The sequence below is a fragment of the Rhinatrema bivittatum genome, chromosome 9 (assembly GCF_901001135.1).
Source record: "Rhinatrema bivittatum chromosome 9, aRhiBiv1.1, whole genome shotgun sequence".
NCBI classification, from domain to species: domain Eukaryota; kingdom Metazoa; phylum Chordata; class Amphibia; order Gymnophiona; family Rhinatrematidae; genus Rhinatrema; species Rhinatrema bivittatum.
In genome coordinates, this window is record NC_042623.1 from 180,689,356 (window position 1) to 180,761,444 (window position 72,089).

The 72,089-nt window shown below is 46.0% G+C and overlaps 1 protein-coding gene across 1 annotated transcript; it reads right to left on the reverse strand.

Annotated features, from left to right (window-relative positions):
- Positions 1-12,927: 12,927 nt before the first annotated feature.
- On the reverse strand, positions 12,928-47,013 carry LOC115099601 (5-hydroxytryptamine receptor 3A-like). The gene is made up of 10 exons (XM_029617334.1): positions 46,944-47,013; positions 43,579-43,764; positions 37,673-37,836; positions 37,158-37,202; positions 36,543-36,652; positions 29,948-30,117; positions 23,206-23,351; positions 19,692-19,902; positions 15,541-15,765; positions 12,928-13,190 (listed from the first exon to the last, which is right to left on the reverse strand). The coding sequence occupies exons 1-10, from the start codon at positions 47,011-47,013 to the stop codon at positions 12,928-12,930; spliced, it is 1,590 nt and encodes a 529-aa protein (XP_029473194.1).
- Positions 47,014-72,089: the final 25,076 nt, after the last annotated feature.

Consider the following 72,089-nt stretch of genomic DNA (forward strand, 5'->3'; position numbering starts at 1 on the left):
ATGCAGCTCCATCACCGCTCTCTACATTAATGGTGGGGGTGGAAGGGAATTAGAACCAAGAGCTAAGAGAAACAGATAAGTATGGGAGAAGAAATGAGGGAAGCTTGCTGGGCAGACTGGATGGGCCATTTGGTCTTCTTCTGCCGTCATTTCTATGTTTCTATGTTTCTATGTTTCTATGTTTGAGCGTATACTCCCTTCAGAGCACCCATCTAACAGGGTCATTTATCAACTTGCGTTATGGTGTTTTCGCATGCGAAAAACGTCTTAATGCATGCAAAAAGCACCATAACGCATGGTGCAATGCTAATTATTAAAAGGGGAGGGATTAGGGAGGAATCGGGGGTGGGGATTTTGTAAAAGTGGGCTGGCTTTGCGAAGCCATATCGCATGATATCACACAGGTTTAATGCCGTAAATAACTACACCTTTTTCAATTGCATGCAATGTCATGCGATATGCCCATAACACAATTAGCAATTTTATTGCAAATTCTGTTTTGGGCATTTTTAGGCTGGGGAAGGGCCTGAGGTGTGGGAGGAGAGTGGGGGAAGGGCCTAAGGTATGGATTTACACTCGTGGGGCTTTTAAAATCCGGCCCTACGTGTAGTAAGCGCCACATCAGCAGGTTACCCCCATGCTTATTTGTTCCCCAAACTGTAAAAGTCAGGGCCTTCGTTGGTTGCTGTCTGAATCCAATTCCCCTTTTCTCACTGCCGTTGAAGCAGAGAGCAGTGATGGGGCTGCATTAACTGTATCATCTGCCTCCACTGTCTCTCGCAGCAGGATCCATCACTGGTGCTTACCCACCTAGGATTTAGAGTAGGCTCACACGTCTTTGGTCTCCTGGTGAGAACCCTTTTGCCCGTAAAGGGTATCAGGCTTAAAATCTATTTTTCCGTAAATTAGAAGAAGGATCCTTTGGCAGGGAGTGCACAGTGAGGCATCACATCTAAAGGAACTCCTTTTCGATAAAGCTGGGAGGCCTCACCAGAGTGTAAAGCTTAAACATCCCTATTCTTTGTTTCTTCAAACTGAGCACCAAAGTGTATTGAAATGGTTGTGCTAAATAGTCTTCAGTCATCCAATCCAGACTCTGCTGGTGGGAGGGACTCAGGGGTTTGGATGACTAGAGAGACAGTGACATCTGGTGGCCAGACCAAGAGGGTCTGCCATAAGTGGGTCAGTATACTTTCTAACCACTATCTGTGCGAAGATTTAAGAATTAAATAGGGAGGTGAAGGAGGACTGAACTAATTTCAATCTATATAATCTGAGGAATTTAAGTAATTGGGAGAAGAAAATATTTCAGTGTAAATAAGGAGGAATGCTTCCAAAGTGATTAAGAGACTTTGCTAGAAGATGTGACGTCACACATTTATTCTATCTGCTCTTTTATTAGTTACTGCTGCTAATCGATTGAATAAGAGAAGCGTTTATATTTTTCAATCATCTGATCAAACTATCAGTAAAGAAATTGGAAACCACCATTCTTCTCTTGTGTGTTGTTGGCAGTGCTGGGAAGCAAAGGACAGAGACAGGACTTAATCGCAAAGAAGCGGGATATAAGAACTATTGTTCATCCCCACATTCAGAAGCCCTTTCCTCACAGACTAAAGCTATCCAGTGGGCAGAAAGGAGTTTTCCTGGAGACATTGGAGCAGGTGTGCATGAAAGATCCATCTCTGTTTCTTTCTACGTGCCCCTGGGCGTCAGTTAAAGGATGCTTTCCACCCAGGGGTTACATAATGTTTTTATGTAGGGGCTGACTAGGCCCTTCCAGAGGAGTAATTCAGAGGGGGATGTAATTGTTGTAGTGATTAAAAGGAGGCTCCATCCCCTAAAGGGTCAATCATTAGTCAGAGGTTATAGGGATGGAAAGGACAGCGACCTTTCTCCTCCCAAGCAGGAAAGGGGGTGGTTTTCTCTCTCTCTCTTGTGAGCAGCTTCTGACCCCAGGTGTTGGGATAAAGAAATGATCCTGACTTCATCCAATACCAGGGTATTTAAGATTTACTTCTGAGTGGAAGGACTTTCCTGTTTCCTCGGGGGATGCCAGAGGAGGATCTCTGCCTTTACCATTCAACTAAACTTGTTCAAGGGGCAGATCTTTGTGTTGCTGAATTATTTCTCTGCAGTTTTGTTCTGGAATTGAGGTTTTTTCTTCGGTGAACTTTACTTTTCGGTGTGGACTGTCTTTTGCAGTGACTGAGTCTGATCCCTTTGGGCCCTAGGGCTTAGCTGGTCCTCACAGGAGTGTGGCCCCTTGTAAAAAGGGGGATGGATTGCATTTATTTAAATGTGCTGTATTTTTTTCCTTTAATCGTTGTACACCATTTGGGGGTGGTCCCCAGTGTGGGGGAGGAGGTCAGGAATGTGGTCTGTAAACATTTTCTCTCTATATTTATAAAAATCTTAGGGCTGCGGGTAAACATCGCATCACATCTGCACATGCACAACCCTAATGGCCTCAGCCAGAGCTAAGGGAGAGGAGACCATGTGTTCACCATGGGGCCAGGGAGTGCAGCAGGGATGCTGGCACCAGAAAGGCTGGTGGGGGGGGGGGGGGGTTCCCAGACCCCCACCAGCACAACACAGGCAGCAGAATTGTGTGTTTGTTGGGGGGCCTGGGAACCCACCCAGACTCCCTTGCAGAAGAAGAGTTGATGGACTTTCCTGGACCCCGCCAGCTGCACAAAGATGATGTCAGAGCCTGGGGGGAGAGGGGAATGAGAGGAGAGGGCCAGAGTAGGTGGAGGAGGAGTAGTGGGAGGAGGGGGCTGGGCAGGTGAGAAGCAGTGGGAGAGAAGGGATTTTAGTGGAAGTGGAGGGCAAAAGGAGAATGGGCAGTGGGGGGAATGCAGGGGTGAGTGAAGGGGAAGGGGCTGCAGGAGGGGACCTGTGGGAGAGAAGGAGAGAACTGGGCAAGTGAGAGGGGAAGGGGAGGGGCAGGGAGAGCGAGAGGAAAAGGATTGGGGAAAAAGGGAACATTGGGAGAGTGAGAGGGGAGAGAAGAGAAGGGGAAGGGAAAGAGGAGCACTGGGAGAGGGAGAGGGGAGAGGAGAGGAGTGGGAAACTGAGAGGGGAAGCAGGCTGGAGGAGAGGGAGTAGTGAGAGAATAAGAAGGGAGGGGAGCTAGGGAAAGGCAGTGGGCTGAAGTGAGGGGCAGCGGGAGAGTGCACACCTCTATTCCCCACTATCCCCCATGAGCACCCCTATTCTCCCCCCTCCCCCACACACACACATGTACACACTCCATACATGCAGTCACACATTTGCACGCCCCCCACCCCACGTGCACACACACATGCCCTCCCCCATACCACACAGGCACTCCCCCATGCACATGCACCCGCCTCCCACATACACGCACTCCCCAAAGTCTCATAACCTCTCCACATACACCCACGCCCCCCACCCACACACTCCCCCACACACCCAGCCACTTCCCAATATACATACATACCTACAGTTATTCCCGACACACACCAGTCACTCATACCAAGCCACTCCCCCATACACACAAACACACACACACCCAGCTCACTCCCATCCATTCACACACACCCAATTCATCCCCAACATCACTCACACAAGCCTCATAACACACACACACACACACACACACATCTTCCCAACTTCACACACACAGGGAGAGACTGCAAGGGGAAAAGAGCCTATCCACCAACACACATACTCTCACCCTCACCCTCACCTTCCCACCACACACACACATTCCCCTCCCCCCCCCCACCACCACCACCACACACACATACACATGGAAGAGGAGAGGGGGAAATGAAACACATAGAAACATAGAAATGACGACAGAAAAGCACCAAGCGGTCCATCCAGCCTGCCCAGCCAGCTTATGGTAGTATCTGCCGCTCCGTCCAGGTCACCCCCATACTTATAAAAGTCTGGGCTCATGTTTATTGGACTCATTCTCCATTCCCTCTTGCCGTTGAAGCATAGAGCAATGTTGGAGTTGCATAAAAAGTGTCAGACCTTTTGGTTAAGGGTAGTAACAGCAGCATCAGCAAGTTACCCCCATGCTTATTTGTTTCCCCAGACCGTAAAAGTCAGGGTCCTTGTTGGTTGCTGTCTGAATCCATCTCCCCTTTTCCCCTGCCGTTGAAGCAGAGAGTGATGATGGAGTTGCAGCAACAGTATGAAGGATTATTGGTTAAGGGTAGTAAGTGCCACACCAGCAAGTTACCCGCATGCACTCTTTTCTTCTTATCCATCCTGTAATCTTTAGGGATCCACAGTGTTTATCCCACGCCCCTTTGAATTCTTTCACTGTTTTCATCTTCACCACCTCCTCAGGAAGGGCATTCCAGGCATTCACCACCCTCTTTGTTAAGAAATATTTTCTGATGTTGGTTCGAGATGTCCTCCTTGGAGTTTCATTTCATGACCCCTAGTTCTACTGATTTCTTTCCAGTGGAAAAGGATTGTCAATGATGCAAAATTAAAACCTCTCAGTTATCTGAAGGTCTGTATCATATCTCCCCTGCACCTACTCTCCTTCAGGGTAAACATATTTAGATCCTTCAACCTCTCCTCATAAATCATTTGATGGATATCCCCCCCACCATTTTGGTCGCCCTTCTCTGGACCGCCTCCATCCTCTCTCTCTCGGTCTCCAGAACTGAACACAGTACTTCAGGTGAGGCCTCATCAAGGACCTGTACAGAGGCATTGTTACCTGCTTTTTCTTACTGGTTATTCCTCTCTCTATGCAGCCCAGCATTCTTCTGGCTTTAGCTATCACCTTGTCACATTGCTTCGCTACCTTCAGGTCGCCAGACACTATCACCCCAAGGTCCCTCACTTGGTCTGTGCACATCAGTCTTTCACCCCCCATCATATACAGCTCTTTTGGATGACCACACCCCAGATGCATGACTGCACTTCTTGGCACTGAATCCCAGCTGCCATATCTTTGACCACTGTTCAAGCTTTCTTAAATCATATCTCATTCTCTCTACTCCTTCTGGTGTGTCCACTCTGTTGAAGATCTTAGTATCATCCGCAAATAGACAAACTTTACCTTCTATCCCTTCTGCAATGTCGCTCACAAAGATATTGAACAGAACTGGTCCCAACACTGATCCTTGCAGCACACCACTTAACACCATTGTCTCTTCAGAGTAGATTCCATTTACCATCACATGCTGTCTTCTATCCATCAACCAGTTTGTAATCCATGGCACCACCTTGGCACTCACTCCCAAGCTTCTCATTTTATTCACAAGCCTCCTATGCGGGACCATATCAAAAGCTTTGCTGAAATCCAAGTAGATCATATCGAGAGTTCTTTCTCAATCCAATTCTTTAGTCACCCAATCAAAAAAATCAATCAGATTTCTCTGAAAGGTACGTCCCCTGGTGAATCCATGCTGCCTTGGGTCCAGCTATCCTCCTTATTGTAGATAGTTCACTATCCTTTCCTTCAGCAGAGTCTCCATTGATTTTACCACCACCGAGGTGAGAATAACCAGTCTGTATTTTTCAGCCTTGTCTCTGCTCCCACTGTTGTGAAGCAGGACTACCACTTCTCTTCAATCATTCAGCACCGCTCCTATTTCCAGAGATCTATTGAACAGGTCATGCAGCGGACCTGCCAGCACATCTGAGCTCCCTCAATATCCTGGGATGAACCTCATCAGGCCCCATGGTTTTGTCCATTTTCAGTTTTCCAGGTCTAGCTCTTCCCATACATTCTCTTCTGTAAATAGAGTTTCATCTACCCCATCCCCATCTACAGTCTTGTCAACCAGCAACGGTCCTTCTCCAGGGTCTTCTTTAGTGAACACCGAACTGAAGTATTTATTTAATATTTTCACTTAGTCTTCATCTCTCTCCACACATTGATCCTTGTCACCTTTCAGTCTCACTATACCATTTCAGGCCTTCCTTCTTTCTCTGAAGTATCTGAAAAATGTTTTGTCACCTCTCTTTACCTCTTTGGCAATCCTTTCTTCCACCTGACCTTTTGTTTTCCTGATTTTTTCTTCGTCTCCCTCGGTTTTAATAGATATTCTTCCTTGTGTTCCTTTTTTTGGGATCCTTTATACTTCTTTAACACTGTTCTTTTTGCTTTAATTTTTTCAGCCACCTCTTTTGAGAACCAGATCAGTTTCTTTTGCCTCTTACTCTTGTTTACTTTTCTAACATAGATTTGTTGCCTTTGTAATTGCTCCTTCTAATTTGGCCCACTGTTCCACTTCATTCATTTTTCCCAGTCTTCCATTTCTTCCTCCAGGTACTTCCCCATTTTGACAAAGTCCGTATTTGTGAAATTCAAAACTCAGGTCTTAGTGCGATTTCTCTGTATCCTATTCATGATGTTGAACCATACTGTCTGATGATCACTGGTGCTTAAGTGAGCCCCTACCCGAACATCAGAGACATTATCCCCATTAGTGAGCGCCAGATCGAGTATTGCACCCTCCCTTGTGGGTTCCATTGCCATTTGTTTGAGCAGAGGCCCTTGAAGGGCATCCACTATCTCTCTACGTTTTGTAGATTCCACAGAAGGGCTGCTCCCATCCACATGTGGCAGATTAATATCTCCAGTGAGCAACACTTCTTCCTACTTTCCCATCTTTTGGATGTCCTCGATCAGGTCTCTGTCCAGTTCTTCCATTTGGGTTGGAGGCCTGTAGATCACACCAGTAAAAATGGAAGCACCATCTTCTCTTTTTAGGATGGTCCATAATTCTTCTTTACCACACACGCTTGCAAGTCAGTTGCTTGTATATTGTTTTTTGACATAAAGAGCTACTCCTCTCCCTTTTCTGTCCTTCTTTAACAAGTTATAGCCCAGGATGGCCGCATCCCAATCATGAGACTCAATGAATCCTTTCTCCGTAACAGCAACAATGTCCGAGTTGGCCTCTATCATTAGGGCCTGCAGGTCTGGGATTTTATTGCTCAAACTACAAGCATTTGTGGTCAAGGCTTTCCAGCTGCTCTTCCTAGTTGCCTTTTCTGTTTTTTTTGAATGGATGGATTTTTTTTCTCTCTCTTCCCTGTATTGCTTGCGGTTGATATTCCAATTTAATTGGCCACCTTCTACCACCCCCGCTCCCTAATTTAAATGCCTCTTAATATATGATCTGAATTTTTCACTTAGCATTCTCTTTCCTGCCACAGACAAATGTAGGCCGTCCTTACCATATAATCATTTATTGCTCCATGCAAGGCGCCAGCCTCCAATTATCTGTATGGCATAACCTTTCCATTAATAGGTAATGCTTCTGGAAAAGGCAATAGTCTTTGCGATCTGTCTAATCCTCTTCCCTAGATTTTTGGAAATCTTCCTGTACCTTGTAGACACTGTTTATAGTGAGGTCATTGGTTCCCAGATGGATGATAACATTGATGTCAGCGTTCTTATTTTCTTCTGTAATTACATTGACCACCTGGTTTGCATTTCTCTTAGTTGAGCATCCAGGAGTGCATTTAACCATTGTGTCCTCATCAAACTGAGTTGCCAAATTGGTTCCCCTGATGTCCGAGTCTCCCAGAAGAAGCAGCTTTCTTTTATGACATGTGACCATATGTTGAAGGGTTTCTGGGTGCATAGAGTGACTGCTTCCCCTTTCAGATATCACTTCATGTTCTGTTGCTGGGGCTTCTTCATTTTCCAAAGCAGAAGAAGCATTATGTAAGGGTAACAGTTGAGAGAATGGGTATCTCTTCATCACAGGCCTTATTCTGCCAGAGCTCACTGTAATCCTGTTATTCTTGGAATTCTGAATCTCGGAACAAACAATTCCTATAGGTACCAGCCCTCTGTTCTATAAATTACACAGTTATTTCAATCCACACTAGCCAGGAGTCTAAAACCACTGGCTAGATTAAATAGTGTTACGAGTGCCACCCGTGGCATCCCCGCAGTGCGTCCCTCTCACCTTTCTAAACGGATTCCAGTCTCCAGCTCCCTGTCGCTGGCGGTGATGGGCTGCCAGCCCCGATCTCGGGCTCCCGCCAGTACCTCCAGCCCTGCTGTATTGCCTGGGACCTCCAGCCAGGATGCCTCCGTTCATCGGGCCTCTCCGCGTGGTCCACGGAGAGACACCATTAGCAGTGCTGCACCCCTCCCTAGGTGTGTGCGTGCGTATCAGTGATTCCTTAAAGGACCCGCAGCAGGAACCTGGCCTCGGACCCGGATGCTGACGTCAGATCCTTCAGCGTATATATGCTCAGGCCTTGCTCCAGAGCATTGCCTTTGCAACAGGTCTCCTTGTACTCAGAGTACTCATTGCTACCTTGGATTACCTTGTTCTGTGTTCCTGTTTGGTTCCTGGTTCCTGCTCCCTTTGTTCGTCTTGTCTGTGTATTGGATTTTCCGGTTTTGATCTTAGCTACGCCTGACTACTCCTGCCTTCTCCAAGCCTTGATCAGTGCTATGTCTGACCACGCCTGCCTTCTCCAAGCCTGACCTCTGCTACGTCTGACAACGCCTGCTGTCTCCATGCCCTGACCATTGCTTTGCCTGACAACTCCTGCTATCTCCGTGCCCTGACCATTGCTTTGCCTGACTATGCCTGTTATCTCCGTGCCCTGACCATTACTTTGCCTGACTATGCCTGTTATCTCCGTGCCCTGACCATTGCTTTGCCTGACTATGCCTGTTATCTCCGTGCCCTGACCATTGCTTTGCCTGACAACGCCTGCTCTCTCCGTGCCCTGACCATTGCTTTGCCTGACTATGCCTGTTATCTCCGTGCCCTGACCATTACTTTGCCTGACTATGCCTGTTATCTCCGTGCCCTGACCATTGCTTTGCCTGACTATGCCTGTTATCTCCGTGCCCTGACCATTGCTTTGCCTGACAATGCCTGCTCTCTCCGTGCCCTGACCATTGCTTTGCTTGACCACGCCTGTTATCTCCGTGCCCTGACCATTGCTTTCCTGACTACACCTGCTATCTCCGTGCCCTGACCATTGCTTTGCTTGACCACGCCTGTTATCTCCGTGCCCTGACCATTGCTTTCCTGACTATGCCTGCTATCTCCGTGCCCTGACCATTGCTTTGCTTGACCACGCCTGTTATCTCCGTGCCATGAGCATTGCTATGAACGACTGTGCTATAAACTTTCTCAAGTCCAGAGCTCTTCGTTGCTTGCTACAACTCCCACTTGCTGTCAGCCTTGATTCTTGCCTAACAGTGACGCCTCTGTCCCTATCCTCTGGACGTGGGCTGCTAAGGCTCAGGCCTTTCATTGCTCGGGCACCTTCAGTCCCTCCTTGTTCCCTGGTGCCCGCGTTCCCGCACTAAATCCCATCCGGGATAGAACTACGCCATCTACCGGCTGCTATCTCTGGGCTGAACCACCTTCTCTCTCCAGTTACCTTGAGGCCCGCCTAAGTCCTGCCAGCCCCAGCACCCAAAGGCTCAACCTGAGGGGAACGTGGGCTGGTATAGGTGAAGCTCCAGTGGCCTCCAGCTTCAGCCCCCTCCACCTGCTGACGATGGGGACCCGTAGGTCCTTGCTTATGAGTTGCGTCAACCCCACCTCAGCCCAAGGGTCCACCTCCAACGCAACAGATAGAGAATGGAAAACATGCAGCAACAGAGGAAATATAGTAGAACAGAGAACAATGTCAGCATGAAATCGGTCTATATTATGGCTAGCAAATAAAAAATTAAAAATCAAACTTCTCTGGTCATAAGCACAGGGATATGTTTCTCTGGAGAGGCACCTGAACAATTATTTCTCTTCTATTTAAAATACTTCTTAATCAACCCCTGCAGAGGCTTGTGAGTCACCAGACCCAGGAGGAATCTAGAACATAAGAACATAAGAAAATGCCATACTGGGTCAGACCAAGGGTCCATCAAGCCCAGCATCCTGTTTCCAACAGTGGCCAATCCAGGCCATAAGAACCTGGCAAGTACCCAAAAACTAAGTCTATTCCATGTTACCGTTGCTAGTAATAGCAGTGGCTATTCTCTAAGTGAACTTAATAGCAGGTATTGGACTTCTCCTCCAAGAACTTATCCAATCCTTTTTTAAACACAGCTATACTAACTGCACTAACCACATCCTCTGGCAACACATTCCAGAGTTTAATTGTGCGTTGAGTAAAAAAGAACTTTCTCCGATTAGTCTTAAATGTGCCCCATGCTAACTTCAGGGAATGCCCCCTAGTCTTTCTATTATCCGAAAGAGTAAATAACCGAGTCACATCTACCCGTTCTAGACCTCTCATGATTTTAAACACCTCTATCATATCCCCCCTCAGTCGTCTCTTCTCCAAGCTGAAAAGTCCTAACCTCTTTAGTCTTTCCTCATAGGGGAGTTGTTCCATTCCCCTTATCATTTTGGTAGCCCTTCTCTGTACCTTCTCCATCGCAATTATATCTTTTTTGAGATGCGGCGACCAGAATTGTACACAACATTCAAGGTGCGGTCTCACCATGGAGCGATCTTTTTTTTTTTTTTTAATTTAACATTAGTTATTTCAATCCAACCCAGAAACCCAAACCAATAATAATAATAATAAGCCTGTTACTTCACTTTCAATGCATATCCAGCATAGCTCTCTGCTTCAACGGCAGGGGAGAAAGACTGATACTTCACGCATATCCAGCATAGCTCTCTGCTTCAACGGCAGGGGAGAAAGAGTGATACATCACGCATATCCAGCATAGCTCTCTGCTTCAACGGCAGGGGAGGAAGACCGATACTTCACGCGTATCCAGCATAGCTCTCTGCTTCAACAGCAGGGGAGGAAGACCGATACTTCACGCGTATCCAGCATAGTTCTCTGCTTCAACGGCAGGGGAGAAAGACCGATACTTCATGCATATCCAGCATAGCTCTCTGCTTCAACGGCAGGGGAGGAAGACCGATACTTCACGAACACCGGTATGTAAAAATAAATAAATAAATAAATATCCAGCATAACTGTCTGCTTCAACGGCAGGGGGAATGAAGAAAAGTGGATCTATATACAGACAACAACCAACAAGGACTGAATTACATAGTCTGGGTAAACAAATAAGCATGGGTGTAGCTTGCTTATTGCGGCGGTTACTACCCCTAACTAATCAAGCTTGATATTTCACTTAGAGGCAGTTCCAACACTGCTCTCTACATTAATTTTTTAATTTTATTTATTGGTTTTTATATACCGCCGTTCATCCTAGGATATCGTGTCGGTTTACAGGAAAACAAAAACAAAACGTCAGAGCGTTGTACATAGAACAAGGTAGTAATAATTATGAACTAGTATATAAATAACTAAGGGAAGAAGTAACGTTGTTCATATAACAAATTAATAGTTAAGAACTAATACATAAATAACTAACAGTGAGAATAGCTAAGTAATTTAAATGGCAAAAACTTAGAGGGAAAGGAGGGGGGAGGGGGGGGAGGAAGGGAGAAGGGAGAGGGGAGGGGGGGAGGAGGAGAGAGTTGTACGTGCAGGGGTATTTAGGGAAGTTGTATCATAGTGGAGGGAGAAAGTGATGGAAAATGTCTATTGTGCTTGCTAAGAGGGTAGAATGAAGTGGGAAGGGGGAGCGGGAGGGATCAAGTGTAGGCCTGAGTAAATAACCATGTCTTGAGATTTTTTTTGAAGATTTTTGGGGACTGTTCAAGTCGTAGTTCAAGTCGTAGATGTTCAAGTCGACTGTTCAAGTCGTAGATGGGGGTGGAAGGGAAAAAGAACCAAAAGGTTACTAAGGGCCAAGAGTAACATAAGTATGAGGGAAAAAAAAGTGTGAAACTTGCTGGGCAGACTGGATGGGCCGTTTGGTCTTCTTCTGCCGTCATTTCTATGTTTCTATGTTTCTATGAGTCTAAAATCAAAGAGTAGATTACATAGGGGAGTGCAGTGGGGAGGAAGATGAAGAGCACATGCACACTCGCTTCCACCCCCACACTCGCACAGTGGAGGAGAGGTAGGGGGAGAGAGGGTGAGTAGAAAATGGAGGTGGGTTCTACCCAACCCCTCACACACACACACAGACACTCACCTCCCAATACTACTTACACATCCAGCATTCACAGCCACATCACACACACACCATTCCCACACAGATGAGGGGAGCATGGGGGGAAAGTGCATGCAGACACCACTCACACCAACACAACACATACTACCCACACCACCACATACATATATATACATACATATATCTCACTCATCACCATATATCTGCACCCCCCTCCACCATCATTTGCCTTCTGACCTACACCCTTCCCCACTGAACACTCCCCCCATACCCAGAGACACCTCCCTCCCCCCCCCCCAATAGAGCAAATGCAAGACACTGACAATGTACACTTTCAGCTAATGCAGTCGTACAACCTGCTTTTTGACATTTGCCAGGCAATTATCACTTTCCCTTTTTTTGGGGGATTCCCCTAACATCCATGCCCACCCAGTTGTGGGGGAGGGGGTGGAGAATTCTATAGCTCTCTCCCTGCTCTTCCTTTCATTAGAGTCACTTTCCAGCCGGGCACCAACATGGAGTCTAGAGCAGAGCGCCCAGCGGCAGGGTTGGCGAGAAAAGTGAGTACGGACACAGCCCTTAGTAAATACATAAATCTTGCACGCTGGAGGAGGGGCCGTGTGTGCATACATGTCCTATTAATCACACATTTTGTCTTATTCCCATTCCCCACAACCTGCAGCAAGGCCCTCCACTGCCCTCTCAGAGTCACAGGTTTTTACTCTTTTTTTTTTTCCTTCCTTTTTCCTGGAGGATCACACCAAAAGGGCATGTTTCAGCTTCAGTGCCTTTTCAAAACCAGTCTGGGATCTCCAAATTATGTAGAATCCGCAGCCTCTCCCAGCCTCCAGGATCTTAAAGCCATCGCCTGTGTTGCGGACTCCGTTCTCTGCCGGACATTTCCTTCCACCTCTTGAACCCCTTGTGGCAAAGGGAATGGGGGCACTCTACACCTGGTACCAAGTGCCCCAGGTGGCCCCCAGAATCACCGTGTACACCAGCATGAAGAGCAGGTACATGCGGTACACCAGGGCATCCAGAACGAGGCCAATGCGCAGCCACTCCTCGGCGATCTCCTGCTGCTCAAAGTAGTTCTCCATCAGCTTCCTCATGGACTGTAAGTCGCTGGAGATGCTGCGAAGGAGGAGGTGCATCTGAGGGCTGGACTGAGTGAGGTCACTGCCTGCTCCCTCAAGGCCGGCATTCTTCTCTACAGAAAGACGGGAAGGAAGACAAGCACTGAACAATTGGAGCGAAACGGAAGAGGAAAGACGTTAATAATAACTCAGGCTACCTAAACATTCCCCCTATCAAAGATGCACATCTGGCAACCACAAGAGAAAGAGCCTTTTCAATTGCCTCACCTAAACTTTGGAACACCCTACCTAAATTCCTGAGAACCCAACACGACCTAAAAATATTCAAAAAGGACCTAAAAACACTAATGTTCCACAAATTCTACACCAACCCTCAGACGTCTGATCATCCCAACTCTCAACTGAACTCTCAGTTATAAACCTCTTAATACCTTCTCATCTCCCTGAACCTGCATACCCTCCCCATCTAACCTAATAATGCTCTCTGGACTTGATATGCTTATTTCTGATATTGTTCAAATTGTTTTTACTGTTGCACAACTGCTAAGAAAAATGTATACTTTTGTAAACCGTTGTGATGGCTCTACCGAATGACGGGATATAAAACTCAATCAATCAATCAATCAATAAATAAATAAATAAATAAATAAATGCATGCAAGACGAGCGGTGAGAGAAGCTGCTAAAGACCTGATGATCTGCACACCTCATCCCGACGGGATGAGGTGTGCAGATCCCTCGTTAAGCAAGGCGCCAGCCGTTAACCCCCAGCGCTCAGAGGTGCCTAAGCTTTACTCAGGTTTTCTTAATGCCACTCAGAGACGGAGTAAAGTTTCTGGGGTTGACCCTGGAGTTTGTTGTATGCATTGATGTGCATGTGTTTTCTGTGCATAAAATACGATTGGTGCACATTACTGTGTGGAGAACGGGGTTTGTGTACCTAAACATTGTGCACATAAAACAGGAGAGGTGGATTTTAAAAAAGTGTTGCTTGCGCGTTATGTGGGCTGCTTGCGAACAGCGCAGGTTTTTAAAAGCTGCGATTTATGTGCGGGTATATCCCCGCGTGCGCGCCAAGAATAAGGAGGTGTAAAAAGGGCGTGGAGTGGCTATTTTGGGGCAGAGGCAAAAAATGTACACGTGTAATTTCGTATTTTAAAACTGGAGGCCACCTCGTTTTTTGGGGTTTTTTTTATTTCTTTTTGATAGTTGGATTGTTATTTGCTCTTTTGAAGAATGGTTTGTACTTGGTTTTATTTTCTGTCAAATGAGTAAAGATATTATACAACCCCCCCCCCCCCCCCCCAGGCCGCACCACACGTAGGCCAGATATCCGCGTAACTGTACTGCTGCTCCCGATGAGGTTCAAGTCTGTAGATCTCGAGTTTTAGGGCTCAGAAGACAGGGTGAGGGGTCTGGGTCAACTGGGGGACGTGCAGGATGAAGAACCAGAGGGGTCTGGAAGATCTTTATATTGACTGGGCAAATCGGTGGAGTCATTGGAAAGATTAGGAACGTCCCTCGCGCGGGCAGGTTTTAAAATCCGCTTACATACGTGCGTTAAAGCCGGCAAAGTCCTGTGGAAGTTACGTGAGGTAGGTCTGCTCGAGTGTCCTCTTAAAATTAGGAACATATGTGTGGGTGGCGTGTTTCAGATCATGCGTGCGCACTTGTGCGTGATTTAAAGTTGCAGCGTGTATGGATGCATGGGTGCTCGTTTTGAAATTGGCGTGTCTGTTAGGAGCATAACTTTTCTGTACACAAATCATAGGATAGGTCACCTAAATCATGTTTTGTGTGCATTAACTATATGATCTATGATTGCATAAACCAGACTGGTGGGTATAAATTGGGTTCCTTGCACAGAAATTGTACTTTGGGTGTGCTAAGCCTGTCTTCTGGGCACATCTTCCTTTTTCTTACTGCCCAGTGTATTAGGATACCTTTAGCTGACTGCATTGGGAGCTCAAGGATTTTTTTTTAGTGCATGGGTTAAGAAACTATGCACTGAATTTCAGCAAATGCCCAGCTTATTACATCAGCCTCAGAGGGGATGAGAAAGAGAAAGTTATTATTTAAATCACTGTAAAACTTAAAAGCTTTTTTTTTTTTGGACAACTTCAGAAGTTAGCCAGACAAACCTTGAGTTTTGAATTTCCCTCCCCGCTGATTGGATACATTTTAGCCATATTTTTAAAATTATTATTATTATTTTATAAATTATCCTTCTGTACCAGGGGCCTAGCTTATGTTTATATGGCTAACTCTGGCCTAAAGTTAGCTGGATAATTTAAACAAAATAGAGCCCCAGCAGCAGCCGATTCTCCTGCCCACCAGGCTAAAAATAAAGTAGCAAGAGCCGAGCAGCTCCCCCGAGCCCTTCCACCAGCCAGATTCCCCACTTTTAAATAAACAAACCGCTTCCACTGCCATCTGGGTTCCTAACATGAACCGTCCTCCTTACCTTGTGTGATGCTTTCAATGATGAAGGAATTGGTCACGCTGCCACCGACAAACTGCTCTGTCTTCCTGTAACACACAAGGCTTGCCAAGTAGTGTAGAACCAGGCTGCGAGCCCAGGTGGGCACCGCCGGACACTGTGATGAGCCCCGGTGAAGAATATTCATCACAAAGACTGTCTCCAGAAGCCCGATGACGAGCAAGGCCAGACACAAGGAGAAATAGATGCCTACGGGGAAGAAGCAAACTATTCACAATCTACCGCTTAGCCCAGAACACATCCATCTCCCGTCCTCCCGCTGGAGAGAGCACCAGCAACTTCCTTTTCAGCTTGGACCAGGCAGCGCCAGTAGCCCACCACCTGCCTTTTATTGGGCAGATATCAAGAGCCTCCTTATTTGTCTTGCAGGGTCAGGAGGTCGCCTGTTCCTCTCTGCATGGGGCCTAGGTTAGGACCAGAAATTTCCTTCTGGATCCTAAGTGTAAAGTTTGGCTGGACACAGGGAAGCCCCTTGACCGACCGCACTCACCCCAGGATGTAAAAATAACTTCTCACGGCGCACACACAGCCATCAGCACGCTGCCTTGCTTCCTCCCTTCCCCCAGGCTCCTCTTAGGTGCACGCTCGCTGGCATGTCTGGGACCTGAGGCAGGAAACTCAATGCAGGCGCCCACTCATGATGTCCTGCTACAAGCTGATACCTCAGCAACAGGGCTCTTACCTAGCTGTGCAGTGTGTGTCATTTTTGTTCCTGGTTTGCCTTGTTCTGCCTGCCTTGCCTCACCTGCCCTGCCCCGTCCAGCCAGCCTTGCCTCGCCCTGGGCTCTCCTTTCTCTGTTCTTCCCATCCCTTACTTGGATTGACCTGACCTCTGCCTGCCGCCTGCCTGACCCATGCCTGGATCTTGTCACTGCTGCTTGCCCTGACCTTGGTCTGTTCCTGACTCTGTCTGTTCTTCTTGGGACCCTCACCTAAGTCTTGCCAGCCTCCAAAGCCCAAGGGCTCAAACTGCAGGGGGAGGAGGCTGGTAAAGGTGAAACCCAGAACTGATCCCTATTCCTGTGAGTTTGCCAGCTGTCAGGCAGTGCCAATCCCCACCACAGTGTGAGGGCTCACAGACCATGACAGATTGCTGAGGCCATGAGCTTTGCGGACTCGTCCTTAGCCCAAGCCCTACTGGAGCTGACCTTCCGAGTTCAACAGCTGCAGAATCAGCTCCAACAAATCACAGGCCTAGTTGGCCAGATAGACACCATTCAGGCCCAACTTCTGGCACTGCACTTACGGTGCCAGTTCAGGCCAAGAGGCCTATGCCACATCTGCCTCCACCACCCAAAGCCTGCCAGGGATTTCTAAACCAATGCCTTAAGCAGTTCAAGCTGCAAGTGCATCACTTCCTGTCTGACTGGATCAAGATCACCTATGTCTTGTCTCTATTCACCGGCTCAGCTCTGGCATGTGCTTCTCCTCTCTGGGAGCAGGATAATCCGCTCATAACGAATTTAGAACAATTCCTAAGACAATTCTGACATGTCTTTTATAAGTCCAGATGCTCTTCTTCTGCCGCCACTGAGATGTTCTGGCTCAAACAAGGGTCCAGAACCTCTAATTACTACACCATTCAGTTTCGAACATTGACCTCTAAATTACGCTGGAATGAGCAGAGACTTACGACTTTCTTTTGGCAAGGATTGCCAAAAGGATTTGTCAAAAAACTGAACTCCTCATCATCTCTAACAAACATTCCTCTCCCTCCATTCCCACTGCGTACTCCTCCACGCTCTTCCCCTCCCACACCTGTAGCCTTGGCGTCCTTATTGACAACCAGCTCTCTCTCAAACCCTTCATTAAATCTAACCTTACTGACTGCTATTTTAAACTACAAACCATCAAAAAACTCCGGCCCCTCTTATTCTTCACTGACTTTCGCACAGTACTACAGTCTGTTATCTTTTCCAAAATAGACTACTGTAATGCTCTCTTCCTTGGTCTCCCTGCTACACACACTAAACTGTTGCAACTCCTACAGAATGCCTCAGCACGTATCCTTACTAACTCCAGAAAACGTGACCATATCACTCCTACCCTTATCGAACTCCACTGGCTACCAATACAGTCTCATATCCTTTTCAAAGTTCTCTCCCTCATTCATAAAAGCATCATCAATGAAAACACTGACTGGATCAACCCCCCACTGCTTATCCGCACATCCACTAGACCTACTCGTACTGCCCTCCAAGGGACACTCCGCACCCCCTCTATCAAATCCACGAAACTTATTTCCACAATGAACAGAGCCTTTTCCCTGGCCGGCTCCACACTTTGGAACTCTATGCCCCCAGACTTGCGCACTGAAACATCTACACCCAAATTTAAAAAAAAGCTAAAAACCTGGCTATTCTTACAGGCCTACCCTTCCCTCAACAACCATCTTCCTGATGACCCCCTAAGCTGTGTATAATGCATTCCCTGTATTATCCTTTACAATGTGCTCCTGTTGACTTTTTCTCGCAATAACTTTCTCCCCGATGACCTCCTGAGCTGTTTACAGTGTTCTCCATGTATTATCTTTACAATGTGCTCCTGTCAACTTTTCCCTCATCCGTCCCCGGTTGAGGAACCGTCGTTCCCTGTAAATAGTTACCCAGTTACTATATGTTCATGTTTTTCTCTTGTATGCATAGTTTACTGTTCTATGTAATGGCACTGCCAAAAAGTTTTAAGTTATCTGTAAACCGACACGATGTGCAAACGGTTGTCGGTATATAAAAACCTATAAATAAATAAATAATAAGGATTGGCGGAGCACATCAAGAACAAGCTTGCAGGCCGAGAAGTCCCTATGGATCTTGAGGAGCTTATCACCCTGTGTATAAGAATTGATATCCAATTTCAGGAATGCTCCAGAGAAAGGGACAACTATCGATACCATTTGAAGTTGGCTCACAACGCCGGTTGGTCGTGCCTTCTAAAGACCCAGCTTCAGCTTCAAGTTCAGAAGAACCCATGCAACTTGGAGAGCCATGCTGACCAATGAAGAAAAACAGAGGCAGCGACGCCTCAACCTATGTTTATACTGAGTGGGTCAAGGATGTATTACGCCACACACTGTCCCAAAAAAATAAGAAACTTCTAAGCCTAGGGTTGGTCAATGAGGCAGCCCTAGGCCATTCCCCAGGCTCTCCTCAGTTATTAGTTCCTGTCAGCCTCATGTCTAACAGTGCAGAGATTCACACGGAAGCCTTTATGGATGGAGCCAGGGGTAGCTTGAAGAATGGAGATGAATGGAAGATTGCATTTAATACCCAGGATGGACATTATCAATATTTAGTGATACTGTTTGGTCTCTGAAATGCCTCGCCATGTTCCAACACTTGGTTAATGAGATTTTCAGAGATCTCCTCCAGTCATGCATGTTAGTCTATCTAAATGATATGCTAATTTTTTCCCACTCACTGACCCAGCAACGTGAGCATTGGTCCTCCAGAGACTTTGAGAGAATCACCTCTATGCCAAACTAGAGAAATATACATTTGAATAAGTGGAATTATCTTTCTTGCGCTACAATGTCTTGCATCATGGTCTTCAAATGGACCCAGGAAAACTGAAGGCCATTCCAGAATGGCCCCGACTTGGGGGCTTTAAAACTCTGCAATGGTTTTATTACAGGCAATTCATCCACAATTATTCTGTTTTAGCCACCCCCATCCACATCCCTGAACAAAAAAGGCTCAGACACCAAGAATTGACCTGAAGAAGCCCTCCGAGCCATCTGAACATTTGCTTAACTTAATGCAGCATTTGGACCCTCAGAAGCTTTTTGTTGTCGAGGTATATTTCTATGCTACCGGAGATGGGGCTGTCCTCTCCCAACACAACAAAGGGACTCTTACTACGCTATTGGAGACAGCTTCTAGCTGTCACGCTTGCCTTGGAGGAGTGGCATCATTTACTTAAAGGAGCTGCACATTCAGTCACTGTATATATGGATCATGAAAACCTCCAGTATCTCCAACAGGCACAACAATTTAATTAATCCCATTGGAAAACGGTGCGGAAGCAGCTGGCAACAATCTCTTTGCTACTTTCATATTTGTTCTCTCCTGGGGCTCCCTACGCACTTGAGCTGTCCCTGGTTTCTTCCTACCACTTACCAATGAGAGGTGTTCCACTAGCCGTGGCTGGCAGCAGGTCATTGAGAATGAGCAGGAAGACCGTGTACCCCAGGAGCAGAGTCATCTTGAAGGAGGCTCTATCCACGGTGTGGGGTGGCAGATTAAAGCTCAGCACATCGATCAACATGAGGAAGGCACTAGGGATGAGTAGGTTCACCACGTATAAGCTGGGCCTTCGCTTCAGGATGATCTGGGGGGGGGGGGGGGGGGGGAATCACAAGTACAGCGGCATCTTCATTTCTCAGCCCAGAGGTTTCAGAACCAGTCCCAACAGATTCAGACAGAGAGACGTTATTGCATTGCTACCTGACAATCTGAGATGATCCAAGAAAAGAGCAGAGTGTTGTGTCTTTGCCCAGTGCGAAACAGAAGAAGCAGAAGGAATGAGAACAGGTTTATTATACAGCTCAAGGGTCTACACACAGACAGAGGGAGGGCAATTTTCAAAAGAATCCAGATACGTAAATCATTATTTATACAACTTGATTACCCTGTTAGAGAATTGTTGCCTTGATTAGATTGTAAGCTCTACAGAGAAGGGACTGGCTCTTACATGTTTCTATATAGTGCTACATATGTCAAGTAGCACTATAGAAGTGATAAGCAGTAATGGTAGTAGTAGACAGCCGTCTCAGTTTTCTGTATTCCAAATTCATGATCCTTGCCCTCAACCACGTCTCAGACTCTCTTAGATTATGTCTCATTCTGTCTATGCTCTCAGGGGTGACCACTTTGCTACAGATCTTAGTATCATCCGCAAGGAGATGAATGTTTCCTTTTAACCACTCCACAAGGTGGTTTACAGAGATATTGAACAGAATTGTTCAGGACCGATCCCTGAGGCACTCCACTCATCATCCTTCCCCTGTTAGTGTGAAATCAATTTCCCACCACCCTCTGCTATCTATCGCTCGACCAGCATCTAATCTAGTCCATCTCCATAAGACACCCCAGGCCGTTCAGTTTATTTATGAATCTCTAATGTGGGGACAGCATCAAAAGCTTTGCTGAAATCCAAGTAAGCCACATCCAAGGAGAGAAAAGAGATGAGAGACATTTTCCTTCTTGAAATAAAAGATTGTGATGGAGAAAGATGGTAAATGAATGCTAAATGTGTAAACAACGGACAGAAAAATCTAATAAAGAAAAGTGTTGAAAAGAAAAAATGATGAATGTATGTGACAGCCAGATGTGCAGAGAGAGAGAGTGCCAGGAGGTCTAGATTAAAGCCAGATTGGGTCAGCCAGTCTTGGGTGGGAGCAATTCTGAGGCTGCACGTGATGAGTCACACGGAGGCCAATATTCAGCGCTACTTAGCCAGAAAAATAGGGACGTATCCAGCCACTTCTCCAGCTAAGGATTGGGTAGGAGGGGAGCACAATGGGGAGAAGCTACTTATCCAGTTAACCCTTAGATTTATCAAAATGCTATATTTATAGCAGAAATAGTGCCTGTGATAAAAAGGGGGCGTGGCTAGGCTAATTTTCCTGCTCCAGCAGAGGCAGAGAGAGAGAGAGACCAGGATGTCACTTTACTATTTATACCACTTTAAGAGGGGGCACCTTTAATTCGGAGTGAGGGTTTGGGGAGTGGGGTAGGTTTGGGAGGTGGTGGCTTCACAGACACAGTAGGCAGTACGAACAGCAAAGTTGACATCACTGAAGATTTTCTGCTGTTTGAATCAATAAAAGTACAAGAGGACTTGATTTGTACAATGCACTCTCTACCTAGCTTCAAAGAATCTTAGTAAAGAGTGCAACAAGCTAGGTAGATGCTGCATCCGTCGGTCGCAGACAGCTATGACCGCTCTGCCTTACCTCTTTTTTACCTTTCTCCTCCTCCATGGATAAGATGGCTGCCTCCGGTGCCGAAACCCTCAGCGTCTCCAACACAGCATCGGCGCCCCCATCCGCCATGCTCCTTCCTGTGGCCTCTTAGGGCGCGCGCTGCCTACGCTTATCTACACGTCATGGCGGGAACCTCGGGGACGTCCCCACCGCATGACGTCAATATCTCTGGGTATTTAAGCCTCCGCTCCGCTCCTAACAAACGAGTTAGCAAGGACTTTGGTTTAGCTACTCTGACCACTTCTAAGCTGCACGCTTGGATTCCTCGCTACTCTCCGGGGTATCTCGCTCCTGAAGAAGCTCTGGGCACCCGCTACTCGGGGGCCTCTCGCTTCCATCCACCATTCGGGGTTTCTATTAACTACTTAGACAACCACTCCTCGGGGGTCTTTCTTATCTTTTCAGGATCATCTGCGCTCCTAGGTACTCACTCCTCGAGGGCCTATCCAGCTCAAGTATCCTGAACCATGGACCTTGGGTCCCACCTTCATCATCTACCAGGAGGATTCCTGCACTACTCTTCAGTGAGTGCCTCTATGCTCCAGCTCTCCATTTCCACCCTCCAGGTTCGGCTTATCCCGCTCTACGGAACACTACCAACCTAGTACATCTGGGTGAGACCATCTACATCTGAGACTGTCTGAGCTTACTGGCGCATTGCTGGACGTCTGTGCCATCCGTTCCTGTACAAGTATCATCTATCTACAGCAGTACAATAAAGCTTTCCCTCTCAAGTATCTGCTCTCTGAGTTTAGCCTATCGCTGTGGTTCCCCACGGGGCCCCTCCCCATGGGAGGAGTCATCACCACTGCGACTATGCCACAAACCCAACAGTAGAGAGTGCATTGTACAGATCAACTCCTCTTGTATCTTTCATCGATTCAAACAGCAGAAAATCTTCAATAATGTCAACTTTGCTGTTCTTACCTTCTACTGTGTCTGTGAAACTGTCCCCCAAACCTACCCCACCCTCCAAACCCCCATTCCGAGTTAAAAGTGCTCTCTCTTACAGCTTTGTAAATAGTAAAGTGACATCCTGGTCTCTCTCTCTGTCCAAACAGCATGTGCGATAAAAAACTTTTTGCCCAGCAACGCATAGCTAGTGCAGCCACAACGGATAGAAAAAAGGTGTATTTATTTATTTATTTTTATTTATTTATTTTTAATTTTTATATACCGAAGTTCTTGTAGGGACTACAAATCACTCCGGTTTACATAAAACAATGAACTGCCCAACAGAGAGCGGAGCTTTACATAGAACTGTAGAACATATGGAACAATATAACTAGATAACTCCACCCAAACTCCTCCCACTGCCATAGAAAATGTGTCATTTGCATGCGTTAGGGCCTTAATGCTAGAGTTCAGGCGCCAATTCAAAATGATAAATGACCTGTAACTTAGCAGATAACTGCCGACATTCAGACTTAGCCAGATAAGTTATATCTGCTATTGAGCAGGTCTAAAGTTAGGCAGATAAACATATCTGGCTAACTTAAAATGTGTTTGGGTATATTCAGTGGCACGGCTACATCACTGAATATCTCAGCTAAATTAGCTGGATAAGTTTATCTTCCTAACTTTCTTAGCTAGATAAGAACTAAATATGGAGCCCACGATCAATTTTCACCCTTCATGTCACTTACATTGAAGTTCACCATGTCCATCATGTCATGGCTGTAAATATTTTCAATTTTCACCAGCTCCCACTCTCCTTGAGATGTCAGGGCCTCTTTGGAAAAGCTTTCAATTTGGTCAATCGGCATCAAGAGACCCAGCTTTATGTGTTGAACTGTACACAGGGCATTGAAATACATGGTCAGTATGTTATGTCTACATATATATATGTATATATCATTAGGAGGAAATCTGGTTGGCAGGGTCCAACATAAGTCATGTTTGGATTAAAGTGGAGGTTAGGACTGGATAGCATATGTCATTGAAGGGGAAATGGAGGTCTGGTAAATTTGGGGGCATTGGGGGGCAGTAACCCGTTGGAGGAGGGCTTTGGATTGTTGGGAGAAGGGAGACAATGTTGGCCTGAAGGAATGGTGGAGAAAATTATTGATGGGGGAGGGCTGAGATGGATTAAGAATGGATAATGGGCGTCTACACCAGCAAACAGGGGGCCTCACAGTGGCCAATGGTGTGGGTGGACTAAAATTGTTGAATTGATATTATGAATTGATATTTTAGACAATGGGACCTATAATTAAATGGGATGAGTTAGGATTTCATATGTTTAATGGAGAAAGAAATGAAATTTGATTTATTGGACCATGGGTTAAAAACCTCATAAGGATTGGGTTGGCCCCAGGACAAAATGGGATGGATGATGATATGTATTATTTGCAAGTGTCATACCTTGGTTAATTTTGGTTGTATAATGATGTTGTGGCTTGTTATTGTGTTTATACTAACGTTTTTATGCTATGTTAATGATATGGTTTATCTATTTTGTACATTAATGAGAAGGGAGGCTATATGGTCTTACAGAGATTCTACAAATTATCAAATGGCACAGCAACCAATGTATTAATCCAAACCTACTTTATACAAAAATCATTTATAGAAAGATATTCCAATCATTTATATATCAAAATCTAAAAACCCATGGGCACATGCACATCTACCATAGACAAATCCTTACATTTTTGTACTGACTCATATAGATGTATGTAGATTTATGTAAATTTGATTAATATGTTGGTTGCTATTCCATTTGATCATCTATTTTGTACAGCACTTTGGTCAAACTGAATGATTAAAAAAAAGTACTCTAGAAATAAATTAATTAAATCAAATAAAATTTCTGTCTTCGAGTTTGTGAAATCCATGGCCATTGCTACTGCAGGCCCATTATCTTCAGTATTTGTGTCCCCAGATCTAATCATTTAAAGCACATGGACCATTATTAAAATGTAAGAAACAGGAAGGCTTGACTGGAGATTGGGCCCAATTTATCCACGTTAAAGCAATCCTTCCCACCTTCTGATTATGAAACTCAGACAGCAATCACTGGAAACACTTCCATGGAAGACACAAAAACAAAAAGCAAGAAACCGTAGCGAAAGGGGTAACAATATTGAAAGTAACTGAGGTTTCCTCATGTCGATGACCACTCTTCATGATGCAGGGCCTTGTGTCTTCTAGTAGTACTCTGATGTCTGGTGTCAAGCAATAGTTACAAGCTATATTCGTCCAGAGAGCACGGAAAGTATTTCTAAGGCTCATATCTTCTCTCTTACACTGATCTTATCTACCTGCAACATGTACCGAATGTAAGTTACATGTTTCGGTCCCTTTTAAACTAAATTTTTAAACTTTCACAGTAGCCATGTAAACTCATGGCCTCCTTCCAGCTTTCTTAGTTTAGCTTTGACTTTAGTAGTTTCCTAATCTGAAAGAAATAAAGCTCCAACTACAGTGGAGCCTAAACTACATTTAGAGCGGTAGGCTCTGAACTAGTGACAACAGGGTTCAAATCCCATTGACACATCTCGTGACTTGAGCAAGTCACTTCACCCTCCATTACCTCAGGTACAAACTTACCTCACTTCACCCTCCATTACCTCAGATACAAACTTCATCAAGCTGCGGTAAAAATAGAAGAAATATGGTATGTTAGCGTCCCGAGATAAAAAGTGATGGAGAAAGATGGTAAATTAATGCTAAATGTATTAGGGCAATTACCGAAATACCATATCGCATATTTAAATATTGCGTGGCGCAATAATCTTTCGCATCACACTTCATTTTACGCGTCGTGCATCATTTTATGTACGGCGCATTATTTTCTTTGTTTATATATACCGGCTTCCTTCAGATGTCTCTTTGAGGGGGTGTCAGGAGTTAGAGGTGAGGGAAGGAGTTTGGTATTGGTGAGTAGTTGTAGTTGGAGAAGTTCTATATTCGATTACCTGATTGCATTGTCCTGTTTCTTGTTTCTCATCTGTTTATCTTTACCTTTGTCTATTGTATTTATCTGTGTGTGAAAGAACGGTGACATTTGCCGTGTTTGTCTGTGTGTCCCTTTCTGTTTAGAGAGTGGAAGAGGAGTAGGTGGGTGTGAGGATGGAGCATGAAAGGCATGTGTGGAGTTAGGGAGAAGAGGCATGAGGAGGGGAGAGAGAGCAGGAGGAGAGCAGGAGTGGTAGGGGCCAGAATGGTAGGAGGAGGAGGGGTAGGGACAGTAGGAATAGAGATAGGAAGGGAGAAAGGGATAGGAGGAAGCAAGAGGGGGAGGGGTCTAGGTAGGAGAGAGTGGAGGGAAGAGGACATCAGAGACAGAGAGGATAGAGGGTGGGGGAGTTGTAGGGGCAGATGCAGGGGGGAGGAAGGAAGGGAGCAGGGAATGGGAACGAGAGGCAGGAGTGGAAGTGGCAACCCAATCCTCTGGCAGCCAGGCAGCAGCTTGTCCGCGTCTTCATGTGTAGAAGTTCAGCATTGAGGATAACGAGCAGCTCATTGCCGGGGTCCTGGAGAATTTCAACATGCTCTTCGGCAAACAGGCTGCAAAGACCTCTAGGGCTGCCAAGTGCCAGATATAGTGGACTATCGCAAAGGTAATATTCTGACGGAGTGGTATCAAGAGGACTGTAGAGTGTTACGGAAGGCCTTGCATACTGTTATGGGAGAGCTGAGGGAGCGATCCCACTCAAGGAGATTGTGTGCCCTTGAGCCTCGGCACAGTCCCAGATGAATCCAAGAATCACCGAGGGTAGGTGAGGCACGTCCCAGCATGGGTGGAAGCTGACAGTCCAACCCTGTGCCGGACCTGCATGCTTTTGGAACCAACAATCATGATGTTGGTAATGAACAGTCCTCCGACTATTCCTGGCCCTTTCGGACCTGCCGCTGGAATGGCAAGCAGAGCAGGCCGGACTCCGGACGAGGGCAGACGAAGACACAGGAACAAGGCACTGGAAACGAAGACACAGGAACAAGGTACTGAAGACAAGGATTCAAACGAGGCAAGGTTCAAGGTATTCAAGGAATTCAGGCAACACAGGACATGGAGCTCCAACGAAGAACATGGACCTGACAGAGCGCTGGAAGGCAAGACTTCCAGGAGCAGGAAACTCTGATGCATGGCCAAGCAGAATTGAAAGTGAAGCCCTTTTATAGGCCAGAAAGCAGGCAACTCCCTGGGAGGAGTTCCAATGGGCCACACCTGGCTGGCCCTATAAGTATAGAGAGAAGCTGCAGGCCGACCCCTTAGAGAGAAGGGCAGGGCCCAAACCAGAAAGTCCAAGCTGAGACTGGAGCAGGCCTCAGGCAGGCCCCGATGACATTGAAGGCCTCCCAGGCCATGGAGCAAAATCCGGAAAGCCAGTTCAGGCGAGGCCCCGGCTTTAGAGTGGCCTCCAGAGAAAGGTGAGAGGCCTTCTGTGGCTCAGCTACAGGAGGAATCATAACATAGAGCAGGTGGCTCACCGCTACAGGGACATCAAAGCACAGCTGAAGAATAAGGTGGTCAGCAGGAACAAGTACATGCATCAGACCGGAGGAGGAGCTCCATGTCCCATTGTCATCATGCCTATGGAGGAAAACTCATTCAATGGCTGGGACCAAACTCTTCGAGAGCATGGATGAGGCCCTGGACATGACGCAAACGTGAAGTATGCTACTGGTGTCCATACTTTTTTGCATTGGATGCTCACATTGATATCAAAGTATACATTTTTGCATAAGATGTGCATGTGTACTTCTTAGCATTCATATTTATGTCTTCTTCTTTGTTTCCACAGTTCTTGCCCAGGAAGCCACAAGTCCCAGCTATGAAGACCTAGATCCCAACTGTTCATGGGATGAGCATGCAGTACCATTTCAGCTTAATGCACAGACACAGTAGTCAGAGGAGGAGGTGGAGCCACAGCAACAGCAGCAGCTTATTCAGCAGCAGGAGCAATTGGGGTTCCACTCCGTTTGAAGGCAAGCCTCAACATCGCCTCCTTCATGGATGACACAGACCTACCACAGGAAGTAGTACCAGCTCCAGCCTCACCAGCTGCCTCCAGCACCCCAGGTGTCATATGGCAGCACACACCAGAAAGACACCTATCTTAGCATGGGAGCCCAGCAATGCCTGTTTTGCAGCCAGAGAGGGTACCTCAGCAACCAACTCAGCTATCTGAAGCACAGATAGCTGAGTTGGTTGCTGAGGTAGACTGGCATCTACAAGCAGCGGTAGATGCTAATCTGCATACCATCTTGGACCACATTGAGAGGAGTCATGGCCTGCCCCTCCATAACATTTGGACAGAGCTAGTCTGAATGAGGGCCCAGCTCAACCACACCCATGCCGTGCAGCAGTAAACAGTAGTCATTACGCAGGGCCACACCATGGTGGCCATAACCAACACCAGTTTGACCAGTGCTGTACTTCAGCTGATACAGCTCCTGCCACAACCTGCCAGAGTTCCGTCACCATCTTCACAAGAGTCTACAATTCCTCGAAGAAGTTCCCAGTTGTCAGGATGGGCCCAGGGTCAGAGAAAACCCCACCTTCCAAGAAGCCATGTGTAGGGAAAGGAACCTGAGCCTTCTTGTGCCTCACCCATGATGTAACCTTTCATTGCCACTTCAGACAGTGCCAGGCTCATCCTGCCAGAAGATTCCCTGTGCTGGCTTGATGGCAAAGTTGTGGACCCATCCTGCCTGTGCCAGCTAGATGGTGAAGTGGTGGGCCCATCCTGCCTGATAAGTCCCTGTGCTGGATAGATGGAGGCATGGTGGGCCCATCCTGCCGAATGATTTCCCTGTGCTGGCTAGATGGCAAAGGGGTGGGCCTATCCTGCCTGAAGATTTCCTATGCCAGCTAAATGGAGGAGAGGTGAGCTGGTCTTGCCTGAAATGTCCCTGTGCCAGCTAGATGGAGGATTGGTGGGCCTGTCCTGCCTGAAAAGTCCCTGTGCCATCTAGATGATGTGGATGGTCTAGTGTCTGCCAATGTTGTCCTGCTGCTTCCTTCTTATGCCCTCCTCTATGCTCTACCTGTAGTCCTGCCTCCATGCTGTGGTCTCCAGTCACGGTCCTGCTGGTGTTTCATCTCCTTCTGCCTCCATGCTGCCTTCTCCAGGCTTGATCCTGCTGCCTCCATGCTGTCTTCGGCAATCCTGATCCAGCTGCTTGCAATGTCAACTTTGCTGCTGTGGCCCTTTTCAATCCCCTTTGAGTGCACTTTTTCAACATGGACTGTTTGTGCTTTTTCAGGAACTTTGCTGCCATGGCCCCTTGCAGTCCTCTTTAAGTACACTCTTTCAAAATTGACTGTCTGGGCCTTTTGTTGCCATCACATTGTTGTGCTGGCATTAGCTCTGACATTAGAGCTGTAGAAAATCCGGTGGTAAAGGGCAGCGGGGTGGCGAAGCGGTGGCCGGGCCTGTGCCTCTTTTTACTGCAAGCCCTAATTTGAATAATTTGTTTTTTTGAATCGCACGCACAGGAGAGCGGGTGCTTGCCCGCTCTCCCGCGATTTTTACTGTATCGGCCTCTTTATTCTTTGTTTGGTGAGGGTCAGCACATGTGATTCAGGTGAGGTTTTCTGCTGGCGTGTACTTTCTGTGTAGGGCTCTATAGCAGCCTGACTTGGTCCGTTTTCCTAATAGGAGGTGTATTGGTGTCTTAAGGCCTGGTGTAATTTTTCAGTGTTGCTTTTTCTTAGGTAAGGTGGTTACTGTTTGAGTGCAGGAAATTGGTGCTGTTTTGGTGTGGGATGTTTTCTATTTATGCAGTTTCTGTTCAGACAGAATACGTATCTTTTCCTTGTGTCATTCTTAACAATAAAAATAATACTGGACCTTTATTTTTTATTTCCGTTGTGAATTGTAATGAGCAGTGTGTCATACACGTGAGCGTGGTCTGTCAGGTGTGTCACGATGGGAAAAAGGTTGAGAACCACTGTGATAGAGGTCTATAAAATAGTGAGTGGAGTGGAACACTAATTGGTTGTTTATTCTTTTAAACAGTGCATTCAATTAAGTTACTTAATGATATATTTAAGTCAACACATAATTCATTGGAATTAATTTACTCAACACATAATTCATTGGAATTCATTGCCAGAGGATGTGGCGAAAGTTACTAGTGTAACTGCATTTAAAAATGTTTTGGACAAGTTCCTGGAGGAACCATATCCCTGGGATAAGCAGCTCAGAATCCGTCTATCCCTTGGGACCCTGCCAGGTACTTGTGACTCGAATAGGCCACTATTGGAAACAGGATGCTGGGCTTGATGGACCTTTGGTTTGACCCAGTATGGCAAATCTTATGTTTTTATGTTTCTAAGTGTCATGAAAGGTGGAATATACATTTAAAAAGAAAAGTTTTAATCTTGGCATTGGTATATCCAAGTCTTAGATATAAAGCAGAGCTCCAATCTCCTACCTGAATCCAAGAAGGATCCAAAAGTCAGCGAACAGTTCTGGATATCAAAGGGGAAGTGAAAAATACTAAGTCTGCAGGAGCTGACAACCCGCATAGGCTTCAGGTAGCGCACTTGACCTGTGTGCTGGACAAAGAGGTATGGAAGCTGTGGAGACTTGTCCTCATCCACACTGAAAAACAAAGAAATGACAGCTTAGCAAGACAGAAGCCTAACTCCGCTCTGAGCACATGAGGCTAGGATGATACAGGACTGGCACCTATTTTGTCTGTGAATCACTGAGTCAGAGTATGCACATTATCAATGGATCATGGGGCAGTGCACACATATGCCTGAATTATGGGTCAGTATATGCATACACCATCACTGGATCAAGGGGCAGTGCACACATATGCCTGAATTATGGGGCAGTATATGCATACACCATCACTGGATCATGGGGCAGTGCTCACATATGCCTGAATTATGGGGCAGTATATGCATACACCATCACTGGATCATGGGGCAGTGCTCACATATGCCTGAATTATGGGGCAGTATATGCATACACCATCACTGGATCATGGAGCAGTGCTCACATATGCCTGAATTATGGGGCAGTATATGCATACACCATCACTGGATCATGTGGCAGTGGACACATATGCCTGAATTATGGGGCAGTATATGCATACACCATCACTGGATCATGTGGCAGTGCACACATATGCCTGAATTATGGGGCAGTATATGCATACACCATCACTGGATCATGGGGCAGTGCACACATATGCCTGAATTATGGGTCAGTATATGCATACACCATCACTGGATCATGGGGCAGTGCTCACATATGCCTGAATTATGGGGCAATATATGCATACACCATCACTGGATCATGGGGCAGTGCTCACATATGCCTGAATTATGGGTCAGTATATGCATACACCATCACTGGATCATGGGGCAGTGCACACATATGCCTGAATTATGGGGCAGTATATGCATATACCATCAGTGGATCATGGGGCAGTGCACACATATGCCTGAATTATGGGGCAGTATATGCATACACCATCACTGGATCATGGGGCAGTGGACACATATGCCTGAATTATGGGGCAGTATATGCATACACCATCACTGGATCATGTGGCAGTGCACACATATGCCTGAATTATGGGGCAGTATATGCATACACCATCACTGGATCATGGGGCAGTGCACACATATGCCTGAATTATGGGTCAGTATATGCATACACCATCACTGGATCATGGGGCAGTGCTCACATATGCCTGAATTATGGGGCAATATATGCATACACCATCACTGGATCAAGGGGCAGTGCTCACATACCGGTATGCCTGAATTATGGGGCAGTATATGCATACACCATCACTGGATCAAGGGGCAGTGCACACATATGCCTGAATTATGGGGCAGTATATGCATATACCATCAGTGGATCATGGGGCAGTGCACACATATGCCTGAATTATGGGGCAGTATATGCATACACCATCACTGGATCATGGGGCAGTGCTCACATATGCCTGAATTATGGGGCAGTATATGCATACACCATCACTGGATCAAGGGGCAGTGCACACATATGCCTGAATTATGGGGCAGTATATGCATACACCATCACTGGATCATGGGGCAGTGCTCACATATGCCTGAATTATGGAGCAGTATATGCATACACCATCACTGGATCATGGGGCAGTGCACACATATGCCTGAATTATGGGGCAGTATATGCATACACCATCACTGGTTCAAGGGGCAGTGCACACATATGCCTGAATTATGGGGCAGTATATGCATACACCATCACTGGATCATGGGGCACCTCTCACATATGCCTGAATTATGGGGCAGTATATGCATACACCATCACTGGATCATGTGGCAGTGGACACATATGCCTGAATTATGGGGCAGTATATGCATACACCATCACTGGATCATGGGGCAGTGCACACATATGCCTGAATTATGGGGCAGTATATGCATACACCATCACTGGATCATGGGGCAGTGCTCACATATGCCTGAATTATGGGGCAGTATATGCATATACCATCACTGGATCAAGGGGCAGTGCTCACATACCGGTATGCCTGAATTATGGGGCAGTATATGCATACACCATCACTGGATCATGGGGCAGTGCATGCATCCACTAACCCTGCATCCTATGGCAGTGCTCACATACACTGTCCCTGCATCCACTGGATCACAGCGTCAAGGAGTGTAAGCATTATCCCTTCATTCAGGAGGAATGCACATTACTCCTAGATAATGTATCTAGCACTTGTGCACACTCTCACTGGATCACAGGGCCACTGTGCATACCACTAGTACCAGATCACAGGGTTTGACTTGTCCAAAAGGCCACTGGACCATAGGAGTGCTGAGGTCAGCCCGTGCAAACACTATCACTGGATTGGAGGTTAGTGCGTGCACACATAGAATGAGTAGATGACAGGGTTTGATATGCACTCGCTGTCCCTGGATCCCAGAGTCTGTTCAGATCTGACAGTCAGTGCTCGAGCAGGAAGGAAGGGTGTTTCCTCCTGCTATAGATACGGTGGCTTCCTGTACTGCAGTGTGTGGGATCCCATCACCAGAACAGAAGTGAAGCCTGTGAGTAGGGACGATAAATGCAGAACCAAAACCAGGGCCATATCCCCGATGCATATGTGTGCACTGCCCCATGAGTGCAGCCTTAAAAACTGACCAATTTATTAAAGCATAACCTTTCCAGGACAAAGTCCACTTCATCAGATGCATGAAGTTAAGTGAGCCTATAAGGTGCAACTCGATTCCTAACTAACATGACTGTCCCTCTGAAGATTTTTCCTTATCATTCACCCCTATCTGAATCACTCTCATTTTGTAATTTTTTCCTTTCTTGCCCCTGTGTTTTAATCATTCTGTATACTACTTTGGCAAAATATGTAAAATTGCCATGCCAATAAGACGATCTGAATCTGGGTAGAGTACAGTACATACCCATCTTTCAGTATCTGGCAATCTGTATGGTACTAGCACCTCCCTCAGTCTCCTGCAGTGAGTAAGGGACATGCACCTCCCTCAGTCTCCTGCAGTGGGTGAGGGTCATGCACCTCCCTCAGTCTCCTGCAGTGGGTAAGGGACATGCACCTCCCTCAGTCTCCTGCAGTGGGTGAGGGACATGCACCTCTCTCGGTCTCCTGCAGTGGGTAAGGGACATGCACCTCCCTCGGTCTCCTGCAGTGGGTAAGGGACATGCACCTCCCTCCTGCAGTGGGTAAGGGACATGCACCTCCCTCAGTCACCTGCACTGGGTAAGGGACATGCACCTCCCTCAGTCTCCTGCAGTGGGTGAGGGGCATGCACCTCCCTCAGTCTCCTGCAGTGGGTGAGGGGCATGCACCTCCCTCAGTCTCCTGCAGAGGGTAAGGGACATGCACCTCCCTCAGTCTCCTGCAGTGGGTAAGGGACATGCACCTCCCTCAGTTTCCTTTGGTGTGTATGGTACTTGCATCGTGAACCATAGCAAGGATTATTTTTCCCTATATCACTTGTCCACATTACATTTCATCTGCCATTTGGAAGCCCAATCTTCCAGTCTCACAAGGTCCTCCTGGAATTCATCACAATCCATTTGAGAATTAACTACTCTGCATAATTTTGTGTCATCAGCAAATTTAAGAACCTCACTCATTGTGCCCCTTTCCAGATTACTTATAAATATATTATAAAGCACCAATCCAACTACAGATCCAAGAGGCACGCCAGTTTACCCTTTTCCACTGAGAAAATTGACCATTTAATCCTATTCTCTGTTTCCTGTCTTTTAACCAGTTTGTAATCCACGAAAGGACATCGCCTCCTATCCCATGACTTTTTAGTTTTTTAGAAGCCTCTCATGAGGGACTTTGTTGAACGCCTTCTGAAAATCCAAATACACCACATCTACTGGTTCACCTTTGCCCACGTTTATCCACCTCTTCATAAAAATGTAGATTTGTGAGGCAAGACTTCCATTGAGAAAATCCATGCTGGCTGTATTTTTTTAGTTTTATATACCATCATTCGGTAATGCCACCACAACGGTTTACATATTTCAACATGTTTATCTAAATGTTCTGTGACTTTAATCTTTATAAGAGTTTCTACAATTTTTCCTGGCACTGAAGTCTATTGAACACTCATATACCCCTGGAGATAGGCTCCCTCTCATACACAAACACACACCCTCAAAAAATCCCTTTCACACACACACTCAGGCACAGAGGCTCCAAATCACACACACGCTCTCCTGTGCCTGTCATTCTGCACCCCCCCCCCCCCCAACACACACACACACACTCTCTCTCTCTCTCTCTCATAGGTTGCATCAATGTCATCAGCTGTTCATTGCCCCTTGGCCACAAGCAGGATAGACTCCAATTGCAGCCCTCCCTCTTCTTCAGGCATGAGTGGAATGGGCTCCGCTTGTGGCCCGCCAGGCATCTTAAAATTCTGCGCAAAAAAATGAAAATTCCGTGCAGGAGTGGAATTTGGTGCAAATTCTCATCCTGCAGTAGCGCAGAATTCCACCAGAAGTAACTTCCCTTGCTCTTCTGCAATGTGTATGATACATGAAATTCCCTCAATCTCCTGTAACATGTATGGCACATGGTCTCCTGCATCGAGACCACATGCACATGCCCTTCCTCAGTCCCCTGCAGTGTTTATGGTAAATGAAACTCCTTCAGTCTCCTGCAATGTGTATAGGACATGCATCTCCCTTAGTCTCCTGCAGTGTGCATGTAACATGCAGCTCCCCTGATCCCCTGCAGTAAGTATGGTACATGCACCTCCCCTGATCCCCTGCAGCGAGTATGGTACATGCACCTCCCCTGATCCCCTGCAGCATGCACCTCCTTCAGTCTCCTGCAGTGTGTATAGGACATGCATCTCTCTCAGTCTCCTGCAGTGTGCATGTAACATGCAGCTCCCCTGATCCCCTGCAGCGAGTATGGTACATGCACTTCCCTGATCCCCTGCAGTGAGTATGGTACATGCACCTCCTTCAGTCTCCTGCAATGTGTATAGGACATGCATCTCCCTTACTCTCCTGTAGTGTGCATGTATCATCCACCTCCCCTGGTGCCCTGCAGTGAGTATGGTACATGCACTTCCCTGATCCCCTGCAGCGAGTATGGTACATGCACCTCCTTCAGTCTCCTGCAATGTGTGTATAGGACATGCATCTCCCTCAGTCCCCTGCAGTGTGCATGTAACATGCACCTCCCCTGATTCTGTGCAGTGAGTATGGTACATGCACCTCCCCTGATCCCCTGCAGCGAGTATGGTACATGCACCTCCCCTGATCCCCTGCAGTGAGTATGGTGCATGCACCTCCCCTGATCCCCTGCAGCGAGTATGGTACATGCACCTCCCCTGATCCCCTGCAGCGAGTATGGTACATGCACCTCCCCTGATCCCCTGCAGTGAGTATGGTGCATGCACCTCCCCTGATCCTCTGCAGCGAGTATGGTACATGCACCTCCCCTGATCCTCTGCAGCGAGTATGGTACATGCACCTCCCCTGATTCTGTGCAGTGAGTATGGTACATGCACCTCCCCTGATCCCCTGCAGCGAGTATGGTGCATGCACCTCCCCTGATCCCCTGCAGTGAGTATGGTACATGCACCTCCCCTGATCCCCTGCAGCGAGTATGGCGCATGCACCTCCCCTGATCCCCTGCAGCGAGTATGGTACATGCACCTCCCCTGATCCCCTGCAGCGAGTATGGTACATGCACCTCCCCTGATCCCCTGCAGCGAGTATGGTACATGCACCTCCCCTGATCCTCTGCAGCGAGTATGGTACATGCACCTCCCCTGATCCCCTGCAGTGAGTATGGTACATGCACCTCCCCTGATCCCCTGCAGTGAGTATGGTGCATGCACCTCCCCTGATCCCCTGCAGCGAGTATGGTACATGCACCTCCCCTGATCCCCTGCAGCGAGTATGGTACATGCACCTCCCCTGATCCCCTGCAGTGAGTATGGTACATGCACCTCCCCTGATCCCCTGCAGCGAGTATGGTACATGCACCTCCCCTGATCCCCTGCAGTGAGTATGGTACATGCACCTCCCCTGATCCCCTGCAGCGAGTATGGTACATGCACCTCCCCTGATCCTCTGCAGCGAGTATGGTACATGCACCTCCCCTGATCCCCTGCAGCGAGTATGGTGCATGCACCTCCCCTGATCCCCTGCAGCGAGTATGGTACATGCACCTTCCATGATCCCCTGCAGTGAGTATGGTACATGCACCTCCCCTGATCCCCTGCAGCGAGTATGGTGCATGCACCTCCCCTGATCCCCTGCAGCGAGTATGGTACATGCACCTCCCCTGATCCCCTGCAGTGAGTATGGTACATGCACCTCCCCTGATCCCCTGCAGTGAGTATGGTACATGCACCTCCCCTGATCCCCTGCAGTGAGTATGGTACATGCACCTCCCCTGATCCCCTGCAGCGAGTATGGTACATGCCCCTGCAGGGTGTATAGTATATCCGTATCTTCTGAACTCCTGCAGTGCGCATGCACATTCCACAGACTCTTACAATTGCAGTACAAAGATGTCAGGTGTCCACATCTCCTCCACTGGAACAGAAATGTTCGTGATTTGTCCACATTGAGCAGGGTCCCATTCAATAAAGTCATTGAACCAAACCTGTAAAGGAGAGACCGGTCTAATAACAGCTGGAAAAGCAGCTCGGCAGGTTATGGCACAGGGACGAGAGACGTCATTTGTCTGCTTAGTTGTGGGGGGGGGGGGGGGGAAGAAGTACAAAGGTCATATTGGTTGTTGTAGGCAGAGGGAGGCCCAATTCAGCATTAATACTTGCAACATTTAGGCGAGGGCACCACCTGTCCATGTTCCTCCTAAACTACTACGAGGGAGTCAGAAGAAACCTTATGGGCACAGGCAGCAAAGCTCTCCAAGAAGAGGCTTAGCGCAAGCTCATTAAAACGTGTTGGATTCCATCGAGATGTAACAACCAACAACTCAATGATCAGAATCTCCCCCCTCCCCTTCTTTTCCCTTCACTCGGGTCTCTTCCCCCTCTCCTCTCCTCCCACTCTCCCGCCCCTGCTTTCCCTCTCCTCCATCCTCCCTCTTCTCATTCCCGTCCGACAGTTTCATACCCTGTGTGCAAAGGGAAGGTTTCACTTACCATCTTCAGCCAGAGGAAGGTGGTGAGGAGCTGGTCCTTTTCATTCTGAGATAAACAGACACAAAATGTAAAAGTGCTACTAACAGTCCATCACAAGAACTCCTCTAGATGCAGCTCTTCTACACACCCAGGACTGGTGGTGCTTGTGACACCCATCCCAAGCACGAGGCCCCCAGGAATGACTCCCCACCTCCCGGGAATAAACTCTCCACAGAAGTAGATCCCCCGTCACCAGCTCCACATCAGGGTAGGGTTGGCACCTCATCCAGTCGTACGTTTCCCCCATTATATACACGGATTGTACTTCTTTTTCCTGAGAAAAGCTGGACTGGATCAGACTGTTTGGATTGACCTGGGTAAGCTGGCAAACCTATCCTAAGAGAGTCTTTCAGGACCGGCACGCAACCCCTGAGTGTGGGCCACTGCTTACCCCTGCAGGTCTGACATCATCCAAAGGACGGGCACCTTGAGGTAAACACAAACACTGCAGGCCTAGGATCCTGCATGATACTCACCACTCCGAGAATGGCATAGAGGGTGATTGAGATGTTGACCACCGTGGGCTGCATCAGATTGTGGGCAGGTCTGAAAGCCTTTTTACTGAAGACGTGACTGAAGGAATCCAGGAACGTTTCTGAGTCTCCTCCCGAGCAGTTAACCAATGATACAGTTATACAGTCTATGAGAAAAAGGAAGAAAGAAAGAGGAAGGGAGAGAAAAGGATAGAGGGATGGAAAGATAAGGCAGGGCATGGGAAGACAAAGAGAAGTGGATAAAATGCAAGAAGCGTAATTCAGACTATTCTACCAGTCTGGATAGCAAAGGATCTACAAACTCATTAACACCTTTCTGCAGTTAGACTACAACCTCCATATGGAAACTCCCTCAGAACAGCTTAAGGGACCGGCCACAGCTATCCGGCCCTGTCCTCCGTAAGGACCAGCCCCACAAGGGATTCTGGGAGAAGGGAGGCTCCCCTCACCATGCTATAAGGAGCCAGGGCCCAGAATGGTTAGAGAGAGACCCTCGGGAGCAGGCAAGTACCCAGCCCATGCAAAGGCCTGCTCCCAGAACGTCAAGGTGAGCTGCATTATTCACTTCCTGTAAATAAAATTGTAATGAAAGAAACAGCCAGAGTCTGCCTTGCTTATTCCTCCTGGCTGTTTCCCAAGCAACTGTCGCCTAAGCCAGCACATATGGTGGCAGAGTGGAGCTTCTTCTTTTTTTTTAATTTTGCATTTTCAGATATATTACAATATCATATATCACAAGAATAGAGACGTATATAAAACATTTCTCCAAAGGCACAAAAATAAAGCAAATGTATCATCATCAAATCTCTAATATTTAAGGAAATATTGAGCCAAGATGTTAAAAATAAAGGAGCTCACATATCTCCGTACAATATAAAGCATTAACGAACTCTTAAGTTGGACGCACTCTTATTTAACCCAGCTACATACCTACCACATCCCTATCTAAGAAGCCCCTAAATTGTTCTGGCTCTAGAAACACAACATATTTCTCTTCCTGGTATTTTACAAGGCATTTACATGGGTATTTTAATATCATACTAGCCCCACGATTCACCACGTCTGTTCTCATAAGTAAAAACTTCTTCCTACGCTCGTGTGTAGGTTGGACTAAGTGGATCCTCTCGTCTAAGTGGAAAACACAGAGAAGCCCACAGACACAGCAGCAAAGAAAAAAAAAATCCTACAGAATCTTTTTCTTTTTCCTGGGGCCTCCCGGTTTCATTCACTCAGCATAAGTTACAACAGACCAAGGGGGTTAGCCCCACCCGTGCGGTCAGGGTTCAAGCAGTCAGTAAGGGCTGGACAGGCCAACGGGGTTTTTTGTGTTTCTTCACCTCTCCTTCCCCCCAGAGAGATACATAGTTTGGTGGCAGTCGGAAAAGCAGGGGCGATGGAGCAGGTAGTACAACTCCTTGTGCTGGGGCAGCAACAACTGCAGAGTGCTGTGCAAAATCAAACAGGCCAGCAGCAATCACCGTGAGAAGAGGTTGTGCAGCAGCAAGCGGTGCTAACCCAGATAGCACAGGAAGTGCAAACCACCATAACCAGTCCACCTCCCTTGTCACTGGTACTACTTACATAAGAACATAAGATATGCCATACTGGGTCAGACCAAGGGTCCTGTCTCCAACAGTGGCCAATCCAAGTCACAAATACCTGGTAAGTACCCAAATACTTAAATACTTAAGATGACCCCAGGAGAAGACTCCCGATTGTTTCCTAAAAAGATTTTGAGCACACAGTTGGACTGGCAGGCTGGCCAGAAGATAGGTGGACTACCTATCTGGGGAATCTCTTCACTGTGAGTAATCAAGATGCCTTCCAAACTGCCAAATCAGAAGGGAGGACTGCCATCTTAGAGAGAGTTGGACTCACTTCAGAAGCCTACTGACAGCGATTTCAACAGGGAATTCTTCAGCCAGGGGAAAACTCATTCCACAGACTTAAGAATGTCACTTTTAAGGGAAGACTGGGGTGGAGGTAGACAAAGCAGTTCAGCTGGAACAGTTCCCAGACAGGCTAGAATGGCGTAAGCAGCAGTGGGTCTGCTGATACCCAAACCTTAAGCTTGAAAAGGTGTTAGAAGTGGTGGAGGCCTATTACCAAGCCCAGACCATGCCTGAGTTGCCATGGTCCCCAGAGAAGCCACTCAACCTGGGTACAGGATGACGGATTCCTAAGAGCTATAGGTCCTGACAGACCCAGCAGGACTTTTCACCTCAACCACAAACCTCAACCGGACCACTGTGTTACAGCTGTGGAGAAAAGGGTCATTTTGTCAGAGACTATCCCTGCAGGGAAGATGAGTCAATAGATGTTAATTTCATGACCCCACATTATTGTAATTTTGTGGATGTACCCAACCAGGAAGTCTCCATTTGTGATCCCTGTGGAGTTAGAGGGCTCTACAACCCAGGCATTATTGGACTCTGGGAGAATGAAAATGCTCATTCGAAGAGACTTAGTAAAGCGGATCCAGATTGACTACAAGAAAACCTGACCGTGGTGTGTATCCATAGGGATCAATGGGAACATCCTACAAGCCTTCGATACAGTAAACCATGAAATACTACTCTAGGCTTTCCAATATAAGCACTTCCGGGACAGTTCACTCCTGATTCCACTCATATCTTTCAAATAAATTCTGAAAAATCTTTATAAACCATACCAGTTCATCTCAATTTCCACTAAAGACAGGAGTCCTACAGGGCTCCGCTCTTTCAGCTGCTTTATTCAATATCTATCTCACCCCCATCTGTCAACTTCTCTCAGCCCTTGGAGTTTCTTACCGCCTGTACGCTGGCAAAATACCATTCTACTTTCTGACGTGGCACGACTGGAATTCCACTTTACAATTCATCCAACTCTGCCTCTCCTCAGTCAAAACATGGTTACCTCACAATAAACTTAGTTTAAATTTGACAAAAACTTAAATAATGATTTTAGAACATCCCCAATTTGAAAACATTCCTAACTCTATTCTTTTTGACAACAAATCTATCAACATTTCTAAACAGGTTCACAATCTAAACCCTAAACTAGACCCCATATTGAATGTGTCAATTCCTATCAAATCCATTGTTAAATCCTCATTTTACAAACTTCGATTGCTCAAACATATTAAGCCACTACCTGATCCTATTTCTTTCCATACAGTACTTCAGTCCTTGATACTCACAGGACTGGACTACTGTAACTTTCTTTATCTAGGTTTACCTCAATCAGCATTATGCCCACTCCAGCTAGTACAAAATGCAACAGCCCATTTACTAGCCAACCAAAGATTACACAATCATATTTCTCCAGTTCTTTTTGAGCTACATTGGTTAGCATTTAAATGGCGAATCCAAAAGTCAGGGACTTTTACTTGACCTTTTTTCTCTCCGGAGCCTTTTGACCTGGACGCCTACAGGATCTTGTGGTAGGTGATATATGTGTGTGCCTGAAGTTTGAAATCAACACAGAGATTCTGGCTTAGGCCAAGCAGCAAAGGAGTCTGGGTATCTGAAATTCTGGCCATGAGAACCTCAAATTGACCCTAGCTTGGAGAGACTCTGGGAGACATCTGGCCTGCAAATATGATGGAAGGTCATGAGGTCACAAAGAGCACATGGACGAGGTTACGTTCTCACAGGATACCGTCTCGACTTCAGGGGCCCCAGTGAAATCAGAGAGTCCTGGAGATCTCCCTGAGGATGGAAAGCTGGCAGGGCAAAGAACTAACAGAAGATTGACAGTGAGTGGCAGGCACGTGGGCCTCAACTGGGCATCAAGGTGGGAGGGGGGAACAGGGTACTTAGATTTTAGTTTGTCTTATTTGGACACGAGACACGTGGTACGTGATCCTCCCAATAGATTCAAGCACTTTGGGGATTGAGACTGTCTGTGTTATCTATAAAAAAGAGGACTTTACTAATGAACGGGGAGACACACAGGAGTAGTTCTGTCAAGTGGGAACTACTACTCCATATCGCCGAAATGTACCAGGATTGCTTTAAACTTGAATTTGGTATGGTACCGTCTTTAAGCTGATTTAAAGCTTAACTGAGGGGCTTTCCACTGTCAGTCAGAGCAGAAGGAACAACCTAGATGTGTCTCAGAGTCAAGCAGAGCTTTCTGCGGCCCTGAATGAGATCCCAACAACAAAACACCAGGCACTTTTTGATTTATGGGCGCACCAAAACTAAGTGCAACCGGGCCCGCCTCGCCAATTACCTTCATAATCAACTGCGCCAGAGAGGCAAAGTGGGCCAGAGAAGATCCGGTTATTTGCAAAACATTTCTCAGGTCCCTGGTGTGCTTGTGGGCAGAACACGCATTTGCCATCCAGAAGAATATTCAGAGGTTTATTTCCAAATGGGTGGTTAACACCGTATACTCTATCCATCCCCCCAAAAAATATAACCTAAGAACATGAAAACATAAGAAATTGCCATGCTGGGTCAGACCAAGGGTCCATCAAGCCCAGCATCCTGTTTCCAACAGAGGCCAATTCAGCACATAAGAACCTGGCAAGTACCCAAAAACTAAGTCTATTCCATGTTACTGTTGCTAATAGCAGTGGCTATTCTCTAAGTCAACTTAATTAATAGCAGGTAATGGACTTCTCCTCCAAGAACATATCCAATCCTTTTTTAAACCCAGCTACACTAACTGCACCTCCTACTAGGAAAACAGAACAAATCAGACTGCTATAGTTCCCTACACAGAAACCACATGCTAGCAAAATACCTCACTTTGGTTATACATGCAGAACACAGACAGACCCTGACCAAATGAAGAATAATGAGATCAGAAACCTGCTGAGAAGAACCGAATTGGAACCCACAACAAGCCAGCCTCTGTATGCAGAGCAACAATGGAAAAACAGAAACATTACCATTCTTAGTAAAACATTAAATAATGAAATCAAGAAATATAAAACATTGCTCTAGTAAAATCATAGTAATAAATATTTCAAACCAGTTAATGAATAGAATATCTAAATTTTACCAAAAACCAATAAAATATTTCAAAACATCTGATGAATAAAAAAAACAATAATTAAAAAAATGTTCTAATATTTCACAAAAAAAATAATTAAAATATTTCAAAACAGAAGGAACATCAAATTACACCCAATAATTAAAACTAATAGGATTAAAAAATCTCCTGCTTTCCATACCTGGGATCTTTTGATTTCCATTTACCCTGAGATTGTCGAGGATTGGGGAGGTAGGTCCACACACACACAATAACACATTCATTCCCACACACTCCCTCTCTCATATACATGCCTATGCTCTCTCACACACTCCCTCTCTCACATATACACAGTCTCTTTCTTCCTCACAGACATATTATGTGTGAGTGGGCCTGTGAGAACCTATATGTGACACATAGGCTTTCACAGGCACATACCTATAGATGCACAGACTCTCACAGAGACAGATATACACACACACAAGCACATTTCTCACAGACACACACTCACAGAGGCTTTCACACACACACACACAGCCTCCTCTTCTTTTTGGGCCTGGTGGGTTGAGCTCCACCACGGTCCCATGGGCCTCTTCTTCTCTTCACCACAGCCTACTGGCCTACGTCTGCTTGGGGGGCGGGGAAGGCCAGTCAGGAAGGTGGAGCAGAAGCTGTGCGCACCCGCAGGAAAGGTTGTGTGTGGGTGCGCATGCCACAGATTAGAAGGACCACCATAGTGGTGCAGCCTTTCCTTATTTTCGGCCGCCAGCAGGTTGGACTCTGTTGGCGACCCCAAGGCCTCTCTTCGTCTTTGTCCACCGGGGGGGGGGGGGGGCGGGGGGATTGGGCTCTGCCCCACAGCCTCTCTTGCTGCCGCCGCTCCCCCAGGTGTGCCTCCCTGTGCAAATGCATGGTATGCACACTCGGCTGCGCCGGGCCTGCGGCTGAGTGGCTTCGTTTTTCACTAAGCAGCTGCAGCATCAGCTGCAAAGCTTGCATTCGGTTCCAGGGCAGGGTGAAGGGCCAGCCCAGCTGAGCCGCATCCGTTTTCACCAGTAGCTGCAGTATGAGCTCCAGGCCAGTTTTTAGCTCCAGGGCAGGGTGAAGAGCTGGGTGAGTCACCACATAGAAGGGTGAAAAATTAGTCCCATGGGGGAGTTTGAGCTAGGTGGGGATTACATAGTAACATAGTAATGATGGCAGATAAAGACCAAATGGTCCATCCAGTCTGCCCAGCGATTTGCTTACAGTAGTAACTGCCTTCTCCACGCATTTTGTTATGGGTAGTCATAACTTATACCCTATTGATTTTATACTGTATGTATGAGCAATTGATGAATTTGCTTATTAATTCATTGATTGCAGTTGATTGTTTTTGTATTTTATGCATTGGATTGTAATAGTTGAACTCTATTTGCTGTTAACCATTTTCGGTAATGTTTTATACTAGAAAGGAAGGGTATAAATCGAAATTGCTGTATTGTGAATAATACTTTCAGTCCCCAGCTCAGTTTATGGCAGCAATCAAAAAAGCAAATAGAATGTTTGGAATGATCTGAAATGAATAAAACAGAAAATATCATCATGTTGCCTCTGTATGGAGCCATGGCGCAACCACACCTTGAGTAACGTGTGCAGTTCTGCTCGCCCCATCTCAAGAAAGACCCAGCGGGACTAGAAAAGATGCAGAGGAGGGTGACAGACATGATCAAGGGGATGGAGCCTCTGTCCTGTGATGAGAGGTTACACAGGCTGGGACTCCTCAGCTCAGAAAAGAGAGGGCTGAGAGGGGACAGGATAGACGTTCATAAAATCATGAGTGGAGTAGAAATAAAGGCCAGTTATTTACCCTTTTAAATAGTACTAGGATTGGAAGACACTGCATGGAACTAATTGATAGCAGATTTTATACAAATTTATGAATGTATTTATTCAGTCAGTGCACAATTAAGCTGTGGAGTTTATTGCCAGAGGATATGGTCAAGGTTAGTAGCATAGCTGGGTTAAAAAAAGGCTTGGACAAGTATCCAGAGGACAGGTCTATTAACAACTATTAGCTAGGGAGCCTTCAGGAATGCTTTACTGCTATTGCTTATCGCTTCTGTAGTGCTATTCGACACATGTTTTGCTGTACAAAAACACATAAGAGTCAGTCCCTTCTCAGTACATCTTACAATCTGCGGGGAGTGAGCTCTCCATTAGGATTTGCTGGTTATTTCTTTTAATGTGATCTGATATTCTACTGTCAGATGCTGGGCTTGATGGACCATTGGTTTGACCCAGAATGGCACTTCTTATGTCCTCACCCTGCTGGCCTGTTCACAGTACTGTACACCAAGGAGCCAAAAGAAGAGGAGGGGTGGTTGGTGAGGATCCTGGGAATGGGGTAGTAAGAGAGGTTCTGCTCCGTCTCCACATTCCTCATGGAAAGGGAGCAATCCAAAGGCAGAGGGAGATGAAAAGGACCCTGAAAGGAAGGAGGAGATGGAAAGAAACTTAAGGATGCGATAGAAAAAAATCTAAGGCAGTGGAGAAATGGAAATGTACATGAGGGAGTGAAGATGGGGAGAGATTTCCCATGTTATGAGGAAGTGAAAAGGGGGAGAGAGTTCCCATGTTGTGAGGAAGTGAAGAGGGGGGAGAGAGTTCCCATGTTGTGAGGAAGTGAAGAGAGGGAGAGAGTTCCCATGTTGTGAGGAAGTGAAGAGGGGGAAGAGTTCCCATGTTGTGAGGAAGTGAAGAGGGGGAGAGAGTTCCCATGTTGTGAGGAAGTGAAGAGAGGGAGAGAGTTCCCATGTTGTGAGGAAGTGAAGAGGGGGAAGAGTTCCCATGTTGTGAGGAAGTGAAGAGGGGAGAGCGTTCCAATGTTGTGAGGAAGTGAAGAGGGGGAGAGAGTTCCCATGTTGTGAGGAAGTGAAGAGGGGGAGAGAGTTCCTATGTTGTGAAGAGGGGGAGAGAGTTCCCATGTTGTGAAGAAGTGAAGAGGGGGAGAGAGTTCCCATGTTGTGAAGAAGTGAAGAGGGGGATAGAGTTCCCATGTTGTAAAGAAGTGAAGAGGGGGAGAGAGTTCCCATGTTGTGAAGAAGTGAAGAGGGGGAGAGAGTTCCCATGTTGTGAAGAGGGGGAGAAAGTTCCCATGTTGTGAGGAAGTGAAGAGGGGGAGAGAGTTCCCATGTTGTGAAGAAGTGAAGATGGGGAGAGAGTTCCCATGTTGTGAGGAAATGAAGAGGGGGAGGGAGTTCCCATGTTGTGAAGAGGGGGAGAGAGTTCCCATGTTGTGAAGAAGTGAAGAGGGGGAAGAGTTCCCATGCTGTGAGGAAGTGAAGAGGGGGAAGAGTTCCCATGTTGTGAGGAAGTGAAGAGAGGGAGAGAGTTCCCATGTTGTGAGGAAGTGAAGAGGGGGAAGAGTTTCCATGTTGTGAGGAAGTGAAGAGGGGAGAGCGTTCCCATGTTGTGAGGAAGTGAAGAGAGGGAGAGAGTTCCCATGTTGTGAAGAAGTGAAGAGGGGGAGAGAGTTCCCATGTTGTGAGGAAGTGAAGAGGGGGAGAGAGTTCCCATGTTGTGAAGAGGGGGAGAGAGTTCCCATGTTGTGAGGAAGTGAAGAGGGGGAAAGAGTTCCCATGTTGTGAGGAAGTGAAGAGGGGGAGAGAGTTCCCATGTTGTGAGGAAGTGAAGATGAGGAGAGAGTTCCCATGTTGTGAGGAAGTGAAGAGGGAGAGAGAGGTCCCATGATGTGAGGAAGTGAAGAGGGGGAGAGTTCCCATGTTGTGAAGAGGGGGAGAGTTCCCATGTTGTGAAGAGGGGGAGAGAGTTCCCATGTTGTGAGGAAGTGAAGAGAATGCGGTCTGTGGCACTGCACTAGGAATGAGATTGGGAGCACTAGATGGGCCTAATGATCCCTATCTGCTGTCACATTCTCTGCTTCTGCATTTATAAGAGTCTGGGGGGGAAACAGAGAAATGGCACAGATGCCCCAAGTCCGATAGACACTCCCGATCCCAACCAGAGGTACTCACGCCTGTTTCAAATGTACAGACCCATGGCCGAAACACACTCGCACTCCTGGGACATTTTGTAATGCTTCTCATAAACATTTTCCAAGTCCCAATTTCTACTGAAGGCAGCAGATCCTGGCTGCCTCGGGCGGGCCCTTCCTATGACTCTGCTGTCACCGAGGAGGGAGGCAGGCAATGCTCGGCATTGGGCAGGAGGTGGCTCTACTGCCCCCTGATAGTCTGCAGTCCTGGCCCACCTTCAGGCTCGCTGACGGAGAGGAGCTGCACCTTACCTTGGAGGAGAATACTGAAGCCCACCAGGATGAAGGCCTTGGTCGCAGGGCTGCCCTCGCTCTCTGCCATTTCTTTTCTTTGCCTGCAAACGCACTGCCCGTGGCCTTTTATTGACATTCGGTTTTCATTCAGACCAATACCAGGCTCCTTAGAACCAGGATAAGAAGGCGAATGGTTTGTACAGCAGACATAGATAATTAGGAGTCTTGACAGAGATTTCCTGGAAGAGTATTAAGCAAATAACTGTGTTAAGTCTAATTTTGTTCCTAAGTTGGTAGAGAGAGGCTGTTCATTAGCATAACAAGGTGCTTCTTAGTGTCCCTGGTCTCCTGCTGCCCTAGCTCTGGCTGCTTTCAATACAAGAAGTGCTGGCCTTGCCTCATCATTTCTGAGTCTTTGGGCTAGAAAAAGGAATTGGCTTTTTCAAGGAGTTTGTTCACTATGAACTGATGTGACCTCATATAGAGCCACTGCTGCTCCAGGGGTTGATGCCACTTCTGCATCCGGCCAGCCAGCTTCCAGCTTATGGCGGGGCAGGACCCGGACAACGCAACAAAGTTAACCTACATCAACCGCCAGGGAGGAACCGGACCGGGCGAATGAATCCAGACCGGGCGAACAAATCCGGAAGGGGCGAACAAATCCGGACGGGGAGAACAAATCCTGACCGGGCAAGCGAATCCAGACCGGGCAAACAAATCCGGACGGGGCAAACGAATCCGGAGCGGACGCAAACGAATCCGACCAGTCTAAAATCCATGTAATAAAATAATTCTCTCTCACACAGCCTTATTATTATTTTTTTTTTATTATTGATCTATCTATCTATCTATCTATCTATTTATTTATTTATTTATTTATTTATTTAAAAGTATTTCTATCCCGCCCCTCCCAGGTTTGGGGCAGGTTACAATGTAACGTACATAAATCATTTGCATAACATAACTAAAATAATACACAGACATCTTTAAAAGAAATAAAAGACAGGCAAGGCTTCAAACAATAAATAAGTGAAAAATAAACTAAAAATATGACGAATTTGCTTGCAAGGTTTTGCATAGATCGGAAAAGGCCTGAATAAAGAGATAGTGTTTGATGGCTTTCTTGTACAGTTTTTTTTTATCTGAGATTAAATGGATTTCCGGTGGAATTGAGGGTCCGGCGATTGAGAAGGTGCGTTCTCTGGTGGAAACTAGTCTAGTGGTTTTCGGTGACGGGACTTGAAGTAGGAGTTTGTTCTTTGAGCGAAGATTCCTGCATGGGGTGTATATGTGAAGAGAAGCAGAAAGCCAAGAGGCATTATTACTATAATCCTGTGAAGAATCATTAGAGTTTTAAGTTATACACGCCACTTAACAGGAAGCCAGTGAAGTTTGTGAAGGACCGGGGAAATGTGCTCCTGGAATTTGGTATTATGTATAAGTCGTGCTGCTGAGTTTTGCAGTAACTGTAATGGGCGGGTAGTGATTTGCGGTGGGCCTAATAACAAAGAATTGCAATGATCAATGCCGGAGAGAATTAGTGATTGTACAATTGTGCGGAAATGAACCGGATCAAAAAGAGGTTTAACATGTCTCAATAGCTTTATTTTCAAGACCGAATTTCTAAAGAAAGTTTTGGTGTGTGAGTTAAGGTTTAGCGTTGTGTCGAGGATAATTCCTAAATTGCATACCTGATTGACTATATTTATTGTACAGTTGTCATGTTGGATGAAAGAGGGGATGCTTTCAAAACGAGGATTTCCTAAAATGAGTATTTCTGTTTTATTGAGATTTAGACTTAATTTATTGTAGAAGAGGTTACCCTCTTCTAAAGGCATTGTTCGGAATGGCTGATTGATAGGGCAAGAGGCTGGGGTAATTGAAAGTGAGCCAGAAGGGCTTCCTTACAGCCTAAAAGCAAGACCTGTAACCCCATCCTTGAGGGCCAGATTGGTCCTCAGGGCTTCTAAGTGGGTGCTGGGATGCCAGGAAGAAGTTCTTGAGGGCCAAGCTGAGAGAGCCCATATGAGACCCATGATGTCTTGAATTTAGAAGTAAGTGTGTTTGTGTTTGTAAAGGTGAAGTGTTGAAGTACTGTATACAGTGGATAACTTGACCTAGCTGGATTTAGACTGTGATTGTGGTATTTGAATCTACTTAAGTTGTTTATACCCCATTTTTTACTCTGAAGGAAAGGAAACCTGTGTTCTGCTGTTTAAATCCTGTAACGTGCAAGCCAGATCCTGTTTATGTTCCTGTGGAGCATGTACTCGAATAAATGCTAGTGTTGGAAAGGTGGACCCTTGAGCTGATACGACGTTGTTTCCACCACCAGGGGACAACCCCTGTTGGTTCTTGTCATCGGGAGGCAGTTCTGGAGAAGATGACCCAACTGGACCTTCACCTATACCAGCCCTCGTTCCCCGCAGGTTGAGCCCTTGGGTACCGGGGCCGGCAGGACTTAGGCATGGGTCACTCAAGGCATGGAATCAGAAGACAAGAAGCTGAAGCAGTATTGGGCGAACCAAGGTTCGAAGCAAGCAGAGGATGAGAGCAAACAGGAACAGACCAGAGGTCGGGGTAGGCAGCGATCAAGCAGAGTCGATGAACCAGGCAGAAGGGCAGGGCAGGCGGAGGTCAAGCAGAGTTGAGACGAAGCAGGGTCAGAGCTGAGTGATCAATCCAAAGGCAAGAGGAACAAGGCAAGAACTGGAGACAAGGATCAGGAACACTGGAACCAGAAGTCAGGAGCAAGAGACAAGGCAAGACTCAGGAACCAAGGCAGGGATCAGGAATGCAGACAACTCGCACTCAAGGATGAGCAGGACCCGTTGCTGAGGCGAGTTGGTAGAGACAAGGCAGGGTATATATACCCACCCTGCCTGAATTCATTTTCCCGGGCCTGTTAAGTGCCACGCCATTTTTTATGACATGGCCAGGGAGACAAGAACACTTAGATTTTATTGAAAGCATAATTTTTTATTGAACAATATACGTCTTGGGAGATGATGTTGCCATGCCTCTGACAAACAGACCACCAGCATCTCATCATATACAGGAAGTGATCCTTCTTTTATAGATAACATACAATATTGTGGAAGATTCTAGTGTGCGTGACTGCCTTAGAGAATAATTTACATTGGTTGTCATGTCAACAGCATGATAAGATCATCCCTAGCTACCCCTGAGTATTTCTCCAAGGTGGGGCCCATTTACCATCACTCCTTTGTTCTGTTAAAATGTTGCTGGTCTGGGTAATTACCACATCTGTGGCTGTGTTTATAGAAACCCCTGAGAAAGAATGCCTCTGTAGTGTCCGTATAGCCTGAAGGTCCCGCTGTTGGTTTCTCCTTTGTTAAGTTCCCACCGTTGGCTTCTGCTTTTTTGACCCTATGATTAGGCCTCACCTTAGCTTGACTGCCTGTTCTGGAGATTCTGTAGGTCATTCTGAATGAGTCACTTAGAGTCCATACAGCCAAGGCAGGCTAAGAAAACAGAGGATTCTGGGACACATTTTCCTTTCTCCATGTTGGTTTTCTGTTCAGGCATACTTCTCAGGCTGCGAGGAGCTTTCCCACCGCTGGCCCTTTAAATTCCAAGAACAGGCGCATGCGTGCACCTAGAGGGCCTGCTGAAAGGTTCAGCATCGGCTGCATTTAGGAGCGCAGTGAGAGCGGGCCACGGTGGCGGCCATTGGCGGCGGGGAGCAGAAACGAGCCTACTGCCCGCCCAGGTGAGGGGACCTGGTCACAGTCTCACGTGGTGGGGAACCTAACAGCTAGTTTGGAATCTATGAACTGTCAGCTGGTATGTGCAGGAATCCTCAACCTGACAATTTTGCAAGGAACCTAATATTCCGCCTCTAGATTTTGCAGCTGTCCAGAGTAACTGCCAGGAGCAGACCAAGGGGGGGGGGGGGATTTTTTTTTTTTTTAAATTGTGCAATCCTTGTTTATTCTACAATAGCTGCAGGGGTTTTATTTTTGTGTGTTTTCCAGGCTAAAAGGCTTAGCCTTGTCTAAAATAAAAAGAGAAATTTAAGTTAGGAACAGCTCGGTTATCAGAAAGTTTTTTGTTTTCTTTGTTGGAATTGTTTTAGTGATGTGGACCTGTTGATTACAGAATTGCACTTCAACTCTCTGCATGAGATGCATGCTATGCCCTATGATCTATGACCCTCCGTCTCTGTAATTTCGATATGATCAGGGAGGGTTTTGACAAGGGACTTGAATATTTCTTGGTTCTTTTGATTTATCTGCAGTCGGAGAAAGTAGTATATGTGATCCAATGCCCTTGTCAATGGATCTATGTGGGCAGAACGAAAAGAAAGATCCGTACGTTGGTATCACATTGCATTAAATATGCTCATAATTTTTCTGATCTGAAATGGAGTATTTTGGAACAAATCTTCAAATCAGATAGAGGAGGAGATTATAGATCTGTTTGAATAAGCTAGAACAATTCTGGATCTTTGCTCTTGATTCCATTCATCCCCATGGTTTAAATGAAATTATAAATTAAATTAGTATTCTCTTGGTTGATGAACTATTTGAGGTTTGATTGTAATGATCAATTGGTAGTTTTTGGACTGAGTACCTGATGGATAACTGCCTTATGGTTCACATGATATTATGAATTCGTACTCTCGGGAGGGAGGACCTGATGGAGAACTGCCATGCTAAGCTGAAATCCAGAACCTCCAGGGTGGCATTCTCTGAAATGCTTCCTGTTCCACGCGCAGGTCCCCAGAAGTAGCCAGAGCTCCAGAGTTTTCATGCATGGATGAGACGATGGTGCAGGGAAGAGGGATTCAATTTTGTAAGGAACTGGGGAGACTTTTGGGGAAGGGGGAGACTTTTCCGAAAGGATGGGCTCCACCTTAACCAGAGTGGAACCAAGCTGCTGGCACTAACTTTCAAAAAAGAGATAGAGCAGCTTTTAAACTAGAACAAGGGGGAAAGCAGACAGTCACTCAGCAGTGCATGATTCAGAGAAATGTATCCTTGAAGGATACTAATGAAACAGGAGAGTTAGGGCATCCCAACAGAGAGGTTCCAATAAAAGCAAACGTAGTCCATGTGCCTATATGTAAAAAATCACCGGTTAATGATTTCCAAATTATCCCTAACAATTGAAAAGCAAGTTGTTCATACAAACAAAAAACACATTTTGAAATGTCTGCATTCCAATGCCAGAAGTCTAAGAAGTAAGATGGGAGAGTTGGAGTGTATAGCAGTAAATGATGAGATTGAAATAATTGGTATCACAGAGACTTGGTGGAAGGAGGATAACCAATGGGACATAGGGATGTGAATCGTTTTTTGACGATTTAAAATATCGTCCGATATATTTTACATCGTCAAAAAATCGTTAGGGCCACGATACAATACCAATTCCCCCGATTTATCGTTAAAAAATCGTAAATCGGGGGAAGGGGGAGGGCAGGAAAACCGGCACACTAAAACCCCCTAAAACCCACCCCCGACCCTTTAAATTAAATCCCCCACCCTCCCGAACCCCCCCCCCAATGCTTTAAATTACCTGGGGATCCGGCGGTGGTCCAGAACGGCGGCGGTCCAGAACGGCCCCCTCAATAGAATCGTGTTGTCTTCAGCCGGCGCCATTTTTCAAAATGGCCGCTGCAAAATGGCGGCGGCCATAGACAAAAACGATTCGACGGAGGAGGTTGTTCCGGACCCCCGCTGGACTTTTGGCAAGTCTTGTGGGGGTCAGGAGGCCCCCCCAAGCTGGCCAAAAGTTTCCTGGGAGTCCAGCGGGGTTCCGGGAGCGATTTCTTGCCGCGAATCGTTTTCGTACGGAAAATGGCGCCGGCAGGAGATCGACTGCAGGAGGTCGTTCAGCGGGGGTTCCGGACCGCCGCTGAACGACCTCCTGCACTCGATCTCCTGCCGGCGCCATTTTCCGTACGAAAACGATTCGCGGCAAGAAATCGCTCCCGGAACCCCGCTGGACTCCCAGGAAACTTTTGGCCAGCTTGGGGGGGCCTCCTGACCCCCACAAGACTTGCCAAACGTCCAGCGGGGGTCCGGAACGACCTCCTCTGTCGAATCGTTTTTGTCTATGGCCGCCGCCATTTTGCGGCGGCCATTTTGAAAAATGGCGCCGGCTGAAGACAACACGATTCTATTGAGGGGACCGTTCCGGACCGCCGCCGTTCTGGACCACCGCCGGATCCCCAGGTAATTTAAAGCATTTGGGGGGGGGTTCGGGAGGGTGGGGGATTTAATTTAAAGGGTCAGGGTGGGTTTTAGGGGGGTTTAGTGTGCCGGCTCACGATTTTAACGATTTTTCACGATAGTTTACACACCCAAACGGCAACAATACGATTCCCTCCCCCTCCCAGCCGAAATCGATCGTTAAGACGATCGAGGACACGATTCACATCTCTATGGGACAATGCTATATCAGGGTACAAATTATATCACAATGAAAGGGAGGATCAACTTGGTGGGGGTGTGGCACTTTATGTCCGGGAGGGTATAGAGTCCAACAGGATAAAGATCATACAAGAGACTTAATGCTCAGTAGAATCTATATGGGTAGAAATCCAATGTGTGTTGGGTAAGAGTATAGTAATAGGAGTATACTACCGTCCACCTGGACAAAATGGTCAGACAGATGATGAAATGCTAAGAGAAATCAGGGAAGCTAACCAATTTGGCAGTGCAATAATAATGGGAGATTTCAATTACCCCAATATTGACTGGGTAAATATTACATCAGGACTTACTAGAGACATAAAGTTCCTGGATGTAATAAATGACTGCTTCATGGAGCAATCGGTTCAGGAACCAACAAGAGAGGGAGCTATTTTAGATTTAATTCTTAGTGGATTTGCTGAGAGAAGTAATGGTGGTGGGGCCACTTAGCAATAGTGATCATAACATGATCAAATTTAATTAAAAACTGGAAGGGGGACAATAAGTAAATCTACAGCTCTAATATTAAACTTTCAAAAGTGAAACTTTGATAAAATGAGGAAAATAGAAAAAAACTGAAAGGTGCAGCTGCAAAGGTTAAAAGTGTTTAGCAGGCATGGACATTGTTTAAAAATACAATTCTAGAGGCACAGTCCAGATGTATTCCACACATTAAGAAAGGTGGAAGGAAGGCAAAATGAATACCATCATGGTTAAAAGGTGAGGTGAAAGAGACTATTTTAGCCAAAAAAAAATCCTTCAAAAATTGGAAGAAGGATCCAGCTGAAGAAAATAGGAAAAAGCATAAGCATTGTCAAGTTAAGTGTAAAACATTGATAAGACAGGCGAAGACAGAATTTGAAATGAAGTTGGCCATAGAGGAAAAAACTCATAATAAAAACTTTTAAAAATATATCCAAAGCAAGAAACCTGTGAGGGAGTCGGTTGGACCATTAGATGACCGAGGGGTTAAAGGGGCTCTTAGGGAAGATAAAGCCATTGTAGAAAGACTAAATGAATTCTTTGCTTCTGTGTTTATTAATGAGGATGTTGGGGAGATACCAGTTCCGGAGATGGTTTTCAGGGATGATGAGTCAGACGAACTAAATCAAATCACTGTGAACCTGGAAGATGTAGTAGGCCAGATTGACAAACTAAAGAGTAGCAAATCACCTGGACCGGATGATATGCATCCTAGGGTACTGAAGGAACTCAAAAATGAAATTTCTGATCTATTAGTTAAAATTTGTAACCTATCATTAAAATCATCCATTGTACCTGAAGACTGGAGGGTGGCCAATGTAACCCCAATATTTAAAAAGGGCTCCAGGGGCGATCTGGGTAACTATAGATCAGTGAGCCTGACTTCAGTGCCGGGAAAAATAGTGGAAACTATTCTCAAGATCAAAATCGTAGAGGATATAGAAAGACATGATTTAATGGGACACAGTCAACATGAATTTACCCAAGGGAAGTCTTGCCTAACAAATCTGCTTCATTTTTTTGAAGGGGTTAATAAACATGTGGATAATAGAGGTGTGAATCGTGTAATCGATCGTCTTAATGATCGATTTTGGCTGGGGGGGAGGGAAATCTGATCGTCGAGTTGTTTTTTTTCTAAAAATCGTTAAAAATTGTAAATTGGGGGAGGGCAGGAAAACCAGCACACCAAAAAAACCCTAAAACCCACCCGAACCTTTAAAACAAATCCCCCACCCTCTCGAACCCCCCCCAAAATGTTTTAAATTACCTGGGGTCCAGTGGGGGGGTCCCGACGCAATCTCCTCCCGCTCTTTGGCCACCGCTGCGTTGAGAAATGGCGCTGGTGGCCCTTTGCCCTTATCATGTGACAGGGCAAAGGTAGCGCCAGCGCCATTTTGTTTCCTGGCTCCCGACGTCACGTGTGCGGGAGATCGCCCCCGGACCCCCGCTGGACCCCCAGGGACTTTTGGCCAGCTTGGGGAGGCCTCCTGACCCCCACAAGACTTGCCAAAAGTCCAGCGGGGGTCCGGGAGCGACCTCCTGCACGCGGGCTGTATTGCCAATCTTCAAAATGGCGCCGGCGCTACCTTTGCCGATTTTCCCGTGCCCTATTAAACGATACAATACAAATGCCCCTGATGATAAATCGGGGGCATTTGTATTGTATCGCGTATCTAACAATTTTGGACGATTTTAAAATTATCTGACGATAATTTTAATCGTTCAAAAACGATTCACATCCCTAGTGGATAAAGGTGAACCAGTAGATGTAGTGTATTTGGATTTTCAGAAGGCATTTGACAAAGTCCCTCATGAGAGGCTTCTAAGAAAACTAAAAGTCATGGGATATGAGGCGATGTCCTTCCGTGTATTACAAACTGGTTAAAAGACAGGAAACAGAGAGTAGGATTAAATGGTCAATTTTCTCAGTGGAAAAGGGTAAACAGTGGAGTGCCTCAGGGATCTGTACTTGCACCAGTGCTTTTCAATATATATATATAAATGATCTGGAAAGGAATACGATGAGTGAGGTTATCAGATTTGCAGACGATATAAAATTATTCAGAGTAGTTAAATCACAAGCGGATTGTGATACATTACAGGAGGACCTTGCAAGACTAGAAGATTGGGCATCCAAATGGCAGATGAAATTTAATGTGGAAAAGTGCAAGGTGTTGCATATAGGGAAAAATAACCCATGCTGTAGTTACATGATGTTAGGTTCCATATTAGGAGCTACTACCCAGGAAAAAGATCTAGGCATCATAGTGGATAACACATTGAAATCATCGGTTCAGTGTGCTGCAGCAGTCAAAAAAGCAAACAGAATGTTGGGAATTATTAGGAAGGGAATGGTTAATAAAACGGAAAATGTCATAATGCCTCTGTATTGCTCCATGGTGAGACCGCACCTTGAATACTGTGTACAATTCTGGTTGCCGCATCTCAAAAAAGATATAGTTGCAATGGAGAAGGTACAGAGAAGGGCAACCAAAATGATAAAGGAAATGGAACAGCTCCCCTATGAGGAAAGGCTGAAGAGGTTAGTGCTGTTCAGCTTGGAAAAGAGACGGCTGAGGGGGTATATGATAGAGGTCTTTAAGATCATGAGAGGTCTTGAACGAGTAGATGTGACTCGGTTATTTACTCTTTCGGATAATACAAGGACTAGGGGGCATTCCATGAAGTGAGCAAGTAGCACATTTAAGACTAATCGGAGAAAATTCTTTTTCACTCAACGCACAATAAAGCTCTGGAATTTGTTGCCAGAGGATGTGGTTAGTGCAGTTAGTGTAGCTGGGTTCAAAAAAGGTTTGGATAAGTTCTTGGAGGAGAAGTCCATTAACGGCTATTAATCAAGTTTACTTAGGGGATAGCCACTGCTATTAATTGCATCAGTAGCATGGGATCTTCTTAGTGTTTGGGTAATTGCCAGGTTCTTGTGGCCTGGTTTGGCCTCTGTTGGAAACAGGATGCTGGGCTTGATGGACCCTTGGTCTGACCCAGCATGGCAATTTCTTATGTTCTTTCTCCAAGGAGTTCGACCTATTGCCGAAGCATTTGAGACAGGGCAGAGCAGGCCTTTTATAGGAAGAGGCATGTGGTGTCATCCAGGGGCACCGTGGAGGATTTCCTTTAAAGGTGCTCAAGTCGCACGCACGTGCGCCTAGGGACGCCCCACTAAGCTGAGCAACGTACCTAGTGCAGCACATTGGGCCTGTGTCTTCGACCTGGGCCAAGCCACGGCATCAGTGGGCTCCCTGCAACCGGGGGCTGGAGGTGACCCACGACCAGCCAAACGCAACAATATAATATTCAGTCCTGGTGATTTGTTAGTCTTGATTTGTTCTATTACATCTTCCCAGGTCACTATGATTTGATTCAGTTCCTCTGAATCACCACCCTGAGAGAACTTGTCTGGCTTAGGTATCTCCCTGATCTCCTCAATAAAAACATAACCAAATAAATCATTTAAAAGTGAGTTTTCAAAATGTTCCATGTGTAAAAATGAACGTATATGCTTGTAAGCCTTTACTTGCATATTCCGTATTTTATGAAGTCCAGAATACATGTGTATTTTCACTTTCATGCACACATATATGCATGTGAAAATGGGACAGTCTAGGGCACTGGTCCCCAACCCTGTCCTGAGGGCCCACCAGCCAGTCGGGTTTTCAGGATACCCACAATGAATATGCATGGGAGAGAATTTGCATGCACTGCCTCCATAACATGCAAATTTTCTCTCATGCATATTCATTGTGGATATCCTGAAAACCCAACTGGCTGGTGGGCCCTAGGGCAGGGTTGGGGACCACTGGTCTAGGGGCATTCCTGGGCAGAGCCAACAGTTGCATGCATAAGTTGCTGTTTTATAAGAGACCTACACATATACATTTTCCAACGTATTCGCATACTTTTACACTTTCTAATTATCTAAGTGATATTAAATGTGTTTATTGTGCAGTACTGACTGGGTAAGAGGTCTGGGTGAACTGGGGGGGGGGGGGGGAGGGGTGGAGTTTAGGCTGAAGAACCAGGAAGGTCTCAATGACCTGGCGGACTGGGCAAGCTGGTGGACTAATTGGTAGAACTGGTCATTTCATTAATGTGCGCATGTTATAAAGTACACCAACTTACTCAGGCAAGTCCTGTTTTACTTTCACGTATAAAATAGACACGCATATTTTTTAAATAGGTGAGTAAAGTATGCGCATGTTCAATGCATTGATATATGTGATTTCCATACATTGCATGTATTCATGCGTATGTTGCAGGGTAGAGATGCATCCATTTTATAGCACACGCATGTTATAAAATATGATAGTAAATCTACACGTAGTGCCATGCCTTACCTTAAACTTATTTCTTCTATTAAATTTATTAAATTTGTATTTATTCTTATGTTTTATTTATGTCCTATATTGCCAATGTCTATATTCCATTGTAACCTGCCCCGAACCTTGGAGGGTGCGGGATATAAATTCTACTAATGTTGCATTCGACAGTCCATAGACCCATCCCGTGCTCTGCCATTCTTACCTCCAGCCCCAGCAAACACCGAGGGAGACCTCCCGACTCTCACTGTAACCTGCCATGAGCCGTCTGCCTTCCCTACACCTAGGACTTCCAACTTGGTTCTTCCCCATCGGTGTGGCAGACCACCACGCTCACCCAACCTCCGACGCCTCCTCTGTCCTGGGCCCTCCTAAGTGCGCACGTGCCGCTCTTGCCCTTCTTAAAAGGCCAGTGGCGGGAAACCATGGATGGCGCTATCTGATGACATCACTGGGACTCCGGTATATAAAGCCTGCCAGAACCCTCCCCTGTAGGTTGAGCCCTTGGGGTCAGAAGGTCTCTGCAGTGGCAGGCCAACATGGTGAGTCTGGAACAAGGCTGGTAAGGTTAGACAGGAAAGAATACAGGTAAGGCTGGAACTGAGGCTTGGACAGGAGTAGCGTGCAGGTAAGGCTGAATTGAGCCTTGAACAGGAACAGCCCTTGGGGTCAGAAGGTCTCTGCGGTGGCAGGCCAACACGGTGAGTCTGGAGCAAGGCTGGTAAGGCTAGATAGGAGAGAATACAGGTAAGGCTGGAACTGAGGCTTGGACAGGAGAGAATGCAGGTGAGGCTGGAACTGAGGCTTGGACAGGAGAGAATGCAGGTGAGGCTGGAACTGAGGCTTGGACAGGAACAGCGTGCAGGTAGGGCTGGAATTGAGACTTGGACAGGGACAGACTAAGGACAGGAAGAGACAAGGACACGTCACAATATGGAACATACAGGCCAGAAGGCAGTGATACAGGAAGCCCTTAGAGACTAGACAAGGTAAGGCCCTGAGAGGCGAGGCAAGGAGAGGCCTGAATAGACCACAGAGCAAAGCACGAGGCAAGGAGAGGCCTATATAGGCCACAGAGCAAAGCAAAGCCTAAATAGGCCAGAGGTCAGGAGAAATAGCAAGAAGGCCCTTAGGCCACAAGGCAAGGCAAGACAATGAGCATGAAGGCTAGATGGCCACAAGGCAAGACAAGGAGCGAGAAGCCTGTTTCAGAAGATAATCTTTTTTTTTTTTTCTGTCTCCACAACAGATCCTTCTCATTAAAAATGGATTAAAAAGTGTGAGAAGAGTTTTCAGCCTGATGATCTAAAGACATTTTGAGCCTTGTCTGACTAAAGGTAACTGGGATGCTAATTTGGGGTGCACTTTAATCCATTTTTAATGAGAAGGATCTGCTGTGGAGACAGAAAAAAAAAAGATTGTCTTATGAAACAGGCGCTCTCGGCGTTTGGCTTTTCTATGAGTGTTTGGCTTATGAAGAGCGGTGACCAAAAAAACAGCAAGACCAAAGCTCTCCCAGTCTGAGCCCCCTGCGACCCTCCCTCCCGCTGCGGTGGCAGAGGCAGCTTTGGCACAGCAATGGGGTTTCAGGTGGCATCAGAGGAGTCACAAACTGTAATTGTCCAGAGGGGGGAAGGATAGAAAAGGAACTCGTCTTCCCAATATTAGGAATAGGGGGTCTGGAACCTCCCAGGGGAAGCGAGAGGGAAGGCAGAACCCAAATTGAAAAAAAACCAAACTTGAATGTACGCAGATAAACCTTTTACAAATTCTGAGCTACGACTCCGATTTATTATCACGAGTTTAAACAGTGAGAAACAAGTAATGAAGATATTGTAAATAAGTTTTCCACAGTTAACACATCTTGGTTTTCTCTTAATTCACAGTTAACAAGTATTTTAAATGAAGAGAAGCATAAAAGAATGGGATAAGTAAGGTTTGAGTATTAACTGCAATACTTTCTATATCAAGAGTTTGGTAATTAATGCCGTTATGAAGAAAGTGAATCCTGGTGTCCCAGTTCTGTCTTGCAGGAGCAGCAGGACAAAACCAAGAATCCAATTGCAGGTAAGTAGATAACAAGTGTTTTGTGTTTCTTTTCTGTGCTGTTGGACTCTGGATGTCTATTTAACCCTTTTTTTTTTCTTTCTCTGTCTCTTCCCAGTGAACTCTCCAGTCCCTGTGGATTTGTACTGCGTGTCCTTCACTTATGTCTCTGGCACGATCACTTATGACAGCTGCTGCAGTGACTCTGTGCTCTCTTTCTTTGTGGTGTTGGAAAAGTTTCAGTCTAGCAAGACTTTGTTGCACATATTCACTTAGCTGAGGTTATTTAGGATGATCCTTCATACCCTCTGCTGCTGATCAGGGGGCATGACTTGCTGCAACGCTGCTCGTGGGCGTGGCTTGAGTGCCAGAGGGCCCCGGAAGTCACTCCCCCACTGTGATCCTCATGCTGTAATGAATACGTTGTCTCTGGAGCAGTCAGAAACCTATCTATGCTCTTTAAATAACAAAATAGCATGCTCCTCCACTACACTAACCACGTTTATCTTCCGGAATGTACTAGGAGTGCTCCCTCAGTGTTTATTTGTGGCAACTAACAGGAACTGGGCTAGCTGAGGGTGGAAAGCAAAAGATAATCAAATATCCTTATTCTAGCTAGCACAGAGGAATTAAATTCAGATGCTCGCTCCTGTACGGTGAGGATTATTTTCACACTTTCTTCCACTCACCTCTCACACTATTACCCCAGTGCATTGAGTAAAGGTTCAGTGGGTTCTGTTATTAGCTTTGCTATAAGCAAGCTTACAGTTTCATATATCCAGCCTGTCTCTCACTGCAGCACACCACCACCACAGTAAACCAGACCTGCTCCTGAGTCAGACTCTGGTTCTCCTAGATCAGCTCATTTGGAGAGAGCACGCTTCTTTATTTATTTATTTTTATTTATTTTATTTAAAATCTTTTCTATACCGTCGTTAAGCGGGAGCCATCACAACGGTTCACAATAAGGAACAAAAACTATTTTGCATAAAGTGTCTGGAATTTTAACTCTTACACACAGGTGCCATCAAAAATACTGTAACATTATATCATAATAAGTACTATTTGGTGAGTGTTATAAGTTATGTCTAGGATTTCTAACTCTGCTAAAAGTTTGGTGTTACTTAACTTTAGTTCTTTGAAGTTTAAGATAAAGGTGGAGATTAGAATATAGGAGAGGAGATACACTTTAAGAAGGAAGGAGTGTGTTTGTGTGGGTGTTTGCTTGACCGCAACTAACATTTCCCTGGGTTCAAGTTCTTTAGAAGATATGTGTCTCCTATATATTATGAGAGCTGTCACCTTCTCCTTGCTAGAGAAAGCCACGATCACTTATTATTATATATTTCTTCAAAGCAAGCCATCACCGTGTCATATACAGCCATATGTAGGTATAGTGATTGGAAAATCACTCACTTCATCCACATTACATTTGCCAAATTTCCAGACAACTCTTACATTGCTGTCACCACGATACAGCTAGGTTAAGTTAAAATTAACGATTAAACTGCCTACCCTGAATCTTACCTTAAAACAAATATCACACTAACACAGTCACACATACTTCAAGCATCCATACTGGAGATGTGAGCCTTCCTCTCTGTGCTCCACTGTTGTGCATTTCTGAGATTTCAGAGGAGTCTTTGAAGAGAACTGGGCAGGTGCCTTCTGCTCTCTCTCACTTAGTCAAACCCAGCCTGACTGAAATCCCCAACTTACCCACCCAGGAAGATGAGTGCTCCTGTGCTGACCTCAGCAAAAAAAATAGTTCTAAAAGACATTTAGGACCAGTTTTAATATACTTTTGACCTACAGACAATCCCCCATCTTTGTACGACACTGTAGAAAAAAAAATTTGGGAATTTTGAGACATAGTTTGAGGCTGAGATGGAATCTAAATTTCTTGATCAGTTGCGATAAAATATTATCATCAAATTGACTATGCATGACCTTCTTTGCATGCATTTGCATTATTCATGCATGCAAATCGCATGCAAAGAAGGTCATTGTGATAGGGGAGGGTGTCTGGGTGGGGAGATGCAAATTATTGCATATATCATGTGATATACGCGCTATAAAATGCGTTATTTTATTTATTTATTTATTTATAATTTTTATATACCGACATTCTTACATTAAAATGCAAATCATACCGGTTTACATAAAACAGAAAAAGCAGGAAAAAATATTTCCATAGTCAAATACAGAGAACATTTATAATATAATTGTTAACAAAGGCATAAGGTAGGAACTTGAAAAAAGGTTACTTAACAGAAAACGTAAAAGAAAAAATAGTAAATGAAGCACAAAGAGTTGACGTCGGGGGAGGGGCATGGTCACACATCGCAGTCACCCATTTCCCCTCACCTCCTGATGATAGTTCCGTTTCTTTTTTATTATTTAAGATGGTGTTCACTTCTTGCGGGGGCCCAGGATGGAGGGTGGCCTCCCCGCTCGCTGGCGCCTGATGGTTAGAGCACTAACGTGGCGTGCTGCATCACCCAGTAGGATTCGGTTTACTATACCATCTTTGCATATGACTTTGAATTATCAAACTTGTCCCAATTGAAATGAGGTGTTTGTTAAGTGTTGGTTGACAACAAAAATATGATTTGTTTCTGCTATTTCTTTTCACAAGTGTTCCAGCCGATCTCCTTGCACTACACAAATGGTAAGTAAGTTCTGTCTATAGGTTACTGTCTCTTCTTTGTGTTTTCTGCAGTTGGTCAAAGTGTTTTAACACTGTCACTCTGTATTTTCCCTTTCGTTTTTCTCTTACTCTTTCAATCTGTTTCTGGGGTCTAGCTAGCCAATAAATGGTTTTTTAGAGGGCTGGAATATACACTTAGCTGATCCTTGGCAATTTCACTGCTGTCTCTCCTTTCCAGGCTACAAGTCCTAGTCAAGTCTTCTCTAGCTCGGGATTCTATGGTGCATAGTTTACCTTTTCCTCTTCTCTCGGTTGTCTGGCGATGGTCACTTGAAGCCTGTCTTTAAATAACATAAAGCATATGTTCCCTAAATATCGTGTCCCCCTCTTCCGATGATGTATTAAATATGCTGCTAAGTGTGGTGTCTATGCCATCTAATTGTACTAGGGCTGGCTTAAGTGAGTAAATAAAAAGAAATAAGCAATCCACTCTATTCTAACTCACAGATGGAATAGGGAATATCTTTTTCCTCTCCAAAGTTTCTAACACTCACACACACACATTCTCCTCCTTTCACACTCGATCACTATCTACTTCCTGGATTTTCACACTGATGCTCTCCTTGTGGTTGCACTTGCACTCTGACTCTGTGCTGATTCAGGATTTCACTTATTCAGAGATTCCTGGTGCATACAGGATTCTTAAATCGATTCCACAGACTGTTATTAACAATATACAGACTGTGAGACACTCTTTGAATTTAGAGAGTGTCTCACAGTCTGTACAGCTTTTACAGAAATTATGTGGGAAACCTTCCCTGGCACTGTTCCCCTATATCAGCTCCTGTTTTAATTTAAATAGTGACTCCTCAGTTACTCAGATAAGAAAAATAATAGCAGTAGCCTGCTCAAAATTTCCTCTCTCTCTCGTATGCTTTTTGTGAATTATCATTCTGCCTCCCTTCAATATTCAATCTGGCTTAAACAATAGCACTGCAGCACTGCAGGAGCACAGACAGTTTATATGCACTGTCCCATAAAGAGTGATTTTTTTTTTTACTTATTTCTCCTGCATTCAACAACTCCTTTCAACAATTCTAATTCAATTAAGCCACGAAAATCCTGTGATTTGGCTGTATTTAAACTGTATCTAATTATTCTATTCTCTTACCTGAGAAGACTGAAGGGTGGCCAATGTAACCCCAATATTTAAAAGGGGCTCCAGGGGCGATCCAGGTAACTATAGACCAGTGAGCCTGACTTCAGTGCCGGGAAAAATAGTGGAAACTATTCTAAAGATCAAAATCGTAGAGCATATAGAAAGACATGATTTAATGGGACACAGTCAGCATGGATCTACCCAAGGGAAGTCTTGCCTCACAAATCTGCTTCATTTCTTTAAAAGGGTTAATAAACGTGGATAAAAGTGAACCGGTAGGGAGGGGAGCTAGCGAGCAGCACTGCAAGAGGCTACCTGATCCGCCTGCTCCACTCCTATTATTTTTCATAGAGGCATTTCATAGCTGTAAAATTGGCCCTTCGCTATAAAACTGCCAACTATATCTGTGGGAATTATCCACGATGGCTTCCCACAAAAGAATGACCGATTTGAAGCAATTCTCCTTTAGCAAAGCCGCGGAGGAGCTCCTGCCAGATGGTGAGGAACAGGCCAGGAAACCCCCGGAGGCCGCTGATGAGGACGGTGAAATGAGCAACGTTCTAGATCTCGATGAACAGCGTCCATCTGGCTCCCATTTGGATTTCCCGACCCGGGCTGAAATCCAAAATTGGTTTTTAGAGCTGCGGAAGGATCTCAAGGCCCACAAGGTTGAATTATTGGTGTCTATTTCAGACATGAGGGAAGACTTAACCGCATGGATGAAATAGATTTGCAGGCAGACAATCAAGGCGCCATACTGGATTCACTGGTCTCACAGAATAAGACGCTGTCCACTGAACTAGAGACAATGGCAGAAAAAGTCGAGGACCTCGAGAACCGATCACATCGGGCGAATCTCCGAATCAGGGGAATCCCGGAAACCGAGCAATACCAGGACTGCATGCAGACGACGGAGGCCATTTGCAAAGCTATCCTTTCTGGCAGCAGCTCCCCTGCAACGGACGGTAGTTGGGAACAAGAAACATAGAAACATAGAAATGACGGCAGAAGAAGACCAAATGGCCCATCCAGTCTGCCCAGCAAGCTTCACACACTTTTTTCTCTCATACTTATCTGTTTCTCTTAGCTCTTGGTTCTATTTCCTTTCCACCCCCACCATTAATGTAGAAAGCAGTGATGGAGCTGCATCCAAGTGAATATCTAGCTGATAAGTTAGGGGTAGTAGGGGTAGTAACCGCCGCAATAAGCAAGCTACACACATGCTTATTTGTTCTACTCAGACTATGTTATACAGCCCTTATTGGTTGTTTATCTTCTCCCCTGCCGTTGAAGCAGGGAGCTATGCTGGATATGCGTGAAGTATCAGTTTTTTCTTCTCCCCTGCCGTTGAAGCAGAGAACTATGCTGTCTATGCATAGAAATAGAAGTAACAGGCTTATTTGGTTTGGGGGTAGTAACCGCCGTAACAAGCCAGCTACTCCCCCCTTTGTGAGTGCAGATCCTTTATTCCACATTTCCTCTTGCTGTTGAAGCTAGAACGATGTTGGAGTCACAGTAAGCATGTGTATGTTTATTGAATAAGGGTATTGTCTCCAGGCAGTAGCCATCATTCTGGTGAGTCACCCACTCTTCATTGGCGGCCTCTTGACTTTATGGATCCACAGTGTTTATCCTACGCCCCTTTGAAGTCCTTCACAGTTCTGGTCTTCACCACATCCTCCGGAAGGGCATTCCAGGCATCCACCACCCTCTCCGTGAAGAAATACTTCCTAACATTGGTTCTGAATCTTCCTCCCTGGAGCTTCAAATCGTGACCCCTGGTTCTGCTGATTTTTTTCCTACGGAAAAGGTTTGTCATTGTCTTTGGATCATTAAAACCTTTCAAGTATCTGAAAGTCTGTATCATATCGCCTCTGCTCCTCCTTTCCTCCAGGGTGTACATATTTAGATTCTTCAATCTCTCCTCGTACGTCATCCGATGAAGATCCTCCACCTTCCTGGTCGCCCTTCTCTGTACCGCTTCCATCTTGTCTTTGTCTTTTTGTAGATACGGTCTCCAGAACTGAGCACAGTACTCCAGGTGAGGCCTCACCAAGGACCTGTACAAGGGAATAATCACTTCCCTTTTCTTACTCGATATTCCTCTCTCTATGCAGCCCAGCATTCTTCTGGCTTTTGCTATAGCCTTGTCGCATTGTTTCGCAGACTTCATATCATTAGACACTATCACCCCAAGGTCCCTCTCCTGCTCCATGCACATCAGCCTTTCCCCCCCCATCGAATACAGTTCATTCGGGTTTCCACTCCCCATATGCATGACTTTGCACTTCTTGGCATTGAATCTCAGCTGCCATATCTTCGACCACTCTTCCAGTTTCCTTAGATCCCGTCTCATTCTCTCCACTCCTTCCGGCGTGTCCACTCTGTTGCAGATCTTAGTGTCATCCGCGAAAAGACAAACCTTGCCTTCTATCCCGTCCGCAATGTCGCTCACAAAGATATTGAACAGGACCGGTCCCAACACCGATCCTTGCGGTACACCACTTAAAACCGCTCTCTCTTCAGAGAAGGTTCCATTTACCATCACACATTGTCTTCTGTCCGTCAACCAATTTGCAATCCAGGTCACCACCTTGGCACTCACTCCCAAGCTTCTCGTTTTATTCACCAGTCTCCTGTGCGGAACCGAGATCGATTTGGAGCGTGCCCATCGGGCGCTGGGCCCCTGACGGGATAACCAGCCGCGGGACATTATACTCAAATTCCACCATTTTCGGATTAAAGAAGATGTCCTTAAATTTGCTAGATCTCACCCTCAATGGAAATGGCAAGACCTTGAGATCTCCGTATACAATGATTTGGCGCCCTCAACTTTACAGAAAAGATTCCAGTTACGGGAAATGACCACCGCCTTAAGAAACGAGGAGATACGTTACTGTTGGGCATTCCCTTTTGCCCTTATCTTTCAGCGCAAAGGAATCACCTACCGGATGAAAACGCTTGCTACTGCATGCAATTTAAGAAACTTGTCACACAGCTCCAGGGTCTCAGGTCTGTAAAAAAAGATTCTTCACTCCCTTATTTTCATATTTTAACCTCTGGGGTTACAGAAAGGACATTCCCTAATGTGGTATTGCTTCCTTCACCTTTATGTTCTCAATGGGGTTCTTTTTATTCCAGAGAATGTTGAAAGCAGGATTAAATGGAGGTGACACATATATTTGAAAGTAAACATTGAGAATATAGTGTAGCTCTGCGAGCTTTTCCTCAATCTATGGCTGCAGGTCACTGATCTCACTCATCAAATGATCCTGTCAGGTGTCCAAGTCCTCCAGCTTTGTCCTGGCAGCTCATAGAGGCTCAGCCTAGGTTTTTTGGCACAGCTATCTCCTGCTCCCTTGAGCTACAGTGACATTAGAACTGACGTCTACTGGGCCACAGTGTCCTGAGCTTCATTCACCGTTACCTTTCCCTTCCCAACTCTGCCCTTGGCCAGGGCCACCAACCACAGTTCCCTCTAGTACCCAGCAACTGTGGACCCCAAGTCTGGCTAATAGACGTCATCCCATCAAGTGGTGGTTGAGTCTCTCCACATCCTCAGGGGCTGCAGAAGCCAGACCCAGAGTCAAATGCAAGGTCCGTTGCATAGCAGTACACGGCCTTTGCCAGCTGGCCCAAAGAATGCTCTTGCAGGGCAATTATTAGACTCGCAGTGGGGCTTAGGCCCATGGAGATATTATGAGGGTACTTTTTTACCTGCAGAGGGGGGTCAACAGTTTTCAATGGAGCGTTTTGCATGGGCAAACAGCTTTGAAAATTACCTTTACAATGTGCATAAAATTCTTCTTCCGCTCCAAATCTCAGACTGTGAATCCTGAAAGTCCTTTACTTCATTCCAAAGCTGAATGAATCAGCCTCTATTCCTCTCCAGCCTGGGAGTCAGAGGGTGAGAGCTGCAGCAGGAAAGTGCGGTTGCATCGAGGAGCCACAAACACAGACAAGGACGCTCTTTTAAGTATAAGAACATCGCCACGTTTTTATATAAACTCCATAATTTCTACTCTAAAGGAGCAGCAGTGATACAGTCCATCAGGATGTGCTACTCCTGAGGTCTGACAGGGCTGTGCAGCAAATTACTCCTACACACTTATAAAACATTTTTTAATTGATCGCTGCCCGTAAGTTGGGGGACAATGCTATGCATGTAATGCTAAGAGACCACAATTACATATTTGAAGTTGGAAATGTTGTGAATATTAATATGATGTCCGAGGTCTGAGAACAACAGGTCAGCCACAGCCTCTATGAGAAGCAGAAACCTCATAGCCGTAGTTCTTATTGCTCACCACTAGTGGGAGCTCTTGGGGTTGTTTTCCCCCTTTGAAACAGCACAAACCTATGCTCTAGTTACCCACCTGTAACCATTCCAAGAAAATTTAGTCAGCGTTTTTCCTGGAGACATAAAATAGGAGAAAAGCTTTAGTAAATAGACCCCGTCTCTAGGTGAGGCTGAATCTGTTTTATTTGTTTAAAAAGATTTATAACCCACCATTCCAGTGTTCATGGCAGGGTAACGATGGAACACACATAAATAAAATAAACATTACAATTAAGACTATAACAATAAAAGCCATCAGAACAGGGTGCTATACACCTAGAAGCAATGACAAGCAAGTTCTAAAATAAACAGAAAAGACTGAGACATTAACACTTCCATGTCACAGCTGCCCACTCAATCGCTGCATTCAAAGGCCTGCTTGAAAAGTCATGGTCTTAAGGCATTTTTAAAAACATCGGCGCTGCACACCGGTCCGTGGATGCTCAGGGAAGAATTCCACAGTATGGGACCAGCAACTGAAAAATATGCCAAACGGGTGTAATGATCCTCAAGGAACAGGTCTGGGGAGAGCAGGAATCAGGCCCGTGCAGGCTAAGAAAAGTAGGCCCCTGTGTAAGGTTCTGATGTGATACTTCATAAGAGAAATCGTTTTCTAAAGTTCCCAAATAATTTGTATTTATTTAAGAAGACTTTATGAGCTTTTTTTGTTAGCAAATTCTTCAATTACAATTGAGATTTGTATTTATACATATTAGAAATAGATATAGTTAGCTTTTTCTTTTTAAAATTTTGCCCAACAAAAAGTAGGCCCCTTGAACATTGTAGGCCCGAGCCAAATGGCCGTGCTGGCACCTCCCTCTCTCTTGGAGTGTCAAGGAGATCTCTATTGGCTGACCTTAACGAGCACGTAGGAAGAGATACAGAGTGCCAAGGTTTTAAAAATCAACATGGCAACTTTAAATTTAGTTCTCCAAAGAATTATAAGCCAATGTAATGAAAATAGAATGCAAATAATATGATCATGTCGCTGGGCACCACTCAAATCCAGGCCGCACAATTCTGGAGAATTTGTAATGCTCTAATAGAGGTCGCAGGTGAGCCAATGAGAAGGGAATTGCAGTAACTGAATCCAGAAAAAAATTAAAGTCTAATTTACTGGGCTCTATTTGTGGCTTCAAACATGAAAGCATTCAGAGTTTAAAGAAACCAGTTTTTATAAGATTTTGTTATATGTGCTCTCATGGACAAATCTGAATCTAAGGGTAACGCCAAGATTCCGCACCTGGGTCCTGATGAGTTTATGCCGCTCATGCCCCTCAAATTTAAAGATGACTTGGGGCATCAGGAGGAGGAAATCTACTCAAGCTCGTGATTTCAGTTTTCCTTGTGTAAGAGATACTCTGATCCCTTACCAAGGTGTTTTTCCCTCTTTTTTGTACCAGCACTAGGGACTTGTAGTTTCAAGACCGTCCCTGAAAGTTTCCTTCTCCCAAGCCTGGGATTGGTCAGCTTGGCCCTATAAATTGGAGCCGAGCACCTGCAGGAAGCAGAGGGGGTTGGAGCTGAGCCGGAGCTAGGAGGAGCGTCTTGGTTGTGGTCCCTTGCTAGGCCCTCCCTGGCCTGGAGAAGGAAAGGAAAGGAAGGTTTTCTTGGAGAGGTTGATTTTCGGGAAGAAAGATTTTTCTTGATACTGTTTTTGAGACTTGATCTCAGTTTCAGGAGGAAATCTCCCCCCCTGCCTGAGGGAAAGAGAGTCGGGGTGCACTGTTTGCCCTGCGCCCATCTGAAGTGGGGTGGAGAATCAGTTTCGGAAGCTCTTGTACTTTGCCATCCAAGGCCCCAGGAGTTTTGATTATCACTGGAGAGTATGAGACTTGGGCCTTTTTTTTTTTTTCCCAGAAACCCACTTTCAGTCGCCCAAGAGTGTGGATGCTAAGTTTGTCCCGACCCCCTAGGGCTTTTCCGGCTCAGAGCACTGTGAACGTTTGTCGTCTTGTGAAGGAACCTGAACTTTAGTTTTCGAATGGACTCTGCAGTTATTTTTTGTTTCTGTAAATTTTGTTTGAACACCGCTGCCAGTGTCCTGCCTGTTTTTCACTTTTAAGGAAGTTACCATCCCCGTGAGCCAGGGGACAGTGATTATTAGCTGCGGGACAGTGAGGAGACTGAAAGTGAGTTCCCCATCCCCCTGAATGCCTTGGGGCCCAGGAGGTTGAGCCTCCCCTCACTGAGAGAATCCACGGCCTGGGGTTGAAAGGGCCGGTGCCCGAGAACTGGGATTTTTAGCGCCGGGACTGAGTGTGTCCCCTGCACCAGTTTGCCCTGAACACTGAAGAAGGGGGGGGCTACACTTGTATCTAGTGGCAGCCTATTATGATCTAACCAGCTTTTTTTTTTTTAACTCTTTATTTATTGATTTTCTTGGCATACAAAGAAACAGGAATACACTTCAAGTACAATCAATAATAAAACAAGGAGGACAACGTGTTCATAGGTAGATACTATTTTAAGATATTGATGAAGAGCAAAGGAAAAGGAGAAAAAGAACAAGAATAAGCATAAATTATATGTGCCCTTAACATTTGTGATAAATGCCCCACACTCTATCATACTTACAATTCTTAGTCTATCAGTGTCCGCCTTGTCTCGTTCCTGGGCTTGCCAGGGATCTAAGTGATGGGGTTAATTCCAGCCACTAACACAATCCCTGTGTGATTTCTCCTAACTAGGGGCAGTAGAAGGGGTTTTGATAATTTCGGTTCCTCCCATTGCTAAAATCCCACCTTTTTGGGCTATAAAGACCTTTGGAGCGTACCCAGTACTTTAGCGGGTGCGTGGGAAGAAGGAAGAGGAAGAATGAACAGCTTGAAGCCCGTTCCTGGATGTCATGAGAGAGTGGATTGGAAAGCTAGAGATTCCCTCTGGATCTCCGGGCAAGGTAGTTGGTTTGCTGGAGATTCCCCAGGAATCAAGCATTTGGCAAGGAAGCTGTGAGGAAGAGATTTTTTAGAAGACTATTTGGATTTTGATTGACCAGTGCCTGAGGGAAGGGCGTACCCCTGCCATCCCAAAGCACTGGCATCAGAGATCTCTTTGCCATTTGACTAGTTAACAGATGGGGTAAAGAGGATGTAGCATTTTGAGCCAATAACTCAAGAGGCTTGTATTTTGGAGAATTTGGATTATAGTTGGAATGTATATGGAGAGCTTATATGTATGAGGAGGGCTCTGAGGAAGCAGACGTGGGCCATCCAGGAGCTCAACGTGACAGTCTCCTAGAGCTTCAATGTAATGGCAGCGGCCATTAATAATCTGAAAGCCACTCTGGACCAGATTTACTAGGTCATGCAACAGCCAACTCCATCCTTCACCACCCTCCCAGGAATCCACAACTCCTAGAAGCAGTCCCCGTCTGTCAGCACAGGCCAGGGGCTGGAGACAGGATGATATTCCACCACCCAGCAAGAAGCCTCATGGTGGCAAATTCACCTCAGGGAGACAGAAGGGTCTTCACTACAGTGAGTGCTGCAAGTAGTCATACAGCCTGGCCTGTCCTGGCTGAAGAGTCCCTATGCTAGTTAGATGGGAGACTGCTGGGTCTGTCCTGGCTGAAGAGTTCCTGTGCCCGCTAGATGGGTGCCAGGCCTGGCTGGCTAAACAGAAGACTCCTGAGCCTGTCCTGGCAGAAGGGTCCCTTTGCCGGCCTGCTGACCTGGATGGCCTAACGTCTGCAAGCTTCCTCCTCCTGC

Coding starts and splice junctions, on each gene's coding strand:
- LOC115099601 (XM_029617334.1), bottom strand. CDS start 47,013: ATGGCAGAGAGCGAGGGCAGCCCTGCGACCAAGGCCTTCATCCTGGTG. Junction 15,766..19,691: donor TAGTGGAACACCTCTCATTG/GTAAGTGGTAGG, acceptor TCTTCCCCGTAG/GCATCTATTTCTCCTTGTGT. Junction 13,191..15,540: donor CATTGAAAGCATCACACAAG/GTAAGGAGGACG, acceptor GTCTTTCTGTAG/AGAAGAATGCCGGCCTTGAG.